At 42.0% G+C, this 59,912-nt stretch overlaps 1 protein-coding gene across 1 annotated transcript; it reads left to right on the top strand.

Moving 5' to 3' along the window:
• Window positions 1-11,390: 11,390 nt before the first annotated feature.
• On the top strand, window positions 11,391-36,064 carry LOC117504500 (nucleoporin GLE1-like). The gene is made up of 16 exons (XM_034163956.1): window positions 11,391-11,520; window positions 14,419-14,652; window positions 18,838-18,996; window positions 19,104-19,252; window positions 19,357-19,411; window positions 20,240-20,263; window positions 20,312-20,545; window positions 22,128-22,350; window positions 23,018-23,130; window positions 23,813-24,025; window positions 33,435-33,625; window positions 34,252-34,381; window positions 34,764-34,868; window positions 35,211-35,323; window positions 35,844-35,907; window positions 35,996-36,064. Exons 1-16 carry the CDS (start codon window positions 11,422-11,424, stop codon window positions 36,062-36,064), a joined length of 2,175 nt encoding a protein of 724 aa, XP_034019847.1. The 5' UTR covers window positions 11,391-11,421.
• The last annotated feature ends 23,848 nt before the right edge of the window (window positions 36,065-59,912 follow it).

Here is a 59,912-nt window from a genome sequence, read left to right as displayed (position 1 = left end):
ACAGGCTTTTAAGGTGGCAGTAATTAAACCATTACTTAAAAAGCCATCACTTGACCCAGCTATCTTAGCTAATTATAGGCCAATCTCCAACCTTCCTTTTCTCTCAAAAATTCTTGAAAGGGTAGTTGTAAAACAGCTAACTGATCATCTGCAGAGGAATGGTCTATTTGAAGAGTTTCAGTCAGGTTTTAGAATTCATCATAGTACAGAAACAGCATTAGTGAAGGTTACAAATGATCTTCTTATAGCCTCAGACAGTGGACTCATCTCTGTGCTTGTTCTGTTAGACCTCAGTGCTGCTTTTGATACTGTTGACTATAAAATTTTATTACAGAGATTAGAGCATGCCATAGGTATTAAAGGCACTGCGCTGCGGTGGTTTGAATCATATTTGTCTAATAGATTACAATTTGTTCATGTAAATGGGGAATCTTCTTCACAGACTAAAGTTAATTATGGAGTTCTACAAGGTTCTGTGCTAGGACCAATTTTATTCACTTTATACATGCTTTCCTTAGGCAGTATTATTAGACAGTATTGCTTAAATTTTCATTGTTACGCAGATGATACCCAGCTTTATCTATCCATGAAGCCAGAGGACACACACCAATTAGCTAAACTGCAGGATTGTCTTACAGACATAAAGACATGGATGACCTCTAATTTCCTGCTTTTAAACTCAGATAAAACTGAAGTTATTGTACTTGGCCCCACAAATCTTAGAAACATGGTGTCTAACCAGATCCTTACTCTGGATGGCATTACCCTGACCTCTAGTAATACGGTGAGAAGTCTTGGAGTCATTTTCGATCAGGATATGTCATTCAAAGCGCATATTAAACAAATATGTAGGACTGCTTTTTTGCATTTACGCAATATCTCTAAAATCAGAAAGGTCTTGTCTCAGAGCGATGCTGAAAAACTAATTCATGCATTTATTTCCTCTAGGCTGGACTATTGTAATTCATTATTATCAGGTTGTCCTAAAAGTTCCCTAAAAAGCCTTCAGTTAATTCAAAATGCTGCAGCTAGAGTACTAACGGGGACTAGAAGGAGAGAGCATATCTCACCCATATTGGCCTCTCTTCCTTGGCTTCCTGTTAATTCTAGAATAGAATTTTAAATTCTTCTTCTTACTTATAAGGTTTTGAATAATCAGGTCCCATCTTATCTTAGGGACCTCGTAGTACCATATCACCCCAATAGAGCGCTTCGCTCTCAGACTGCAGGCTTACTTGTAGTTCCTAGGGTTTGTAAGAGTAGAATGGGAGGCAGAGCCTTCAGCTTTCAGGCTCCTCTCCTGTGGAACCAGCTCCCAATTCAGATCAGGGAGACAGACACCCTCTCTACTTTTAAGATTAGGCTTAAAACTTTCCTTTTTGCTAAAGCTTATAGTTAGGGCTGGATCAGGTGACCCTGAACCATCCCTTAGTTATGCTGCTATAGACGTAGACTGCTGGGGGGTTCCCATGTTGCACTGTTTCTTTCTCTTTTTGCTCTGTATGCACCACTCTGCATTTAATCATTAGTGATCGATCTCTGCTCCCCTCCACAGTATGTCTTTTTCCTGGTTCTCTCCCTTAGCCCCAACCAGTCCCAGCAGAAGACTGCCCCTCCCTGAGCCTGGTTCTGCTGGAGGTTTCTTCCTGTTAAAAGGGAGTTTTTCCTTCCCACTGTAGCCAAGTGCTTGCTCACAGGGGGTCGTTTTGACCATTGGGGTTTTACATAATTATTGTATGGCCTTGCCTTACAATATAAAGCGCCTTGGGGCAACTGTTTGTTGTGATTTGGCGCTATATAAAAAATTGATTGATTGATTGATTGATTGAACCTCCCACACTCATCCCACATGGGAGGTGTGTGGGAACAGATGATTGGGGTGACACACAGAATATTGGACTCTCAACTCACACTTGAGGTTCTGTGCAGGCTGATGGTGGAGGTATTGACGATAATCAATGTGAGGCCGCTGTTACAGTTGAATTCTTGGTATTTCACCACTTAATGAGAAATTAAAGGAACAAGATGCTTATTTCCTGGTTCAAGGGAAATAACCTGAGTTTGTCTTGCTGTTTAACTGTGCTAACGTGTGTTAAGTTACATAACGCACGGGGAGCACAGTATAACTTTATTTCCTTGATTAAAAGCCCGGCTGTTTATTTTTTCACACTGTGCTCAGACCCTAAACGAGGCAGGTCTTTATTCAAGGCTGGCTGTTATTAACAGAATGCTGCTTGTTACCTGCACTGTAACATGGTGTTAAGTTCCACACATATCCCTGAGTGTGATGAACCAAACTGCTTTAGATCAGAGCCCTCTGCCTGGCTGTGAACCCTCTCCACAGCCTGACGTTCACCTCCCAAACGACAGAGACCGCAAGGGCTGTAATAGGTCACTTTTCCAGTTTCACTCCTTCCTCTCCCATCATTCAGTTGAACTTTGACCACAGTGAGTTTGACGTCAAGAGGCGGTGTGTGTTCCTCACAGAATTAAGAAAACTCATTTCCACACAGGTATTTACTCACCAGTTAGGTAACGGGTCTTTTTTCTCTCATTTGAGAAGGAAAGCTGTGAGGTACCCAGACCACGAGTGACTGTGATGCATGTGAATGAGTGACCCCCCCCCACCACCACCACTACAGCAACCCTGAACCCAGCTGTCATCAGTGTGTAGCAACAAAAGACCTGGCATTGTTGTTCTAATGCTTTCAGACTGTGAATGGAGTCAAAGCGAACTTGTGTGTGTTGAGCCATTTGATCATCTCGGCTGTCACAGACCTGCAGATGTTACACTGATGCTCTCCTTCTGCTCTTCTTCTCACCAGGCTGCGCCAGATGCCGGCTGAGCTGCTTCACTTTCCAGTTCAGACGCTCAGGGTCCACCTCATGGACTTCAAACCCCCCACTGTCAGACCACAGGAGGACGTGCTGCACTACAGTCAGAATTGAGATTCAGTGTAGTAGGAAATTATGAACTCCTAAGTATGCATGAACAAGAGTTGTCATACTCAACACAACTTTCTTTTTTTATTTTGTTATCAAACTGTGATTTTTTTTTCAATTATTTATTTATTTTTACTACCTAATGTTCTCAGCATTTTTCCCCACACAAAGTTAAACAATGTTCATTAAGGTGTGTGTGTCTGTGTGTGTGTGTGCATGTGTGTGTGACTGTGTGAGAGGGAGAGAGAGAGGTTGATCTATTGAATAGTCATATGCTGTTTTTCAGATCTTCATTTACTTTAATGAAGACCAGTTGTTCCACATGGCTAGGGTCTAGGTTTGCTCGTTGTGGACTGACCACATTTCCAGCTGTGCTAAAAACACGCTCAGACTGTACACTAGTAGGTGGACAACTGAGATGCTGCAGTGCAAAGCGTGTCAAATTGGGCCAGCACTGGAGCTTGCCTGACCAGTATTTCACTGGGTCATCTGTAAGGCTGATGTCCCCATCTGCCATGTCGGCCTCCACATCACCCGATGGCAAATGTGTCCTCATTGGATCATCTGATTTCTTTTTCTGCAGGAAGGACAGGATTGAAGTGCTGCTGGTGGCAGGTGTCTCTTCTGTGTTTCTTGCAGGTGCAGCCACAAGGTCACAGAGCTCCATCCTATGGAATAATGTCCTCTTCAGTGCATCCACATCAACACTGTTTTGGAAACAGCCGGCCTTATATCTGGGGTCAAGGAGAATGGTGAGCAGAAATATGGAGTTTGCAAAGATGGGTTTGAAATGCCATTCTAGTTCTTTGCTCAGACTGGCTGCGAGTTTCCTTCCTAACTTTTCCCTGGACTCAGCTGCACCATCCTGGTCCTGCCCCTCTGTGGCATCCTGATCATCACCAGCAGCCATGACATGATCACAGTCATCCTCAGATTTCTCACCAGCTGCACAAGCCCCCAAATGCAGTGACCTGATGATGGAGCACAAGCCATGCAGTAGGGGGATGACCTCAGAGATGGAGGCACTGTGTTTTGAGAGTGCCCGTGTGACCTCCTCAAAAGGACTCAGAACAGTGAGCATGTCTGATGCCAACCTCCACTCATTTGGGTAGATGACTGTCAGAGCTCTACCCATGTTAGTCTCCTGTGTTATAATCTGCACAGCCCTGCGCTGATCCACCAACCGCTGGAACATGAAGAACATATAGTTCCACCTTGTTTTAACATCTGTTATGACAGTGTGCTGGGGGAGGTTCAGCTGTGTTTGCAGCTCATGTAGTCTGCTGTTGGCTTTGCTTGAGCGATGAATATAGCCAGAGATGGTCCTGGCTTTGGACAGAAGGGATGTCACATTCCTATCCTGCTCCAGTGCCTTCATCATCACCAAGTGAAGTGTATGGGACACGCAACGCATGTGCCCAAATTCACGTAAAGCCTTCACCATGTTGGCTGCATTATCGGACACGACAACCTTCACTCTAACAGGCTGTCACACAGACTCTTCCCACTCTCTCATCTTTTATTTCAGGCAGCACAGAATGTTGTTTGCTGTGTGCTTGATGTCCAGCACACCAACATTTAGCAGCCCTGCTTTCCTCTGCACTGATGATTCACCCACATGTTCAGTTATACACTGGGCACTGCATGGGCATTGTGGTTGCTGGTTCAGAGATCGGTAGTGAGGTTGATGACACATCCATCAGCTGCCTTGAGTGACTGAACCAGCTCCCCTCTCATTGCCTCATGTGTGATTCTTAGACTACGGGCACTTATGTCCTCTGATCATATTGTATGAAAAACAGAAAAAAGGGGAAGTTTCACACTTTTATAGTTATCTTTACAATGAAAGTGTATTAAGAAATGTGTTCTAGTAGTCTATGATGACTTTTTCACCTTTTTTGAGCATCATTATATGCAAATATTGCCATTTTGTGCTTGTCCCACACCCAGACTTTTGATCTTCAATGATAAAAATGAATGGTAAAGAAACGTTTTTTTCTAATGTTTTAAAATATCTCTGAATAAAATATCAGTAAAATAATCAAAACATAATTGGGGTATTCAGTGTCATACAACTGTTGTGATTTTTTTTAAACAAAATGTAGTTGTCCCACACTATTGCCGTAATTTCCACCACAACACTGTAACGTCCCTTTAAACAGTTTGTATGAAAGATTGTTTGGGTAGTTTCTATGGAGATAAACAGTGACATCAGAGCACATGTGTATAGCGCCAAATCACAACAAACAGTTGCCCCAAGGCGCTTTATATTGTAAGGCAATGGTGTGGTGGAAATTACATTTACAAGGCCAATAGTGCCCGTAGTTAAAGAATCACCCTCATACAGCTCAGGCACTACAGTTCTATTGAAATAGTGCCTTGATGGGATCTTATACTTGGGCCCTAAAAAGGCAACAAGAGACTTGAATCCTCTCCACCGCAAAGATCAGTGCAGATCATTTTACCAATCATCTCCATAATTTTTTTGACCGGGGATGGTTTGCAGAGAATGGCTGCTTTGCTGTAAATGCAGTGATTTTTGGTGAAGAGGAGGAAGAAGGTGAGCACTTAGCAGCACTCAGCTGAACACCAGTGTCCTGAGAAGAAATGCTGCCAGGAGAGGTGGAGGAGATGGTTGATACATTGGGCTTTCTCATGTGATGAACATATAACAGATGGTTATGTAGAGATGTTGTATTGTAATGTTTTGGATCTCTAACTCTGCTTATTTTGGACTTGCAAAGCTTACACACGGCTTTGGAGGGATCATTTTCACAAACAGTGAAAGAGTCCCATACTGCAGAGGTCCTTTTGGTTTTTGGTGGAGGAGGACCTCCATCACCAGATGCAATATTGGTCTCAGTGGGGGCAAGGTGGGTGCTACCACTACTGCTACTGTGAGTGATCTTGCCTGGTTCAGTGTCAGCTGAAGTACCCTCTGTATCACTCAGTGTATCAGAGAGAGAGAGAGAGTATGTGAGCACTATGTGACAGTTAAAATATCAACTGTATTCAAAGCCTATAAAAATCCTATATAAAGTATATAAAGCTTAATTTGTAATATTTCTAATGTATTTATTTTTAGGAACTGCAGTGAAAGTGTCAGATACTGCATGCAGCCATATACAATAAAAATATTAATATAGACTACTTTGTGTGTTCAGCCACATGTGTCAGACTGTTTATTTTTTTAATGATCTGTGTGAACATCCAGTGATGGCATGGTTTTATACTGATGTCAATTATTGCACCATTTCCTTGTCTAATAATAATAATAATAATAATAACTAGAAGCACTCAGAGAGTGCAAACCTCCGCCAAGGCCATAGGGTCACTGACACCATAACACATGGGTTAAAGCAACATTATCTGACTGAAATTTTTTCCTGACAAAATTCAATGCCAGCAATTCCCCAAAATGTGGCGTACTGGGGGCACACACTGTTTTTTCCTCAATAAATACATTATACAGCATACACATCTATTCTAAATAGCTTCTAAGGTGAGACAGACAAAGCATAAAACAAATGCAAAACCTGAACATAAAGGTACATAAAAGGGTTGTGGGGTGTAGTCTTGATTCTGGGGGGTCTGGGGGTGCTCCCCAGAACATTTTTTTTAAAGACCAAGTCACATTTTGTGTATTCTGGTGAATTTTAATGGGTATGAAGCCCTCTGAATCACATAAAACTCACTTCATTCTGTGAAGTAAAAACAGTATTGATTATGGGGGGTCTGGGAGACGTCCCCCAGAATTTTTTTTTTTAAAACAAGTCAAATTTTGCATATTCTGGTGAATTTTAATGGGTATGAAGCCCTCTGAAGCAAAGAAAACGCACTTCAAACTGTCAAGTAAAAATTCTGTCTTCTGTAGTACTTTGATCTGTTCTAATCTGGTGAATGCACCAAATGGGTGCTGTGTCGCTGTACAGTCAGTAAAATACAAAATTAGGGCCTAAAGCAGCTGACAACGTTGTTCTGCTGTGCACAAAGTAACACTGTCACCAGTTTTGAAAATGCATGCACACTGAGAAACTCAAAACTGGCTTTTTCACATTTAATCTGTAAAATGCTCTCACTCCTAAAACAAACTGGGGCTGCAACTAATGATTATTTTAGTAACCGATTAATCTTTTTTTTTTTTACTTACATGTGAGTTTTGCCATTATTTCTTGAAGTGAGTTATTATTAAAAGGCCTTTATCACGCAACATCGTTTGACCTTGTAATAAAGTTATGATGATATATTCTCATCAAAAACATACCTCAAATGTTTTGTTTTATTTTGAGAGATTTCCATCAGGTTTCATCTTATTATGAGCATTTTTAGATGTCTACAGAAACGATCTCAACCACTGACAACATATTACAGCACGAGTCCACAAAAGTATTTTAAAGGCCTGATTAAAGTGTAATATGTGATCTTTAATAAGTTATTTTCATAAAAAAGACACAAATGTGCAATTTACTGCATTTTATTTTTTTTGTGTAAAAACACAGCTTAGATGTGGTTTGACTGAAACAAATTGTCATTAAACTTAACCAGTTGTATATAATTCTCATTTAACATTATTTGATTTTATTTTACCTTATGGTTATATTAAATATACTCTGAATAATTTACCGTTAAATTTCACTAGCTTTCATTTGGCTAAAAATTACTCGCACGGCACCACGGAAAGCACCTTTTTGTAGTTGCACTCAAATCTCATTGTAATGGAAATTACAATGATAATAAAGGCGATTCTGATTCAGATTCTTCTGATTATTATTATTAATATATAAATAAAAATAAATACATTATAATTCGTAATACATTTGACTCTCTTACAACAAACACTAAGCCATTATTTATTATACAGAAAACATGCACACAAACTGTGCTGAGATGCAAACAGCTTAATGCTAACTTTATCATTGAAAACGCCATAGACATGCTAAAGCGTTAGCATCGGTCCCGTTTTTAAGTTATAAAATACATCTATCAACTGTTTTAGAAGACCATAACAGGTCGGTTTAATATAAAAAAGGTAAATATTACTCACAGACATATGCTCTTTAGGGTTTTATCGGGGGAAAATTAAGATAAAGTGACAAACCATCGAAGCAGAGTCGGATCATTGCTTCATTGGTTCAAAGTAAAGCCACGCCCCGCTCTACTTGGGGAGTGTCTGCCAATGTTCCCACAAAGACAGAGAGGAGAAGGACCGTGGCTCATAGCAAGCAGTAAACAGAGCGGAGAGGAGTGAAAATTCACACAGTCCCTTCCTCCGCAGTCCACGCTGACATTGCTGCTGTTTTGATTAGCGCAGAATGGGATGTTGCTTTGACAGTGAGATCATCATATTTCAGCCCTAAAACAGGCATGACACCACGTGCGCACGCGTGTGTGTCGTTAAATTTTCCAAATGACGGAAATCCGTCGCGGTGACAGAGAACTTTAACCCATGCCCAAAAGAGATTTCCTCCTTGGCACAGTGATCTATTTAACAATTCAGTGTTACAACCCAAACTATGATACATACACTTTTCTTTCCTTTATATTTGACATCCTTGACCATGAAAACATACCACTATAACTTGGAATCACTTTTATGTCTTCATTAGTTCAAAAGTTATTGTATAAAAACGATTTTTCGGTAATGGCGGTTTTCTTCTGGATCTAGAGTCACAGATGTAATGGATAGGAACCACAGAAGTTCATGGACAGTCCTCACTGGCATTTATTGGGTCCTGCAGAAGACATAAAACATTTTTAATATCTCCTGGATTCTCCCATCTGTATCTCTGCCCCCTCAGCAATGCAAAAAGGCACTGTGTGATTTCCATCTTTTTTTCTTCCAAAAATACATTATGAACTATCTCAACATTACATTTTTATTTTTTCTAATATTTTACTCTGTCAGGAGCTATGAAACTTTATCAAAAATCATCCCATGACAGTATATTTCAAGAGCAAATATAACATTCAAGAAAAATATTTTTAAAAAAGACAGCAGCGCCACCGTGTGGCTGAAACACAACACAGCGTGGGGTGGAGACAAAATTTACAACAAAAATTGAAAGACATACCTGCAGAAGACATAAAATATTTTTAATATCTCCTGGATTCTCCCATCTGCATCTCTGCCCCTAAACATTCAAAATACGTGTGTTTACATGACGAATTACAAGCTACGCTGCTTTGGTCACAAGACAATGCAAATCGCGCCACAAAATGCAACTAAAAACGTCCATACCAGTTAAATTAGTGGTAAAAAGTACATAAAAATGACTGCCAATGCAACAACATTTATCAACAAACAATACTGATCAGAAGTTATGAACTAATTGGCTCATTTAGCAAAGAAAATAATGTAATATAGCGGCAGCATTCCCCAAACAACTTACGCTCAGCAATGCAAAAAGGTAATTATTGGGCGAAATGAAGCGAGGCTCCGAAGACTGTATCGAGCAAAAGGGGGCGTGTCAAATGAAGCCCCGCTTCGAGGCCTGTATCAAACCACGTGACTACAGCTAAATAAGGCCTCGTTTTCTGAAACCACGTGACTGCTTCGTTGAGCGATTCGATTCGCTGAAAAGCGCTCGAAAAATGCAGGAAACGTTTGGCGCTTTCCCGGTCCAGCGCGTGGAGGAGAGTGATTGACAGCAGCATCAGTATTAAAAACAAAACTTACAATGGAGCCATCCAAAAGACGCAAGACATCTCCAGTTTGGGAGCATTTTGATCACACGTGTACCATTGATAGAAGACTTCTAGTCAGATAATACATGTGGGGTATGGTTTAGTGGATACAGCACTCACCTGCTGTATGGAGATCATAGGTTCAATGCCAGCAGCTGGGATGCCTTTTTATGGATTGTTTTAAATTGTTGATTGTGGACGTAGCAGCCCCTCTCTCCCCAAAATAGTCTTTCATTGTTATAAATTATTTGAAACCACCCATTTAAAAAATAACATTAATATATCTCTCAAAACTAATATGTCTAGGGCCTTATTTGTTTAATTTACTCAGTCATTTGTTTAATTCACTAAGTTAACGAACAATATTATTCTTGGTTTATTAATTTATTGTTTCAAGTATTTATTTGCACAATTAAAGGTCAAACATCAAATCCAGGGGGTCGTCAGAGTAAATTCATCCTGTGCATATCTTTCACCACTTGATGGCAGTACAACAAACCAAGCGCTGCGTGAGGCCTCGAGACATGTATCGAAACGTTTGATGAAAAGCCTCGAGTCTTGAATGGGGCTTCATTTGCCCATCACTACAAAAAGGCACTGAGGGGTAGAAGTGAGGAGCTACGGAAGCCCAGGAGGTACGGAAGAGGCAGAGTGCAGGGAGGTAGTTTCCACAGGAAAAAATAAATAAAATAAATCAATAATAATTAAAATACTGATGAATAAAAATAACTCAGAGAGACAAAATTCACTCAAAATACGTAAATTAAATGACAAATTACAGTAACAAATTTGGAAATTCTATTTGATAAGCTGCATTTTTTTTCTTTTCTTTTTTCCTTTTCATTTTTTTTACTCAGTTACACTAGTTTTCTTTCCTCTTCACTTGTTCCTCGTGTCATTTCCAACTACTCCACAAAATTTCATCAAAATCCGTTCAAATCTTTTGAGTTATTCGGCTGACAAACAGACAGACAAACATACAAACGCGACCGAAAACATAACCTCCTTGACGGAGGTAATAAACGGGACCTTAAAGTGCGAACTTGACTTTCACCCCGAACGACATGGACAGCGAGCGATCGCAGCTCACAGCAACTCCCATTGAAAATAATGGAGAAACAACCTGAGCATCTGACATTTTTACATAAAACAAACGCAGTAACAATGTCTAAAAACCCAGTTAATATATCCAGGAGAGTTTTAGGCACAATACGCAAAGAGTTTTATGTTGTGATGTTAATGCTGTTGTCCCTGTGCAACAGTGTAAGTGCAGCATTGAAAACGAACTATTTTGTTGAACACAGAAAAAATGTTGACACCTCTATAAGGAACTTGAACTTTTTTATTTTTTCTCTTTTCCCTTATGTTTTGTTCGTTTGTTATTGCATTTGCTGATTTTTTTTGTCTGCGTCAATCCTGGAGTTTTATTTTGAAGGTCAGAATCGCGTGCCTGTGAAGGTTTTTTTTTTTTTTTTTTTTTTTTTACATCATACAGATTTAAATCATTCTCTCAACATCACTGGAAAACAGGAAACCGCTGAAATAAACTTTTGTTAAAAAAAAAATAGCGAGCCATTTTTGTTTGGAGCCGGAAGTTGGATATCACATGATGCGTGACGTCACAGTTAACGACCGTTAGTATATAGTTCAGCGCTCCGTAAACAATCTTCCCACAAACGCTGCAGTCCTGTTGGTTGCGGTAGTGCACAATTTAAGCTGGTTGCCAACCCACATTAAACACGAAATAAGAAGAAGAAGTAGAAGTATTTTGTTTGTGTTTACTGTTGTGTAATTATGCGGTCTGCAAGTCTACGATGGGAGACTTTGGAGGCCCTCAAAAACTCGCCGAAGGGACAAATTAAGTTCGACTCACACTGGCTGGAAAGAGGCGAGGTAAGTTAATGCTAAGCTAACGTGAGCGATGATCTTTTGTGGAAGCCTATTTAACACCACTTTTTTACACTACGAATTACATCTAGCTCAGAAAGTAACACTCAAAGCATTTATTTGGTGACTATTAGTGATGACGGTACAAAGAGGCCAAGGTTCGTTTTAGCAAGTAACCTTGACAGTTTTTCTGAGAAAAAAAAAGCAAGCCGGCCACTCCAAAAAACAATTTACTCATCAATTTCGTTTCAATGGAGGCAGTACAGACAGCTGCTCAGTTCCGGAAAACTTTTTTTTAAGTCCAGCCATAATGCAACTGAATATCCTTTATTGTGTATTGTTGTATTGGGTATTTGGATGTTATCTAGCTGAAAAAGTCTGGATGGTGTAGCCCTTCTACTTAAAGTGTGAAGCAACATTGTGTGGTGCAAATATTTGCCAGAAATGGATCACTTTGCCCGGTTCTGGATCATGACACTCTGTGTCACTTTGGGTTCATTCCTGGCATCTGGCTGGAGCCCTTCTAATGCAGAATGATACACACTGTGCCAGAGAATGTGTTTTGAACACAAAATGATATAAATTATACTTATTGCATGAGAATTTACTTAGTTTCAAAAGACACTGTTATACGTATTTACTAGCAAAAAATGAAGTGTGGAGGTGAGATTTCTCCCGAATTAAAAAGTAAAAGCCCCCACATTCATGCCCATTTCTGATGTTGAGATGACCCCCAAAGTACACATGACTCACAAGTACTGACATGAGACTGCTGCTTCAGTGATCTACAACCGGCAAATTTTTACGTCAGAGATAAATGCACGCAGCAATTAAACAGCAAGACATGACACACTAACATTTTCTACCTAAGTAAGTATTTTCCCACTCTAGAACCAAAAACACAGAATAGCTAACTCACCTTTGCCATGTCTTAGAGATCGTTACTTTCAAATTGCAGGAATGAGTGAGTCAGAAAACGCGTGCACACCGGAGACACCGGGATGTTTTGATTCCTCTGCTGATCAGAAGGATGGCTGGATCCGGTCGAGCTTGTGGTCATTTGTAGAAAAAACTTCAGTCTTTCCATTGGTACCAAGTATTGGCTTATTCGTGCTGATAACGAGAAATGGCAGCGCAAATACTACAACAGTGATCCGGAACTGGGCAAGTGACTGTGCTTGGAGCTTCAACCACTTGAGCAGGCAAGTTATCCTGGTGATTATCTTATCTGTGGATAAATGAATATTTCCTCAGATTGAGTCTTAGTATTGGACTTCTTCCTGGACATCTCGAATGCCTTCAGCACCATAAAGCCCCTTGTGCTCCAGGACAAACTGAACAGGATGTGAGAGAACCCCTGCCTGGTAACTTGGATCTCCAGCCACCTCACCGACAGGCCGCAGTATCTCAGTCTGAGGCACACCATGTCTGACACTGTGATCAGCAGGAGGAGTACAGGAACCTAGTGAAGAACTTTGCTGCCTGGTGCCACACAAACCATCTACAGTTCAAAATATCAAAGTCAAAGAAGCTGGTCATTGACTTTGGGAAGTCCAGCCCAAGTCCGCAACCAGTTCTGATCAAGGGAGCTGAGGTGAAGGCTGTGGATTCCTACAAGTTCCTTGGGCTGTGGCTTGACAGCAGACTGGGCTGGACAACCCACACCAACCACCTGTACAGGAAGGGACAGATCACACTGTACTTTCTGAAGAGGTTGTGGTCATTTAACATCTGCAGTAAACTCCTCTGGATGTTCTTCCAGTCTGTAGTAGCCAGTGTACACAGTGCACATCCAGGCTGAACAAACTGAACAGGCATGTTGGCTCTGTGGTTGACATGAAACTGGACTCTCTGACATTGGCAAAGAAGAGAATACTGGACATTATGGATGATGCCAATCACTTTCTGCGCACCGTCATCAGCAACCAGAGCAGCCTCTTCAACCACAGACTGCTCCTTCCCAAGTGCAGGACCAACAGGCTTGGAATTCGGTTGTCCCTCAGGCCATCAGACTGTTCAACTCCTCACTTTGGGGGGGGGGGGAGGAGGAGGAGGAGGAGGAATGAAAGGAACAGTAGTAGCCAGTAAACCAGTATTTATGTCTGGTATTGTCTGGTCTGCATTTATATAGTGCTTTTCTATCAGGCTATCAAAGCCCTTTACAAATAATGCCTCACATTCAGCCCGATGTGAGGGTGCTGCCATACAAGGCGCTCACTACACACCGTGAGCAACGAGGGGATTTTCCAGTCAGGCTGGGATTTGAACCAAGGATCCTCTGGTTTCAAGCTCAGTGCTTTAATCACTAGACCATCTCCTTAATTTATATTGTGTATTTCTATTAATATTTGCAAACTGTTCTTTTTTACTTTCACTTTAGATACGCTGTGTGCTGCTATACGATGCTGCTGGAACCTCAATTTCCCTGAGGGAGTCTTCCCAAGGGATCCATAAAGTTCTGTCTAATCTATCTAATCTAACAAAATGTGGGAAAAGCCAAGTGCTGTGAATATTACAGTGTATGGATTTACCTAATTAAACTCAAGCAGCCACTGTTTTATTTGTGCAGCTATCAGATTTTCAATTCCCCATAATTATTGCTCATTTCGGAATAACCTTTACAAGAAAAATTGTTCAATTGTAATTAAATCACTAACAAACCAAAGTTCAGATATGGAGTTATATCACAGAAGTCCAAAACAAGCAGTGTTTGGTATAAATTTGACCAAGAACAGGGGAGTTCCTACATGACTCGGAACATACAGAATTATATGTTGAATATGAAATGTTGAACATATTTAACTAAACATCGGTGTGTGTGTGAGAGAGAGAGATTTTCTTTGAGTTTGTAATTTACTGTTTAAAGCTTGCATGCATGATATTAACTTTTCTGTGCTTCTGCAGGATATCTTGGCAGGGTACAATGAGGTTCTCAGCTTGTCCCCATTTGCTGGTGCTGTTCTGGATCGGCTTACCAACCAGTCTTTGCAGACATCATTTGTGAGCTCTGGACACTCCAGCCCTGGCTTTTCTGTGGAGAGTCCAGCCTGTCCTTCTTCAGCTGCATCTACTCCTGAGGTCAACGGTAAACCCACTGTGCTTTCAGTGGCTCTGCCTTCAAAGTTTGACGCTGAGCAGGTGAGTCTCCCTTTGACTACACAATGATCTGACATTTTTGTTGTCTCATGGTGTGTGTTAGTGTGAGCAATTTGTGTGTGTCCATATAATTGAATATGTTTAATTAAATTATTTGCTTTTGTGGTTTAATTTATACACGTGCAATCTCACCATGTTTTGTGTGCCAGTTACAGCTTCTAATTTCTGTGCAATGAAATATGGGATATTCCTCCATTTTTCACCCTTTATGTCACACGACTTACTTGCACTGTAAGTAGTTGGTAATCAGATTTAGAAAATCCAGCTTTGCTGATGATATTCATCCGCATATACAGTAAAACCCACCTAAACCGTCAATGTATAAATGGATACTCGCACTCACCGGACTAAAGCAAAAGTCCCAATGTTTTTCTGTGGTTTTCCATGTAATGGCCCAGTCACACAGCACACGGCGATTCCTGAACAAAGGGAAAAAGTAAAAAAACGTTACAATTCGTTGAGAAAAGGTGGACGAAAGAGCTTTTATCACCGAACAGTCTGCGAAGCAAGAGCGCAAAAGGGACGAAAGAGGAACTTAACAAAACCGTAGCTCACGATCTCAATGAAAGGCGCCTGGATATTGGATATTATATTATAATGGATATTTGCTCACATGAGACAGAACGTCCCACCCCATCGCAATGCATTTTCAGTAAAACCCCCTCGGGTTTTTAATGAAAACAGTCTGGATGTGCCCAGTCACAACAGGCACGAAATGAATTTCAGCACCGACACTTGCTGATTTGAGGAAATTCGATGCCTCTATTTTTTTCAAACTGTGCTCAGACCTGGCACCTAAACAAGGCAGGCCTTTATTCAAGGCCGGTGATTAACAAAATGCTCCTTGCTGACTGCACTGTAATATGGTGTTAAGGTTCATATATCCCTGGGTGTGGCAAACCAAAGACAACTGCTTTAGATCAGAGCCCTCTGTGGGGCTGCGAACCCTCCCCACAGCATGACATGCACCTGCCAAACAATGGAGACCCAACAGGGCCGTGATTTGTCACTTTTACATTTTCACTCCTTCCTCTCCCGTCATATTTTATCTAATAGTTTTTGCAGTGCGCCCGCAGATTACATTTTGATCATGGATCAAATACATTTGATAATAAGACGCCCACCAACGCGACAAAGAACTTTAAAAGGGTCATGCGCATGTCAACGCCATTGCATGGCCACCGAGTTGTAGAAGCATAAATCAGGCTTTACGATTTTAAGGCACCGCAGCGGACTGAGGGGAAAAAGAGTGGCTCAGCTACATGTAATGCTTTTAATGCACATATTGCCCAGCACTTATTTAAGGCAGGCGTTTATTTTTTCAGACAAAAATTTGACTCAGCCATTAAATGAGGCAGCTCCTAATTCAAGGTCAAGGCTTTTAATCAAGGAAATACGTAACCCTGATTGGTGCTGGAGATTCCCCGTAGATTGTTCGGCCTGGTCTGTTTACTAATAAAATGGATTTTAAAGGGTAAAATGAATAGTAACAGGTCTCTTTACAGAGTACATCAGCATGCCACACGTCACCAGCAGTTAATCAGAGAAATTGAGTAGTGCCATCTGTGGTTGTAAACAGTGCCATCTTGTGGTCATAGTTGACAGTACTGTATTATCTATTTATTTATTTAATATAGTGCATCCTGAACGTATTCACAGTGCTGCACTTTGTCCACATTTTGTTATGTTACACCCTTGTTCAGAAATGGAGTAAACTCATGGGGATAGTCGTGTGAATACTTTGTAAATACTTTCCAGGTGCACTGTACAAGTTGCTTTGGAATATGTTGTAAGACCTCCCAAACTCATTAAAAAAAGACAAAACAAACAAACAACCAAAAAAACAACAACCCAGTAATTTGTAGTCAAGATGTCACCATGAAAGAGAGTCATGTCTGTACTTTTGACACCATATTATCTTTTAATTTAGATATTAAAGGTTACTAAAAAGCCTTTTTCCAGTTTGGAAAAATTCCAGAGATTGTTCCCATATTGGTTCAGTAGCTTTTGCTTAAGCATGATTTCATTTTATCCAAGTTTCATATGGTTATTAAATTTTTTCATTTTTTGTTTTTTCCATTTATTTTTGGCTGTTTATTCGGATTGTACTGGCAGCTGACTAAACAGCTCATCCTCCACTTCCCTATCCATGGCCAAGTCCTGTAACTCTTCCCGAGGGATCCTGAGGCATTCCCAAGCCAGATGGGAAATATAATCTCTCCAGCGTACCTTGGGTTTCCCCTGTTGGATGTGCTTGGCAGGTGTCTCTAGGGAGATCACTTGGAAGCATCCTCACTAGATGCCTGAACCACCTCACCTGGCTAGTTTCAATGCGAAGCAGCAACGGCTTTACTTGGAGTCCCTCCCAGATATTCAAGCTTCTCACTCTGTCGAGGAGTGTAAACCCAGATACCTGACAGAGGACTCTTACTTCCACCCCTCTTATTTCCTTACTCTTACTTCCGCCGCTTGTTTCCGTGACCGTTATTATTTCAGTCATTACCCAAAATTCATGACTGTAGGTCACGACAGGAATGTAATTTTACTGATAAAACGAGAGTGTCACCTTCTGGGCTCAGCTGCTTCTTCACCACAATGGTCTGGTACAGCTTCCCTAAAACATCAGACGCCGCCCCAATCTGTCTGTCGATCTCATGCTCAAACCTATCCCCATTCGTGATCAAAACCCCGAGATACTTAAACTCCTCCAATTGGGGCAGTAACTCTCTCCTCACCCGCATGGGGCAATCCACCCTTTTCTTCCAGAGGACCATGGTCTCAGTTGTTTCACACTTGGCATCAAATCTGAACATTTCAATAATGCTCTATTTATTTAGTTTACTTTGACATGCTTGTGTGTTGACAGTCATGTTAATTTACAGTTGTATGCAAAAGTTTGGGCACCCTTGATAATTTTCACGATTTTTCTTTATAAATCATTGGTTGTCTGGATCAGAAATTTCAGTTAAATATGTCATATAGTAGACGAACAGACTGACATTTGAGAAGTGAAATGAAGTTTGTAGTATTTACAGAAAGTGTGCAATAATTATTTAAACAAAATTAGGCAGGTGCATAAATTGGGGCACCCTTATCATTTAATTGATTTGAATACATTTAGCACTAATTATTGAAAGACAAAATTGGCTTGGTAAGCACTATTAAGTGCGCCATGAGCGGCACCGTCCCGACGCGCGAATTCCTCTGCACGTCTTTCATTACAAAATCTCCTGTAACAGTGGAATGTGCCGCAAAAGTGCTGATGTCCACATTTTCTGCGATTTCTCTGGTAGTCACACGACGTGCCAGATCAACACAGCCTTCACTTTGGAAATGATCTGGTCGTTTCAGCCTGTCGATGGCCGCTCGGAGCGCGGCGCGCCCTCTGCCGGTGTGGGCCGTCTTTAATCCGGTTGTAATGGTCCTTAATCTGTGTGACGCTGATAGAATCTTCACCGAAAGGCATCTGAATTTTATGAATGGTTTCCACCTGGCTGTCTCACACAGTTTACTGAAAAAATTTTCATGGAGCAAAGCGGCAGTCGCTCAGCCATTTCCCTGACAATGGAAATCCGACGAAGGGGCTGGACCAGTGCTCACTCAAAGCCTGCCCACAGGCGAATGACGCAACCGACAGGGGTGGAAAAAACTCACGCATGCGCACGAAGGTTCAAGCTTGGCTGATGCAAGCGCACATGATTCAAATCCATATCGTTTTTGAAAAAAATAAAAAGGTCCATTACTTTTTGGACAGACCTTGTATATTTAACTGAAATTGCTGATCCAAACAACCAATGATTTATAAAGAAAAATCATGGAAATCGTCAGGGGGCCCAAACTTTGACCTACCACTGTATCTTGTCTGTTTGGTTTGATTGTGCAGCCTGACTGAATGGCTCCACAACTAAAAGCTGATTTGCAAATTTTTAAAGTCACAAACAGTGACTTAGAATTAGAATTTAAATTAATTTAAAATACAATTAAAGTCACTTAATCTAAAATACATTTGAGAATGGAGACCTAAATGGGAAGCGCTGACCTACATTTCCTATTTTAACAGGTGAAATTTAACACTCTTCCTCAGCTATGATCCCCCCCCCCCCCCCCCAAAAAAAAGTGGAATGTTTGTGTTGAACTTGAGTTTTGTTGCACTTTAATGTGATACAGGCTACCAGCAGTCAGACGATGAACGGCCATTCAGAACCAGATGTTTGTAACGTTTCCAGCCCTACACTGCCGCCTGCCCTGTCTGTGCTTTCGCCCAGAGCCATGGAGATCGCGGGCCAGATACGGCTTTGTGAGGAGGAATACCGGGAAAGGGCCAAGGTGAGAGTGTCAGCTTTAAGTCTCTCCCCTAAAGCATCAGAAGCAAAGTTTCAAGTAATGTCTTGCACATATAAAATATAAACGCTTCCTTCCATCTCTTGGCCCAGATGGCACTCCGGCTGCGGCAGGAGAGACAGGAGCAGGTTTTTGCAGCCATAGTGAGCCATGCATCAGAGCAACTGAAACACTTTGAAGAGTTGATGGAGATGAAGCAGCGGCAGGAGCATCAGAGCATGAGAGACATGATCGACAGAGAGTAAGAGCTGGCATTTGCTGGTGGTGAACATTTCTGAGAAGGTTGATATGATGTGTGTGTTGAAACTCTATCTCCCACCCCCACCGCCTCTTTCTGCATGGCAGGACTAAAGAGAGCATAAGGCGCCAGGAGAAGCTGAAGGAAGAGCACAGAATAAAGGTATTGTGGTCTGCTGTATTTGAGAGGTTTGGTAGTTCTGTCTCCACGAGCACACATTAAATTAATAACACAATTTACCAGGCAGCAGCTTTGCTCTTGATGGTAACCAAACCGGGGTTTTTGAAAATTACAGCGCAATTCAAGCTGCATATCACTTCAACCACACCTGCTCCTAATTTTCATCATGCATGTGATGATGATATTTTCTGCAACAAACCTAGAAATGTCCAGCGGGTGGCACTGTCTATGGAATATTACATAAGCAAAACAGATGTGGTTTTTGGATTGACCTGTGGCACCAGAGTTGAGGAACATCTAATCAGTTTGTCCTCATTATTTGCCCTTTTAATTTAGAGAACTATAAGATGCGAGAACTTACTGTTCGTGACTTGTCTATTCCCACACTGGATTTTACAATATATATATGTTGAAAGTGAGCTTGAAGTCAGAGGTTCATCTGGGAAACTCAGGCCAAATCACCTACATTGACTTCACCATGAGCAGTCGGTGTAAATAATCAATGAACAGCTATTGAACTAATTATGATAATACAATGCAGGTTATGTCTTAAGACTGAGGTCACAATGTTACTGGTGTTGACTGTTGCTCTTGTTTACAATTTGTATCTTGGAATTTTCAATCGGGAAATAGTGACATTTCTGTTTGTCTGGATTCCTGTTCCTGTTAGCTAAAAACACTCTGTATGTTCTGTCAGTTTGGTGTAGTATCGTTGCCCTCATCCAGTCACCACTGGTTACTTAGCGGTTTGATGACTGCTCATGAATGCTGCCAGTTAATCAGTTTGGTCTTCATCCTTGTTGCTGTCAGATCCTGAACCTGCGCCAGCGGGAGGCGGAGCTTGAGCGCCAGCGGGAGGCGGAGCTTGAGCGCCAGCGGGAGGCGGAGCTTGAGCGCCAGCGGGAGGCGGAGCTTGAGCGCCAGCGGGAGGCGGAGGGCAGTGAGAGATTACGGAACCTCAACAGTATCCAGAAGGAGATCTTGCAGCTCAACCAGCAGCTGCAGCTGTCCACCCAGACTATGACCTTCATCCCGCCAACCTGTCTCAGTACATACAGCACCCGTGGGAACCAGCTCTGCTCTCAGGTGTCAGAGGTTGTGAGAAAAACATCAGAGGTCAGTTATGGAGTTTGTTTATATTTGATATTTCTTGCTCTGAAGGGGGAGGGGGGTCACTCAAAGGGATACCCTTGTGACTGTGAGGTCTGCATTTTTTAGTTTATTTATTTTTACTTTATTTTTGTTACTTTAACCGTCTGGCATCCACAGCATCAGCTTCTTTTTGGCTCCTCCCCTGGTGGGGACACCACAGCAGATCATCAGTCTCCATCTCACCTGGTCCTCTGCATCTTCCTCTGTCACACCAACCGCCCCATGCCCTCCACCCGGCAAGTCCATAAACCTTCTATTTAGCCTCAATCTTGTCATCTTGCCTGGTGGCTCCATCCTCAGCATCCTTCTCCCTGTGTACCCTGCTTGCAAATGTCCTTCTATCACAAATCAGTCCTGCCTTTTGTCCACCCACTCCACCCTGCCTGCACTTCATGCCTTTATCACACTCTCCACTTCTTTGCATAGTTCACCCTCCAAGTATTCCAACTCATCTACTTTCACCACTGCCACTCACTGCAGCAGCAGTGCTCCACTGTGCTCCTCTTACCATTTATTGCTTGAATGGTTTGCTTAAATTCAGCTCAGGTGTAGAACTTTGTTCAGTTTGAGTCTGTCTTTCTGGGACATATTCAATGAAACTATTATATGCAGATTGTAGCTTGAACAAAAAATTATATATATATATATATATATATATATATATATACACACACTGAGGAAAATAAGTATTTAAACACCCTGCAATTTTGCAAGTTCTCCCACTTAGAAATCAGGGAGGGGTCTGAAAGTTTCATCTTAAGTGCATGTCCACTGTGAGAGACATAATCTAAAAAAAAAAAAAAAATCCAGAAATCAGAATGTATATATTTTTTAAATAATTTATTTGTATGTTACTGCTGCAAATAAGTATTTCAACACCTGTGAAAATCAATGTTAATATTTGGTACAGTACCCTTTGTTTGCAATTACAGAGGTCAAATGTTTCCTGTAGTTTTTCACACACTGCAGCAGGGATTTTGGCCCACTCCTCCATACAGATCTTCTCTAGATCTTTCAGGTTTTCAAAGATTTTCTATTGAGTTCAGGTCTGGAGACTGGGCAGGCCACTCCAGGTCCTTGAAATGCTTCTTACGGAGCCCCTCCTTAGTTGCCCTGGCTGTGTGTTTGGGGTCATTTCATGCTGGAAGACCCAGCCGTGACCCATCTTCAATGCTCTTACTGAGGGAAGGAGGTTGTTTGCCAAAATCTCGCAATACATGACCCCATCCATCCTCCCTTCAATACTGTGCAGTCGTCCTGTTCCCTTTGCAGAAGAGCACCCCCAGAGTATGATGTTTCCACCCCCATGCTTCATGGTTGGGATGGTTTTCTTGGGGTTGTTCTCATCCTCTAATCAGAGGTGGGACAAAGTCGTCATGAATAGTCAAGTCTCAAGTCAGCATATTTGTAATAGTGCATCCCAAAAATCCTAGATTTCCCCCTTTTGCATTGTTTTTGTTTTCAAAAATGTGCGTCATGTTCTTTGTGTCAAAACACAAACAAGAACTAGGATTTGGATGTGAGTAAGACTTCTCTCTTCTTCCAGGGAGATTTTCCTTGCATGGAGGACATGAATGTGGCGGATCGAACCCTTCACGAAATGAGGGATCTCCTCCAGCTGTTGCACAAAGAGGCCTCTGAGGTGCAGGAGAAAAAGAAAAAGGAGCAGGAGGAGGAAGAGGAGCTACAAAAGCAGGCAGCGATTCAGGCCCAGCAGCTGGCCGAGAAGACGGCCGCACAGTTGGCCAGGGAGAAAGCTGAGAGAAAAGGTGAGATTCAGACAGTGGAAGCAATCAGGAAAATTAAATACTTGTGTTAGCTCACTGTGTGGGACCATGGCATAAGTGCATTAAACAACGAGAAGCCGTGCATTATACGGTTTGAATGCATGACACGGAGTCTAAAACACCACTACGCGGAGTAACACCACTCCGCTTTGCTTCAGGTTATTTCCAGATTCCGTCTTTGTTTTAATCTGTCGAACCCCAAGCAATTTCTTCGTGCTTTATTGTTTGCTCTCTATGGGCTTATTTTTCACTGCACCTGCACATCCTGTACCTCTGTGGTAACAATACAAACATAGCTAGTCATAGGTCAAACTCAGAAATGGCTTTTCAGCACTGCAAAGTAGTTATAATGCCATAAATCACAAAAGAAGAAATTCTATTGTAGTTTATTTTACAAAAACGTTTAAAAAAGGTGGAATCTCTCTATATAGCATTTTCCCAAGTGCCCACAGTCACAATTCAGTTTCAGTTTATTTCATTTATATAGCGCTAAATCACAACAAAGTTGCCTCAAGGCGCTTCACACAAGTAAGTCACAGCTGCCTTTCAGGTATTGTGAACACCGATACTTGACACTGTATTTTTCAGATTTATTCCTGCATGTTACTTTTGTATTGGTAAACATTTGACGCATGGTTTCTGCCACCAGGGCTGAAGTCCAACGCAGATGATGCTACACTGACGTGGTACAACCAGCTTCAGGAATCGGGAAGTCAGTGCGCTCAGTCCTTCAGTCTGCTCTCATCTTCTAAAGATACCCAGGTTGGTTTGTGCTTTTGCTTGTGAACTTCTATAATGCAGTATTTGGTTAATAATAATAAATTAACTATGTATGTGAAAATCAGTCCCCCTGTGTTTTGAATGCTACTGGGATTTAAGTGTTTTGGTGGGGTCAAACAAAAATCATGAACTTCTCAGATTTCTTATGCAATCCACAAGAGGGTGAAGTTCTTGGAAACTATTTCATACTAGAATTTTTGAATGTGCTTTAAAGAGTTCTAGTCTCTTTCTGCTGAGCTTGTAATTATGAGATGATCATGCATTTTACTGCAAACAAGCTAAAAGAGTTCAGATGGTTGCTCTTTGTCTACTGTTATATTAGTTATTACTGGCCTTCAGCCTAAAACTGCGCAATTTAAAAATATAGAAAATTTGCCAGATTTCTCACTTGTCTGCTACTTTTGAATGTGAACTTTATGTAATTTTTAGAGAATTAAATTCATATGTAAAAGTGATCCCATGGTGGGTGATAATGGCAACAAAGGATTTATTTATTTATTGTGCTACAGAACATTTATTTTGTGCCACAATGGTGACATGATAGACAAGTAAGAAAAAAACCTGCTGTTGAAGTGATTCTTATGTGAAACAGCAGCTGACGGCTTGATTTATTTCTGAGTTGGTTTTTGTGCAGACTGTCTTGATTTCTCTTCCCTGCATTCAGATCAAGAAGCTGAGGATGGACCTTAAGAAAGCAGCCACCACCCCTATTAATCAGATCTCCAGCGTCTCCGGGAACCAGCTTCGAGAAATCTTCGACAAGTTGGACAAGCTGCTCTCCGGACGACCGGTGGTGACTGGGGGGAGGTCTGTCTCCACCTCTGATCATCCACAGGGCCTGGACTTTGTTTATTATAGAACAGCAGAGATGCTCGTGGTGAGTCATCTTATTTGTGTCTAATATATAAAGTAACAAAAGAGTTGGTTTCAAAAAGCAGATAGCACAATAATAAGAAATGGTGGTCAGGTAAAATTCCCAAAATACCTTTTACATTTTTAAATTGAGTCTTTAATATTAAAGGTAAATTCTTTTCCCCTCTTTGTTACAACCACTATTTTCATGTCCCTTTAATTTACAAAATTATCCTGATACTAGAGCTCTTGCCATAATTCTATTGTACCTGCATTAGTGGTACCTGTCCACCAGGTGGAGTTATTGCTCCATTTCAAAAACCTGGAGCAGGCTGCTGTGCAACAGGACAATGAACCTGCACTGTATATCCTTTTCCTGCTTTGTGAGCATCAAGTGTAAACTGATGCACTGTCTGATTCAGGCACAGACAGCACATGCGTGAGCGGGGCGTTTGGAGCTACGCAGGAGTCTAACACTTTTGGACTTTTGCACTATATATTTTGGGATTTTTAATCCTTGTTGCGCTCTGCTTTTTTGAATGCAAGTCACTGACAAACAACTGGGACCAAAGAAAGTGGCTGAGGATATCGATGACATCAAACAATCTCTGGAGTTTTTGTCGGAAGAGGTTTCTGCTGTCAGGCAGCAGCAGAAAATCATTCTGGACTTGGTCGAGGAGGTGAAGGTGCTGAAACTCCAGAATGATGAAATGGATAAGCACATATGGATTTGAATCACGTGCGATTACATCAGACATGCTTGAACCCTCGTGCACATGCGTGAGTTTTGTCACGCCTGTCGGTGACGTCATTCGCCTGTGGACATGCTTTGAATGAGGAGTGGTACAGCCCTCCCGGCTATTTTTTCATTGTTCAGAAATGGCGCTTTCCTTTATCAAAATTTTTTCAGGACCTATGACGCACATCCGAGTGGACACCATTCGAGAAATTCAGCTGGTTTTCGGTGAAAAATTTAATGGCTGATAAGAGATTATGGAGTGTTACTTTCGCTTTAAGGACTGCCCACAGCGCCGGTCGACGCGGCGCGTTCCAAGGTCCCGTCGTCTGGGTGTTTCGAGCTGAGAACATCCACATTTCAGGCTCTGTTGATCCAGGACATCGTGAGATAACAGAGGATTTTCAGAAGAGGTCGGGATCAGCATTTTATCCGGACATTCCACTGTTAAAGGAGATTTTGTAATGAAAGACGTGCGGACAGATTGGCTTGTCGGCGCACAACCGCTCATGGTGACGTGCCACAGGAAAAACACCTCCGTGTTGATAAACCTTCTGTAAAATTCAGGCGGCTTTTGATGGCTTTCAGCGAGTGAGTATCTGAGAAATTGTTTAACAGCTGGGCATGTTCCAACTTGTCCTGTAAGACTCGAAACACCCAGACGACGGGGCCTCGGAGCGCGCCGCGCCGACCGGCTCCGTGGGCAGTCCTTAAAGCGAGAGTAACACTCCAAAATCTCTCATCAGCCGTTAAAATTTTCACCGTAAACCAGCTGAATTTCTCGAATGGTGTCCACTCAGTTGTGCCTTACAGTTTTTGAAAAAATTTTGATCAAGCAAAGCAGCAGTCTCTGAGCCATTCCTAAAAAATGAAAAAAATCGACGAGAGAGGGGACCACTACTCACTCAAAGCCTGCCCACAGGCGAATGACGTAACCGACAGGCGTGAAAACTCTTGCATGCCCACGAGGATTCAAGGATGTCTGATGTAATCACACGTGATTCAAATCCATATAGTGTTTGGGGGAAAAAAAAAAAAAAACAATTTTATTTATATAGCGCCAAATCACAACAAACAGTTGCCCCAAGGCACTTCACAATGTAATTCAAAGCCATACAATAATTACTGAGAAACCCCAACGGTCAAAACGACCCCCTGTGAGCAAGCACTTGGCGACAATGGGAAGGAAAAAAACTCCCTTTTAACAGGAAGAAACCTCCAGCAGAACCAGGCTCAGGGAGGGGCAGTCTTCTGCTGGGACTGGTTGGGGCTGAGGGAGAGAATCAGGAAAAAGACGTGCTGTGGAAGAGAGCAGAGATCAATCACTAATGATTAAATGCAGAGTGGTGCATACAGAGCAAAAAGAGAAAGAAACACTCAGTGTATCATGGGAACCCCCCAGCAGTCTAAGTCTATAGCAGCATAACTAAGGGATGGTTCAGGGTCACCTGATCCAGCCCTAACTATAAGCTTTAGCAAAAAGAAAAGTTTTAAGCCTAATCTTAAAAGTAGAGAGGGTGTCTGTCTCCCTGATCCGAATTGGGAGCTGGTTCCAGAAGAGAGGAGCCTGAAAGCTGAAGGCTCTGCCTCTCATTCTACTCTTACAAACCCTAGGAACTACAAGTAAGCCTGCAGTCTGAAAGCGAAGCGCTCTATTGGGGTGATATGGTACTATGAGGTCCTTAAGATAAGATGGGACCTGATTATTCAAAACGTTATAAGTAAGAAGAATAATTTTAAATTCTATTCTAGAATTAACAGGAAGCCAATAAAGAGAGGCCAATATGGGTGAAATATTCTCTCTCCTTCTAGTCCCTGTCAGTACTCTAGCTGCAGCATTTTGAATTAACTGAAGGCTTTTCAGGGAACTTTTAGGACAACCTGATAATAATGAATTACAATAGTCCAGCCTAGAGGAAATAAATGCATGAATTAGTTTTTCAGCATCACTCAGAGACAAGACCTTTCTAATTTTAGAGATGTTGCGCAAATGCAAAAAGCAGTCCTACATATTTGTTTGTTATGCGCATTGAAGGACATATCCTGATCAAAAATGACTCCAAGATTTCTCACAGTATTACTAGAGGTCAGGGTAATGCCATCCAGTAAGGATTTGGTTAGACACCATGTTTCTAAAATTTGTGGGGCCAAGTACAATAACTTCAGTTTTATCTGAGTTTAAAAGCAGGAAATTAGAGGTCATCCATGTCTTTGTCTGTAAGACATTCCTACAGTTTAACTAATTGGTGTGTGTCCTCTGGCTTCATGGATAGATAAAGCTGGGTATCATCTGCGTAACAATGAAAATTTAAGCAATGCTGTCTAATAATACTGCCTAAGGGAAGCATGTATAAAGTGAATAAAATTGGTCCTAGCACAGAACCTTGTGGAACTCCATAATTAACCTTAGTCTGTGAAGAAGACTCCCCATTTACATGAACAAATTGTAATCTATTAGATAAATATGATTCAAACCACCGCAGTGCAGTGCCTTTAATACCTATGACATGCTCTAATCTCTGTAATAGAATTTTATGGTCAACAGTATCAAAAGCAGCACTGAGGTCTAACAGAACAAGCACAGAGATGAGTCCACTGTCTGAGGCCTAAGAAGATCATTTGTAACCTTCACTAATGCTGTTTCTGTACTATGATGAATTCTAAAACCTGACTGAAACTCTTCAAATAGACCATTCCTCTGCAGATGATCAGTTAGCTGTTTTACGACTACCCTTTCAAGGATTTTTGAGAGAAAAGGAAGGTTGGAGATTGGCCTATAATTAGCTAAGATAGGTGGGTAGGGCTTCCTTGAGCAGCCTGGTAGGAATGGGGTCTAATAGACATGTTGATGGTTTGGAGGAAGTACCTAATGAAAATAACTCAGACAGAACAATCGAGGAGAAGGAGTCTAACCAAATACTGGCATCACTGAAAGCAGCCAAAGATAACGATATGTCTTTGGGATGGTTATGAGTAACTTTTTCTCCAATAGTTAAAATTTTATTAGCAAAGAAAGTCATGAAGTCATTACTAGTTACAGTTAAAGGAATACTTGGCTCAATAGACCTCTGACTCTTTGTCAGCCTGGCTACATTGCTGAAACGAAACCTGAGGTTGTTCTTATTTTCAATTAGTGATGAGTAGTAAGATGTCCTAGCTTTACGGAGGGCTTTTTTATAGAGCAACAGACTCTTTTTCCAGGCTAAGTAAAGATCTTCTAAGTTAGTGAGATGCCATTTCCTCTCCAACTTACGGGTTATCTGCTTTAAGCTGCGAGTTTGTGAGTTATACCACGGAGTCAGGCACTCCTGATTTAAGGCTCTCTTTTTCAGAGGAGCTACAGCATCCAAAGTTGTCCTCAATGAGGATGTAAAACTATTGATGAGATAATCTAGCTCACTCGCAGAGTTTAGGTAGCTACTCTGCACTGGTTTGGTATATGGCATTGGGGAACATAAAGAAGGAATCATATCCTTAAACCTAGTTACAGCGCTTTCTGAAAGACTTCTACTGTAATGAAACTTATTCCCCATTGCTGGGTAGTCCATCAAAGTAAATTTAAATGTTGTTAAAAAATGATCAGACAGAAGGGGGTTTTCAGGGAATACTGTTAAGTCTTCAATTTCCATACCATAAGTCAGAACAAGCTCTAAGGTATGATTAAAGTGGTGGGTGGACTCATTTACATTTTGAGCAAAGCCAATCGAGTCTAACAATAGTTTAAATGCAGTGTTGAGACTGTCATTCTCAGCATCTGTGTGGATGTTAAAATCGCCCAATATAATTATCTTATCTGAGCTAAGCACTAAGTCAGACAAAAGGTCCGAAAATTCATAGAAAAACTCACAGTAACGACCAGGTGGATGATAGATAACAACAAATAAAACTGCATCAGAAGGAGTGCTTTAGCTAAGGCACATGAAGATTACACTGTGAAACAAAACGTTATCTAGTTAACTAAATCAATCTAACTGCACAGATTAAACAGTGAACAGATACAGCAAAACATTGCTGTGCTCCGGAACAGGAAGTGATACAATACCGCGGTGAGAGCCAACCACCAGTGGAGGTCCTCTACTGGTGGTTGGCCGGATAGTCGGATAGTTTTCTCACAGACCTCGTATATCAAAATCAGCCAAAAATATCATGGATTTGAGGGACTGGGTGAAACCTCGGCCATCTTGAAAAACTGTCTCTCAACGTGACCATCGCCTGCTACTCATTGTCTTGAAGCACAGCAGTTGCTGCCATTTTGGCCTAAGTTTTATATAGGTTAAGAGCATGTTGAGTCACGCTGATTAATACAGCAAGTATGAGAGAGCATATCTCACCCATATTGGCCTCTCTTCATTGGCTTCCTGTTAATTCTAGAATAGAATTTAAAATTCTTCTTCTTACTTATAAGGTTGTGAATAATCAGGTCCCATCTTATCTTAGGGACCTCGTAGTACCATATCACCCCAATAGAGTGCTTCGCTCTCAGACTGCAGGCTTACTTGTAGTTCCTAGGGTTTGTAAGAGTAGAATGGGAGGCAGAGCCTTCAGCTTTCAGGCTCCTCTCCTGTGGAGCCTGCTCCCAATTCAGATCAGGGAGACAGACACCCTCTCTACTTTTAAGATTAGGCTTAAAACTTTCCTTTTTGCTAAAGCTTATAGTTAGGGCTGGATCAGGTGACCCTGAACCATCCCTTAGTTATGCTGCTATAGATGTAGACTGCTGGGGGGTTCCCATGATGCACTGTTTCTTTCTCTTTTTGCTCTGTATGCACCACTCTGCATTTAATCATTAGTGATTGATCTCTGCTCCCCTCCACAGCATGTTTTTTCCTGGTTCTCTCCCTCAGCCCCAACCAGTCCCAGCAGAAGACTGCCCCTCCCTGAGCCTGGTTCTGCTGGAGGTTTCTTCCTGTTAAAAGGGAGTTTTTCCTTCCCACTGTAGCCAAGTGCTTGCTCACAGGGGGTCGTTTTGACCGTTGGGGTTTTACATAATTATTGTATGGTCTTGCCTTACAATATAAAGCGCCTTGGGGCAACTGTTTGTTGTGATTTGGCGCTATATAAAAAAAAATTGATTGATTGATTGACACACTGAGTAAATATAAAGTCTTAATCTTACCTGCTCATTTCAGTTGGGGTCAACAACAGTTTGACGAAAACTTATCCACATCAAGTGTCCTGATTGTGGAAAATGACGTCTGAAAATACTTTACTTTCTTACTCGTGGCTGAAGAAACATAGCGTTTAAAAGAAGTCCCACGGTGGTTTGTCTCACAGTCTGAACTAGAGAACGCCGGTGTGTTTCACAACCAGACAATGAACATATTTTAAAAGTTGAAAGACTCACAGCGCCTCATTCATTCACGTCAGTGTTTACACAGCGCCTCATTCATTCACGTCAGTGTTTACCACAGACATCAGTTGATTCTTCTGCATAAAATAAAAAAAAAAAATGTTAAAGTTTTCTAATTGGCCGCCGTGTCTAACAGAGAGGTCAAGAGACAGCGTCAGTGTGCTCGATGGCATGGTTGTCAATATTTATGTGTTCTGCCTGCCACACGAAAGGGTTCTGCTGGTGGTGGAAACACAAATCAAGCAGTACTGATCCGAACCGCTCGGTGGAAACGGGCTGTCAGCATATGCTGGCTAAATTGTCAAGTGTGACAGGTCGCTAAGTTATAACAAAATAATATTTAGCCTATGCATGAAGGTGATCAGTACTGTATAACAAAAAAAAAGATAATGATGTGCTTCTAAACTTAGCTCATTGCTTTATCTGCATTGGTAAATTCTTTTTTTTTTCTGTTATATATGGAGACAGGCTGGAAACAGTATGCCAAACTGGACTTTCTGATGGTTGTGGAGTAGCTTTCTGACCTCGGTGAACGTGGCTGTTGCTCTGGTGACTCTTGCAGTGTAATCCAGAATGATGGCAACTGTCTCCCTGTTGTACCGAAGTGGAGCATGGGTGCACGCCCGGCTCATTACGTTGACAGAGTCTTGAAATCGTGGAGCTTGTCCACTATCTTACATGGTTTCCCAGTGGGTTTTTTTTAGTTCCAGGCTTGTGTGTGAGCAGTCGATGAGCACCTCCTTATCCAGCTGTAGCACATCTGCTTTGAGACTGATGCTGTGGAACTCCATCCAGTTGTCTTAGGCAGCCCCGATATTCTGATGTTCCACCACCGTGCTCTTCCTTCCATCTCCTCTCTTTTGTCTCGTAGCTCTGTCACCTCTATCCTCAGCGTATTTACTGTAGTCTGCAAAGTCACCACCTCGCCTGACTACGAGGTCTGTCCATAAAGTATAGGTCCTTTTTATTTTTTTTAATATATATGGATTTCATTCATATGTTTTTACGTGAGACAAGCTTGAACCCTCGTGTGCGTGCGTGAGTTTTTCCACACCTGTCGGTGACGTCATTCGCCCGTGAGCACGCCTTGGGAAGGAGTGGTCCCGCCCCCTCGTCAGATTTTCATTGTCTGGAAATGGCGGAATGAAAAGGACTTTTTTCCATCAGATTTTTTTCAGATGCTGTTAGAAACTGGCACCTGGAAACCATTCGAAAAATTTATCTGGCTTTCAGTGAAAATTTTGCAGGCTTCACAGAGAATAAGGACTGTTAACTGTCGCTTTAAGGACCCCTTTAGGGACGGTCGCCGCGCTCCGAGCAGCGCGAAGACGCACAAACCACTGGATAATTTCTAAGCTGATGGCTCTGTGGATATGAGACGTCATGTGCTCTTTCTCTGGTAATCACAAGAGCTGGACATCAGCCATTTTCCCGCAGATTTCACTTTTAACCAGAGATTTTGTCATGGAATGCCGCGCGGAGGCTTCGCGCCTCACAACCGATTCGCTTGATGAGCGAGACAAAGGACACCTCCGTTTCGGCGTGTCAGAGGACAAGTTAGGACATGCCTGTCTCGGCTTTCAATGCTTACCAGTCCAGTAAGTATCAGAGAAATTGTGGAGAGCTAGACATGTCCAAACTTGTCCACTGACACGCCAAAACGGAGGTGTTCCTTTCACTCGCTCATCAAGCAAATCGGTCGTGATGCGCGAAGCCTCCGCGCGGCGTTCCATGACAAAATCTCTGGTTAAAAGTGAAATCTGCTGGAAAATGGCTGATGTCCAGCTCTTGTGATTACCAGAGAAAGAGCACACGACGTCTCGTATCCACAGAGCCATCAGCTTAGAAATTATCCAGTGGTTTGTGCGTCATCGCGCAGCTCGGAGCGCGGCGCGACAACCGTCCTTAAAGGGGTCCTTAAAGCGACAGTTAACAGTCCTTATTCTCTGTGAAGCCCGCAAAATTTTCACCGAAAGCCAGATAAATTTTTTGAATGTTTCCAGGTGCCAGTTTCTAACAGCATCTGAAAAAAATCTGATGGAAAAAAGCCCTTTTCATTCCGCCATTTCCAGACAATGAAAATCCGACGAGGGGGCTGGACCACTCCTTCCCAAGGCGTGCTCACGGGCGAATGACGTCACCGACAGGTGTGGAAAAACTCACGCATGCACACGAGGGTTCAAGCTTGTCTGATGTAAAAACATATGAATGAAATCCATATAGTTTAAAAAATAAAAAGGACCTATATTTTATGGACAGACGTCGTATGTTGACAGTCCGGTCTCCATTTCTTGGATTGTCTTTTTCATTTGGTGGATTACATAATGAATCGCCACCGTGTTGTTTTTTACTTCTGCTTTTACTGCCTGGAACTCACTTTTAAGGAAATCAAAGTCTTCAGCAAATGCGATTTTATTTCTGATTTTATAATCATCGGAATTTCAGTTTTCAGCGAGAGAAGAATTTCCAAATTCACAGAGTCGATGTCCATCTCTGGTTTAGCTGGCTGTGCCGGAGACATTCCTGCCAGGGTGGCAGCAGGAGTGTGTCTCGAGGTGGTGTTGGGCCTAGTGGTCACTGCTCCAGTGACTGTAAATTTGCCCAGATTCATCGCCATTTACTCAAATGTATACCTTCACCCCCCTTCTGAAATATTTGCAGAGCAAATTGGTTGATGTATTAATGTGCAGCGCAAGTATTAACTTAAAATATAAAAAGTTTGACAGGAGCTCAAACAAAACACATCTTACTCCATCACCAGCTCAACAGCGCCCCCGGGTAAAAGGTAACAGGTTACTTTATTTATACCCGTAGGTAGATTTGCTTGCAGTCAGCGAGGTAAACGTCTAATGCACATACAGGAAACAGTGTTACAACACATATTTGACATAAAATTATGTTAAAACTAAAATACCATTTAAAAAAAAAAAAAAAAAAAAAAAAACTCAAAAGTAAAGGTAAAAGTGTTCAAGGTTCCAACAAGTTAAAGTCCCTTCGGCTGCTCCCTTGTTTGCGCTCGGGGTCGCCACAGCAAATCCAGGGTGGATCTGCATGTTGATTTGGCATAGATTTTTACGCCGGATGCCCTTCCTGACGCAACTCCACATTACATGGAGAAATGTGGCAGGGGTGGGATTTGAACCCGGAGCCTTCTGAACTGAAACCAAGTGCATTAACCACTTGGCCACCACATTTAAAAAGAACAGATCAATAAAAGGCAGTGAAAATCCATGTGTGATAGCAGCTGCTGCTTATTCAGTTCAATGATAGCTGCAGGGGCGAAGCTATTTCTGTTCCACTTTGATCTCCACCTTGTCATTTTTATTTATTTATTTTTTCCATCTGTAGAAACAAGGAGAAGAGGAAGTGGCTTCCCATCACAAAGCAGCCTTCCCCATCGCTGTGGTGGTCTCGGGCATATGGGAGCGCCACCCGCGACTGGGAGACCTCATCCTCGCTCACTTGCACAAGAAGTGTCCGTATGCAGTCCCACATTACCCCCCAAAGAAGGCCGGCACATCTATGGAAGAATATCAGAGGTCAGTGGAACAAACACGTCACTGCGTGTTTCATGGAGACACAGTATGGGCTCTTGTGAAAGTATCTCTGTAATGACATGCAGTTGCTATTTCATATTTACAGACATGGTTGCCCCTTGGGTGGTAGAATATCTGATGCAGTTTCCAGGATGCTCTGTGCTAACATTAAACATATTAATGAGAATAAAGTCAGCTAATTTGGGAACGCAACTCCTTACCAATCTATGGTACACATAGATTATTTTTACCCGAGGCCATCAAATACGGCCATCGGATATTGTGAAGACTTGCCGTCCGTCCGTCTGTCTGTCTGTCTGTGCTCAGCATAAGTCCAGTGCTGTTGCTGCCAGAGTCTTCAAATTCACAGGGAGCATTCTTGGGACACAGACCTTGGATAATTGGCAATAAAATATATCAGTGACCACTAATTATTACTGTGTGCAGATAAACTTACACTCATGGATACTTTTATGTTGTGCTGCTAACCGGGACATTAAATAATGTGCAATGTGTCCTTTAGTTATCATAATTGTTTCACATGTTGTGTGCTTCCTCTTGGAAAAATAGATTTTAAAAATAAGAGAAATGTGTGTAAGGTTTTGTGTATTATGTCATCACATCTGCAGGGTTCTCGGTTATCGTGTTGATGACTCTGGAGTTGAAGCCCATGGGATTTTCCTGAATCGGATGACTGGCATGATTCGTCTCTATGCTGGCATCATCCAGCTGAAGTGGCCCGACAGCTCCAAGCAGGTGGTAACAAACAGCAACATCAAATACACACGCACACACACACACACACCATAAATATTTTTGCCCTTTGACAAATTTGCAACTTGCAGTTTCAGAACCAACCTCCATATATGTGCCAAGTGTGGTGTAAACTTTAGTGGAAAAACTTACATTTTGACCTATGACCTGGTCCTAATGGTTGACCTTTGGTAAATTTGGTCTTAGTTGGTGATTCCAGAACCCACCTCCTTAAGTGTCAGGTTTGGTGTAATTTGGACACAATACCTGGGAGGAATGGAAGGAAAAAAGAGACAAATGTTTCTCAAGTTAATGTGTGGTTGTCATTTTGTTTGTGTGTTGTTGTGAGACATGTGAATAACTGATGTTGGACCTCATGTTGTTTCAGTTGGGCCCTCACGGTTTGAACCACGGCTGGCGCTGGATCGCCCAGATGCTGAACATGGAGCCAGTGACTGATGTCACAGCGACGCTGCTGTTTGATTTCCTGGAAGTGAGTTTTGTGTGTGTGTGTGTGTGTGTGTGTGTGTGTGTGTGTGTGTGTGTGTGTGTGTGTGTGTGTGTGTGTGTGTGTGTGTGTGTGTGTGTGTGTGTGTGTGTAAGGCTGAAGCAACCGAACATGAAGCAGGGGAACCTCATGACCATGTTTTCTGTAACTGCTGAGAGTTTGTTCTACTGAAAATGCTGCAGAAACGGTCTCCCAGTGGTCTTCAAGAGTAACTATATCAGCACACTTGGAGCTTTGTGTGTTTAGAGAGAATGCTCTGGTTCATTTTAAAACTTTTTCTGTGCTTCTGCATTTTGTGGAGGTGTCTAAACTGTCGCCTTCATGCAGGTTTGTGGTCACGCGTTGATGAAAGCCTATCAGGACCAGTTCTGGAAACTCATCCTGCTGCTGAAAGAGGAATACCTCCCAAGGTACATGCTCACCTTCGACCTTAAATATGTGCATCACCTTAATATGAACAGTTCCAGAATACTTCAAATTATGAATGTAGTTTTTTTTTTTTTTAGGAAACACAATTTCACTGAAGAGTTTTGAATTATTAAATGAATCACTTGAGTCAAACATTTTGAAGCTTTTGAGTCCCGACGTCCAATTTAATTTAGATCCACTTCAAAATGACAAAAAAGTATAAATGTCAGAAAAAATATTCAATAAAATGTCAATGAATATCTTAGAGCGCAAAGTCAAATATCTCCCTTTGTTCAACATCCAGGATTTAAGTTGTTTTTTTCAAATCAATTTCTTATTAAATTGTATTCAGTTTATGTCACTTTTCTACCTGATTAAAGCTTTTGAAAAGTAAACCTACCAAACTTTGGGTTAGATCTTATTTAAAACCAGATTATCTGAAATGTAGCCTGATTAAATCCCCCCCTGCCCCTCCAAAAAAAAAAAAGGTTTGTATGAACTGTCTGTGGCCTTGGTGTTCTTCCTTCTGATGAGTATTTTATTTGTCTGCAGGATTGAGTCTGTGACGATCAGCGGGGACATGGCCTCCTTTGCCCGACTCAAGTTGTTTGTCGAGGTGCGTCACTCGGTGCTCGACAAATTTAAAAAGTCACATTTAAGTATGCAGTGTCTTAAAAAATGATGACTTTGTCTTTCACCTGCAGACGTCGCTGCAGAGTCGTTACATCAGCCCACCTGAAGGTCAGCTGACCGCATCCTTCTGGAGCTCATGACGTTGGAGGGGAAGTCAGCAATAATTGGACAACAAAATTATGATTTTTGTAGAGACTTCTTGTAGATATGCTGCTATATGATTCTCTCCCTCAGCCCCAACCAGTCCCAGCAGAAGACTGCCCCTCCCTGAGCCTGGTTCTGCTGGAGGTTTCTTCCTGTTAAAAGGGAGTTTTTCCTTCCCACTGTCGCCAAGTGCTTGCTCACAGGGGGTCGTTTTGACCGTTGGGGTTTTTCTGTAAATGTTGTACGGCTATTGCCTTACAATATAAAGCACCTTTGGGCAACGGTTTGTTGAGATTTGGTGCTATATAAATAAAATTGATTTTATTTTGATTTGTAAAAAAAGAAATGTAAATAAAGTTTGAAAAAAGAAAAAAGCTTCTGTTTACATTTTGCTTCTGGAAACGAGTCCAAGGTATGGTTTTTGAACGTACAATGTGAGCAGTCAGATCGCATCAGAGCATCGGGCTGTACAGTGTGAGAACATTAATTATATGCTCCGAACTTTTACACCCTGCGGTTTTGTCGCACAGTTTGAGCTGGAGCCAAGTACAATGATTGAAAATATCGTACAGTGTCTGCCCAGCTTTACGAAACAAGAAAAGATTTTTAAAGTGTTGAAAAATTTGAATGAAGGGCAACGAAAACATCAATCCGTCCGTGTTTCATTTTGCTGTCGTTCTTGATGTTTTTAATCGTTTGTTTATTTTGACTTCGTTCAACCAGCTGAATGTTTTCACACAGTACAGAAGCCTGTTTCTCCGCACTGAAGCTGCTGCTGCGTTCATGTACTGTCGGAAATTATAGGGCAAACTCGGCCTGCTTGCTTGGATTGTTTATTTTGTTTTTTATTTGGGTGAGGAGTCAGCTTCAATGGACTCAGGCACCTTATATAGGGAAGAATTAATCTTTTGTGTGGATACAATTAATTATTTTGGCACAAGCATCTGCTCAATTTGAAACAACAAAAAAAGTTGTGTAATTTCCAGCAATACTGGAATGCAGCAGCAGCTGTTGCGTGCGCTTATTATTTTTTTTACTAAATATAACAATATGAGTGTAGGAATGACAATCCAGCCCTTATGTACATGTAGCAACAAGTAGATAATTAAAAAGATTATGTAAAGAGCTGTTCTGGAAGACAGAATTCACATTGTGGATCAGCTGCGACTGGTGAAGATAACTGCACGTGAGTCAATGCACGTTCACACGCCCTGATCAATATACTGCTCTGATATATTCAATCATCTCTACACTTATATTTACTCCCCATTTTGCCAGTTTTCTGTTATAAATCAATGTATATAGTTTAGAACATAATGCAGTGACCACGGCACACCAGATTTTATTTATTTATTTATTTTTTCTTCTTCATTGGAGCAAGACGGAGTGCGCAGTGTCGTTAGACAGTGAGGTTTCTGATGATGGAGGTGATCCCTCTTTTGTTCTGGATGAGGAACAGTTTCTCCAGGACTCAGGCGCTATGAGCTCCGTCCCAGCAGAGTCCTGGAACTTGGAGATGCAGACACACACTGCTCCAGCAGTGGCTCCAGGCACATTTCGTTTAAACCGTTGAGATCGTTAGCTTCTGTTTTGTTAAGTTCCTCTTTCGTCCCTTTTGCACTCTTGCTTCGCAGGCTATTCGGTGATAAAGCTCTTTCGTCCACCTTTTCTCAAAGAATTGTGACTTTTTTTTACTTTTTTCCGTTTGTTCACGAATTGCCGTGTGAGTGGGCCATAATGATGATAATTGTATCTTCAGTCATTTGGCATAAACACGTTGTAGTCACTGTTCTCACTGTAAAATAAAAACAAAAAAAAAATTCACAAAACATAAATCAGATATCAGATGGTTTTTTTGGGGGGTTTTTTTTGTATATATACTAAAGTCAAAGCAGCTCCAGCATCTGTGTTGTCACAGTGGATAGTGCAGTCTGCTGCCATATCACAGTGCAAGGTTTTAAATTATGAAACTTATGAAAATTATTTTGAGTTGATGCTTTGTAAAATATTGGACACTGTAAGAGGGGAAAATGTAATTTAAATTTTATGATTCAGACATGCAACCAGATGGACAGTGTAGGAAAGGTGGTTTAGAGACAGACAAAGGCAAGATGGTTTGCACATATGTAGGGGACAGATACAAGACATCAGGAGAAGGATGCTGAGGATGCAGTTGCCACAGAGGAGGAGTGGAAAAAGATTTACGCATGTGGTCAGAGCATATGCAGGTGGTCTGTGGGATAGAATGATGTCTTTCTTTTAATATTAAATTTAAGCTTTGGCTACAATATTCCTAATAACAAAAAGCTGAGGTCATGTGCTCACTGGGTAGAGGTGCTTGGCAGTGCCGATACCTTTGCAAGACGAAGATCCGCATCTGTAGGGGCCCTCTTCCTGCCCTTCTGCACAATTTTGAGACTTGGATATTAACCTATGACCTAAGGTGATGACTGGTTGTCTCTCTGGAGGACCCTTGGGTACGATCACCTGATATTGTGGCTATGTGGTGATTTTCTCCAAGCATGATCCAGCAGTGTTGGCACCAGCGGATGGAGAAGTCCATGGTGACACCCACATCTCACCTGGCTGTGGTAGATAACATGGCTTCTCTTAAGCGGTGGATTAGAGCCTGATCAGTATATCGGTTGGTGGGTGATATGAGCCTGTTAGTGTTATTTTTGCTGATATAAAAACTTATTTTCCAAAATAAACAATGCAGAAATACTGTTTGGCTGTTGGAAATGATGTCATTACATAGTTTGTCCAACAGAGGTAGGTCCAATGGCATCACTCCTTGGTCACATTAACTACAAGAGACAGAGGAAAAGCGACCAGCCGTCACTCATTTTCAGCCAGAGTGGGCATTTTACAGCAACGTTATACTGGCAGGTAGGCGAGGTCAAAATAGGCAAGACGTCTATTTTGTGCAAATGCTGAGCGGCTAAAGTCGTGGACTATCAATCTCAGTGACGGCAGCGTGATGTGGTTTAGTTGTATGCTCTATTCATCAATAATAAAATTAATGTTTGAACTGTAACAAATCGAGCCTCGACTACATTTCTTTATTATAACGTCTTAACATTGAAATGTGGCGAGCCATTGCCATTTTTTAAAATGTAAATTTATATCAGCAGATATTTTGGTGTAATATTTTTGCTTTTACTCTTTAAAAATCTGCATTGTATATGCCACCCCAACAAATCCATATTGTATGGGCTCTAGTGGGGCTGGACCTGTTGTCTGTCTGGGTGGTTGCCATCCAGAGCTCAAGGCGATTCTGTGATGTAATGTGATGTGGTGGATGGAGCAATGCTCAGAGATCTGACCTGATTCCAAATAAGATCTCTGAATTAATTTGTTCAGCTTATTAACCTCTTTGAGTTTGAAGAGGTTCATGTGATAAAGTTCCTACCTTGACTTCTGCTTCAGCTGAGCGAGTTCCTGTGTGTGATTTAAAACCGTGCACGCTGGTCTCACTTAACATGAGTCATCCTGCTGACAAACAGACAAACAAACTGACCAAAAACATAACCTCCTTGGTGGAGGTAATAACAGATGGTAGAGTGTAATACCGGCTATAAAGACAGGGGACACATTTTCTGGCAGGCTGACAGATGATAGCTGGCTCATGTAAGCGCTGCACTGAGTGATTCGCTCTCTGTTTTCATTATATACTGACCCACAAATGTGCACTCGTAAATGGGAGCACTGAGCTCCTCACACTGGGTCCTGAACTTTGGACCTTGTCACTTGTTTGTGCAGTTTGTCTTGTTGCTCCAACAAAATAGAAAGATCTGTGGAGACATATGTCGTTTCTTGCTTATTTGAATTATACCCAACATTTTGTTTCCTTTATAGGTCGTCCTTGCATTTTCTTTCTTCATTTTGTTTTGTAATTCTTACTTTATATTTCTCTGTATTTTGACACTTTGATTGTATGAAAGTGTGTAGTTCCTAGATGTATCTTTTTCTATATTCTGTTTGTTCATTTGGAAAAAAATCTTGCTGATGGTCACAACTTTCAGTAAAGAAGAACCAGAACTGTCAACCCACAAGAATGACATGAACTGACCCATAAACGTAAGTTAATTCATATTACAAGGGCAATTTCCCAATGGAGGTATTTTTTTATAGTTATTCTTATTATAATTATTATTTTTGGCCACAGCAGACTCACCACCTCCCGCTGACACCCCCATCCTCTGAATGGTTTGTACAGATACTGAACACTCAAAGTTCTTTTATGCTTTGGTTCTTTCTCAGTGTGTATTTTCTGATGTTTGGGATACAAACTAAAACACACAACTGCACCACAACCTCCTTGTGACCTTTGACCTGAGGCCTGCCAGACAAGCAGAACATCACTATGACAATGTGACGACTTTGTGTCTGTTGTCCTGTTTGTCTTGTGTCTGTCAGATGACGTGTGAACATTAGAGGTGTAATAATAGTCAGCTTTGTGTTTTGTGGATCTGGAGAAGGCGTTTGACTGTGTCCCTTGAGGCTCCCTGTGGGGGGTGCTCCGGGAGTACGGGGTCCGGGGTCCTTTGCTAAGGGCTATCCGGTCCCTGTACGACCGCAGCAGGAGCTTGGTTCACATTGCCGTTAGTAAGTCAAACCTGTTTCCAGTGCACACTGGCCTCCGCCAGGGCTGCCCTTTGTCACTGGTTCTGTTCATTACCTTCATGGACAGAATTTCTTGGCGCAGCCAGGGTGTAGAGGGGGTCCGGTTTGGGAACCACAGAATCTCATCTCTGCTGTTTGCGGACAATGTGGTCCTGTTGGCTTCATCAAACCAGGACCTTCAGCGTGCACTGGGGTGGTTTGCAGCCGAGTGTGAAGCGTCCGGGATGAAGATCAGCATCTCCAAATCCAAGGCCATGGTTCTGGACCGGAAAAAGGTGCCTTGCCTTCCTCAGGTCAGTGGAGTGTCCTTGCCTGAAGTGGAGGAGTTTAAGTATCTCGGGGTCTTGTTCATGAGTGAGGGACGGATGGAGCGTGAGATCGATAGATGGATCGGTGCAGCATCTGCAGTGATGCGGTGTTGGACTGTCGCGGTGAAGAGAGAGCTGAGTAGGGGGGCAAACCTCTCGATTTACCGATCGATCTACATTCCGATCCTCACCTATGGTCATGAGATTTGGTTCATGACCGAAAGAACAAGATCACAAGTACAAGTAGCTAAGATGAGTTCCCTCCGCAGGGTGGCTGGGCGATCCCTTAGAGATAGGGTGAGGAGCTCTGTCACTCGGGAGGAGCTCGGAGTCGAGCCGCTGCTCCTCCATGTCAAAAGGAGCCAGCTGAGGTGGCTTGGGCATCTTTTCTGGATGCCCCCTGGACGCCTCGCTGGAGAGATGTTCCAGGCACGTCCCATCGAGAGGAGGCCCCGGGGAAAACCCAGATCATGCTGGAGGGACTACGTCTCTCCGTCGGCTTGGGAACGCCTCGGGTTCCCCCGGAGGAGCTGGGGGAGGTGTGTGTGGATCAGGAGATCTGGGCGGCTTTGCTTGAGCTGCTGCCCCCGCAACCGGACTCCGGATAAAGCGGAAGAAAATGGATAGATGGATGGATAATAGTCACCTCCTGGTTCAAACTTTGACACACTCACCAGATTTAGAACCAAACACAAACTCAGACTGTGAAAAATAACTTTATTCCTCCTCAAGGCTCAAATGGACAAAAACAGATGAGTTTGAGTATTTTTACTTTTTACAATTTTTAATACATGAAAAATGGTAAACAGACTGCATTTATATCATGTTTTTCCATCTGCATCAGACGCTCAAAGCGCTTTACAATTATGCCTCACATTCACACACCGATGTCAAGGTGCTCACGACACACCAGGAGCCACCTGGGGATTAATTAATGATTAATCAAATAATTTATGACAGATTTCAGAGGAAAAAAAAAAAGAAGAACAAGCTGTTTTACTTGGACATAGATCCACCTGTCTGATGGCTGCAAGTGGGTGGAGCCACAATGAAGACATCCAAATGATTTGTGATCAGACAGACAGACAGACAGACAGACAATCAATCAACACATCAAACTGCTTTGATCAGATAAAGACAATCAGGAGAGACAGATTTCAAGCTGTCAGTCATGAACAGACTGACCCAGAGACAACAATAAGTGGACTCTGTTTATTGTTTGTTTCTTTGAACAAACAAACAAACTGTCAATCATGTGAAAATCATGTTAGTTTACAGGCTGAATTTACAACAACTGAGACGTCAAAATCAATCCAGCTGTTCACCGATCACTATGACTCAGCCAGAGTTATTGATCAATCAGTTCATCTATCAGCACGACACAACCGGAGTAATCAAGCAATCAGTTCACCGAACAACTCGATGCAGAAAGAGTTATCAATTGATCAGTTCACTGATCAACATGACTAAGCTGGAGTTATTGATCCAACAGTTCCCTGATCAGTTATGAACTGATCAATTTATTCATCAGCACAATTTTGATTCAGATTGTGCACGGAGAGAAGAGGAGGGGCTAGTCACAGTCAGGTCAGACAGACAGGAAGTGGGCGGGGCCTCTCAGTGTGCTGTGCACAGCTTTGTGGTTGAATATGAACTCGTTAAAAAAAGAAAAAACAACATGTGGCATCAGTGTTGATTTTGTTTCTGCCACAAATAAATCAAAGTGTAAAAACACTGAATTTATTTTCAACGTGTCCATTTGGAGAAGTCATGCACGTGACACACGTGGATCAGACGCGCCTTCATGTTGAACTCTGCTTCACTGTCAGTAGGGCTTGAATGAGTGATGTCACAGAGGGTGGTTTCTATGGAAACAGATGGATCAAAGTACAAACAGACTTACACTTCCTCAGATCTGGGGCCTGTACTACGAAGTTGGGTTAACTTACTCAGATGTAACCCAGGGTCAACCTCTTAAACCGGGGTTGACAAAACCTGGTTTCCTCAAGTGGTGTTAATCGGTACTACGAAGCTGAATAAGATGTTGATTTGTTGAACCTGTGTTAACCTAATTGGAGTTTGTGTACGTTCACATAAAAGGGGCATTTTGCAGCACACGTCACCATTTTTCAATGATGGCGCGGTCACCTTACTTTACCAAAGAAGAATGCACGATTATTATGCGGTGCTACGAGGAATTTAAATTAATGTTAAGGGGGAAATCGAACACATCGTCTGCCAATAAAGCAAGACAGGCTTGTTGGCAACGTATTGCTGATCGGGTAAATGCATACGTACAATTCAATTGTTCCCCAAATCTGTTACAGATGATTAACCTGTGGAATGTCTAATATGTGTAAAAAAATGACCTTCTTTCATTAATTATGCCCAGATGCAACACGATTCAGAAGTGGGCGTAGGCCTACTAATAAATGTTAGGTTAATTTAATGTTTCCTAAATAGGCTACCTTGACTGTATGATTGCTATTCCTAATCCTGTCAATATTTCAGATGTAATAGCAGTGCCAAACGCACCTGGCAGCAGGTGAAGATGAAATATAAAAACATCCTTCACAACGGTAGGTTTATATTCATAGCTTGATAAGCCCCACTTCGCCTAATTAATGGACATGCATTAGATCTATTTTGATATTAGTAATTACCCGCAATTGCATAAAACCCTTCTTTGATTTGCACTGCGGATAAATATCCAGGGAAAACGACAAATGCATCCAACAGTTTAGATAGAGCAAGTACTACCTTGCGAATCATACGACATACAGTATTCTTGCTCAGATGTTCAGCATCACAGATGGAATACATAAAGTGTCCACTGGCAAAATAGGCACAAGGCACATTATCTGCTCAATCGTCGGGGCATTGCTACACTGTAAAAAATGACTTTTGTACAGGAAAATGCTGGCAGCTGTGGTTACCAGGGAATTCCTGTAAAACATACAGCAGCACAGTAGATCAATCAATCAATCAACTTTTTTCTTGTATAGCGCCAAATCACAACAAACAGTTGCCCCAAGGCGCTCCACATTGCAAGGCAAGGCCATACAATAATTATGAAACACAGTCTACGTCTAAAGCAACATAACCAAGGGCTGGTCCAGGGTCACCCGATCCAGCCCTAACTATAAGCCTTAGCGAAAAGGAAAGTTTTAAGCCTAATCTTAAAAGTAGAGAGGGTATCTGTCTCCCTGATCTGAATTGGGAGCTGGTTCCACAGGAGAGGAGCCTGAAAGCTGAAGGCTCTGCCTCCCATTCTACTCTTACAAACCCTAGGAACTACAAGTAAGCCCGCAGTCTGAGAGCGAAGCGCTCTAATGGGGTAATATGGTACTATGAGGTCCCTAAGATAAGATGGGACCTGATTATTCAATGTAGATAACATTACAGACATAATATGTATATGGATTTACAGTGAATGAACCACGGCTGACTCACATTAAAAGAACTGTTAAATCTACAAACAAGAGCTCTCTTTTTTGTACATTTAACTGATGTATTTTTTACAAGAATTCCCTGGTAACCACAGCTGCCAGTGTTTTCCTGTAAAAACAACAGTCTTTTATTACAGTGTACGATGGGTGATATTACAGATGTCTGGCCCAATCAGCTGACAAAGATAACGAATTCTCTCAGTTGAGAATCTATATCTTTCATAGAGAATATCGTCCGAGTATGTCAGCAGATTCTGGCGGTCTTTAAGAACCCTCGCCCTGCGAAGAGAGCCCCTCACAGTTTTTGCCCCAATATCAAACAGATCATCCAGGTAGGCCGGCATTGTCTTCGGAGTGATTGACGGTGGATGGACAGTACTTATAAAGGGAGTGGTTAAGCCAAAACCTCAAGCTAACCTAGAACATAACCTGCTCGGAGCAGGTTTGGCACACAGCATAAATTGCCATGGCAGCATACCTCGATCAAAACCTATCCACCTTTCGTAGTACGGGTTAACCGGGAAGTTACTCCACACGTCATCAACTTACTCCCGAAGTTACCCTGATAAGCCAGTAAACCCGCTTCGTAGTACAGGCCCCTGGTCTCAGCCATCGGACTCCACCAGGATCCACCCTGAAAGGAGGAGGGGGCGGAGCAACACATGGGCTTTAATCATGGAAACATCAACATGACATTGATCTCATCCACACACTTTAGTTCTTCTCTTCTAACACACTCATCGCTCCAAATGGATCATTGATTACTGATCACCTCTAACTGTGCTGATCAGCAGGAAACAACGACTTTTGGCTTTTTCAAGTTTGAAGATTCTGGTGAAAATCTGTTCAAGTGGATTTACAGTTTTTTTTTTTTCAGTTGCTAACAAGCATGCGTCCAGCCATTTGACACATTTTCAAAACTCTTCACACAATTAGCAAAACATCAGACTTTTGTGGCCATACCATTCACACATTTCATGACATTTTCACACAATTTGCAGTCAGTAAACACATTTTCACAATGCTTACATTTTCATAACAGACAAGATATGCCCCTTAACAAAATTATAGATTATTTTTGTATTTCTTACAATTGTTAACACACAACATCCCACAATAGCAAAAACAATGTGCCAAACCATTGATACAACATAAAAGCACCTCCTTCAGCAATGGTATCAGTTCAAAAACAATATATCTCAGCTGACTGACAAATAATTGCATAATTGACAGCTCACTTCTATTGGGTAAATGGGACCAACCACAGCTGATCATAGTATGGCTTAAATTTAGACACTTACAAAAGGAGGCCTTTGTGGACTGATGTTTTTGGAAGTAGAAAGAGAATGTCTGGACGAGGAAGGCTGAGAGTGAGAGGCCCAGGAAGAGGGGTAGGTGCAGGAAGAGGGGCAGAAGCAATGAGAGGGGCTGTTGCAAGAAGAGGTGCAGGCCCATTACAGGAAGAAGAGCAGGCCAGAGGAGAGGGCATGGTAGAGGGGTATGGAGGCATTCAAAGACCTGCAAGAACAGTGGTGACTGATGAAATCCGTGCCACTGTAATTGATCGCGTGATAAACCATGGTCTGTCACTGAGAGAGGCAGGTAAAAGGGTGCAGCCCAATTTGCCATGATCAGCAGTCGCCAGCATTGTTCGCATATTTCAACAAACCAACAGGTAAGTATTTAATTTTACATGGATTGTTTCTATTCTCACTGGTAAATAATGTCATATAGTAATTTGGTGTTTTGTATTATCCCCCTAAAGGGTGCAACGCCTTCCTCGCTCTGGGGGAAGAGGAAAGCTCCTAAACAATGAGCGAGAGCTGGCCATTGTGGCAATGGTTGTTGCCAACAATGAAATAAAGCTGCGTGAAATTCAGGCCAGAATTGTTGATGACCAGGAACTCTTTCAAAATATCAACAGCATCAGCCTGACCACCATTACACGCACACTGGCAAAACATAGAATGCACATGAAGCAGCTCTACACTGTACCATTTGACAGGAACAGTGATAGAGTGAAGGAGCTGCGAAGGCAGTATGTGCAGGTACACAGTATATTCAATTCTATGTCCAGTTCTATTTGCTGAGCACTTTGTGAACAATACAGTACCACAGTAGATTACAATACAGTATGTTATACAGTGATGATTTGATTTGCATGAACTTTGTTTCAGAGAGTAATGGAATTGGAGGCCAACCAGGTTCCTCATGATTTCATCTATGTTGACGAGGCCGGCTTCAATTTGGCAAAAAGGCGTCGCCGTGGAAGAAATGTCATTGGACAAAGGGCTACAGTTGATGTACCAGGGCAGAGGGGGGCCAACATCACTATGTGCGCAGCCATTGCACATGCAGGTTTACTCCTGCACACGTCTCAGGTGATGCCTTACAACACAGAGCGCCTCCTTGCATTCCTGAATGACCTCCACCAGCGTCTGGTTCCACAAGAGGATGATGAGGGTGACAACATCAGGACCTTCGTGATCACTTGGGATAACGTGGCTTTCCATCACTCACAGGCGGTGACAGCCTGGTTCAGGGACCACCCAAGACTGTTATGCCTCTTCCTTCCACCATATTCACCCTTCCTCAATCCAATCGAAGAATTCTTCTCGGCATGGAGGTGGAAGGTGTATGACCATCGGTCACACGATCAAATGACCCTCCTAGATGCCATGGAAGCTGGCTGTAGGGACATTACAGTGGATGACTGCCAAGGCTGGATCCGCGACTCAAAGCGGTTTTACCCCAGGTGCATTGCCTTGGAGGACATAAGATGTGATGTGGATGAAAACATGTGGCCAAACCCAGACGACCGTAGAGATTAGATGCAGATTTTTGTTTTTTTGGTTGGTTTCCCCTCTTTATCTGGGTATTTTGCTGTATTTTGTTTATTGGGAAGCATTGCTCTTTTGTGTTTTTTTCATACTGTAAAACCTTTGTGTTCTGTCACAGTGTATACAGTATTTCAAATATACCTACAACAGTAAAATAAACCGTTTGTAAAACTCTTTGCTTTTTACTGAAATGCTTTTGAATGTGACTATTCCATGTCAACATACAACCAAAATATTTGGGGTAAACCAGTCGATTGCATGTTTTGCATGCAAATACATGTAAAACTGAAACATAAATGTCTATGTAGTTATTAAATGTGAAAAGTACTCAGTATTTTGAACCCTGGTGTACTTTGACTTCATATACCTTGTGAAGTGAAAACAAGTGTTATTCACTGACAGAAGTATTTCATTTTGAGTCATATATCCAGTTTTTGGTAACATTAGTATGTGCAGAGAAAGGTGTGTTCTATTTTGACATGAAGGTTTAGTATTTGTTTAACAGTATGTGCTTTTGAGAAGAAAATTAACCATTTGGCCAATTGTGTTTCCTAGGTGTCACTCTGTGTTAAGAGTTTAGAAAAGTATCCAATTTATGTGTAAGCGCTTGTCAGCAATTGAAAAAAAACGAAGACTGTTTTCCCGATGCCGGCCACGCCCTTTGTCAGCACTGTTCTGATTGGTGGCTGTGTGTCAGCTGAGACTTTAAAGATGTCTTCACATGTGATTGTTCTTTGTTGTGTCTGTTTTCCTGGATGCTGCTTCAATCTGTCTGACCTCATGTTCCTTGTTGACCTCTGAAGCCCCGCCCTCTGTGATGTAGAGCTCTGTGTAGATCTCCTTCAGAAGAGTCGTCTTTCCTGCTTTAGAGATCCCCTCAAACACACGCTCAAACTTCTGCTTCATGTTAGATTTGTATTTACGACGACAAACTTCAGCACGAGTTCCTGAAAGAACAAACAGCAGAGATCAGTTACTGAATGATGACATCACTTCCTGTTTTCCTGATAGAATTCACACATGAATATATTTCAAATGGACAAACATCACGTTATTTAGCATCTGTGTTAAATGTGGACAGAAGTCCTCTTACTGCTCAGCAGACAGTCAGCCAGCTCATCATAATTCATTGTCCTCATCAAGGTCACTGTGAGGTTCAGGAAAACCAGTCTGCTGCTCCTCATCCTCACTCTGACTCTCCAAGTATTCTGCATCATCTGTCAGGAGAACCTTCTGGATGCTCTTCAGCTCATTTTTAACAAATATCAACATATTCTGCTCGACATTCTGCAACAGAATATAAACATGGATGTAGAAACTCTTCACTTTTTTACAAGTGAGGATTTTGTCTCCACATTATACTATTTTTTTAGTGTTTAAGATTCTCTGGATTTTGTTCATAAAATCCAATTCAGTTAAAAACACTGAAAAGTTAAATCCTTTAAATACTTTTTTTCTGAAAGGTCGAGATCAGAATTTGAATAAAGCACAAATAATTCAAATCATCACTTTCAAGACATTATGAACAAACTGTCCAATGATTTAAGTCAACAGACCAGAAACATGTGGTTCAGGTGTGTTTGATGCTGCTGATCAGATGGAACCCTGAGAACCTCTGAGCTCTGCTGCTTCACTCTGTGGACCAATCAGAAACAGTTTACTCACATTATGTCTGAACTCAAAAAGCTTCAAGTTCACATCAACCTGCATTGTTGGTCTGAACACTCAGTGGAACACTCAGTTGCACTGATTGTCCGTCCACACAGGACCAAAACACTGACTTTTTGTATTTATTGTTGGAAAAGATGAATGAATTTTCCAGGCAACAATTTCCTTCTACAGGCTTGGCAGGACGGCCCACCGTGCCAAAAACAATGAGCGCTCCTCCATCAACACAATAAAATTAAAAGCTTTTGCTTTGTGCTTTTAGCTTGAAAATACAGATTAACCAACCGTGTTTCTCATGTTTGTAGTCGGGATGGTATAATTAAGATTTTAATGAAACTAATACTCACTAATACTTTCATTTTACATGGACATTATTATATTCTGTTGATTGCAGAGGTCTCATAAGAAATCATAAACATTGATCGTATTATGTTTTTTCTGATTGTTTATGTAATATTTCACCTGTTCTCTTTTTGTACCACTTTAAGAATCAGCAGAAAGGTTCTTAGTGCAGTGGTGTCCAAAGACATTCCAGAACGGTGCAGGTTTTCTTTTCCACCACTGACTCCAGCAGGTGATTTCACTGACAAACTCATTCCAGCTGCACAAACTGATGTTAATCAGTGAAATCACCTATAGGAGTCAGTTGTTGCAAAAACAAACACAAACCCTGAACCCTCTTGGCCCTTTCTGGAATGTCTTTGGACAGCGCTGTTTAGTGTAACCTTTAGTAGTGTATTAGTAACATATTTTAAATACTGGAGTCAAATCTATGATTTCAAATATCATTTTCATTCAAAGTGGGCCAAAATGAATCAAGTTTAACAATATTTATTTTGGAAGCATTTTGGCTTTAGACTAGTATGTGTGATCCATGTGTACTTTAACTGTATTATTAATGGTACTTTTTGCAGGAAAACAAAAGTGAAATTAATCAATCAATCAATAAATCAATTTTTTTTATATAGAGCCAAATCAAAACAAACAGTTGCCCCAAGGCGCTTTATATTGTAAGGCAAGGCCATACAATAATTATGTAAAACCCCAACGGTCAAAACGACCCCCTGTGAGCAAGCACTTGGCTACAGTGGGAAGGAAAAACTCCCTTTTAACAGGAAGAAACCTCCAGCAGAACCAGGCTCAGGAGGGGCAGTCTTCTGCTGGGACTGGTTGGGGCTGAGGGAGAGAACCAGGAAAAAGACATGCTGTGGAGGGGAGCAGAGATCGATCACTAATGATTAAGTGCAGAGTGGTGCATACAGAGCAAAAAGAGAAAGAAACAGTGCATCATGGGAACCCCCCAGCAGTCTACGTCTTTAGCAGCATAACTAAGGGATGGTTCAGGGTCACCTGATCCAGCCCTAACTATAAGCTTTAGCAAAAAGGAAAGTTTTAAGCCTAATCTTAAAAGTAGAGAGGGTGTCTGTCTCCCTGATCTGAATTGGGAGCTGGTTCCACAGGAGAGGAGCCTGAAAGCTGAAGGCTCTGCCTCCCATTCTACTCTTACAAACCCTAGGAACTACAAGTAAGCCTGCAGTCTGAGAGCGAAGCGCTCTATTGGGGTGATATGGTACTATGATCAAAACCTTAGAAGTAAGAAGAAGAATTTTAAATTCTATTCTAGAATTAACAGGAAGCCAATGAAGAGAGGCCAATATGGGTGAGATATGCTCTCTCCTTCTAGTCCCCGTCAGTACTCTAGCTGCAGCATTTTGAATTAACTGAAGGCTTTTTAGGGAACTTTTAGGACAACCTGATAATAATGAATTACAATAGTCCAGCCTAGAGGAAATAAATGCATGAATTAGTTTTTCAGCATCACTCTGAGACAAGACCTTTCTGATTTTAGAGATATTGCGTAAATGCAAAAAAGCAGTCCTACATATTTGTTTAATATGCGCTTTGAATGACATATCCTGATCAAAAATGACTCCAAGATTTCTCACAGTATTACTAGAGGTCAGGGTAATGCCATCCAGAGTAAGGATCTGGTTAGACACCATGTTTCTAAGATTTGTGGGGCCAAGTACAATAACTTCAGTTTTATCTGAGTTTAAAAGCAGGAAATTAGAGGTCATCCATGTCTTTATGTCTGTAAGACAATCCTGCAGTTTAGCTAATTGGTGTGTGTCCTCTGGCTTCATGGATAGATAAAGCTGGGTATCATCTGCGTAACAATGAAAATTTAAGCAATACCGTCTAATAATACTGCCTAAGGGAAGCATGTATAAAGTGAATAAAATTGGTCCTAGCACAGAACCTTGTGGAACTCCATAATTAACTTTAGTCTGTGAAGAAGATTCCCCATTTACATGAACAAATTGTAATCTATTAGACAAATATGATTCAAACCACCGCAGCGCAGTGCCTTTAATACCTATGGCATGCTCTAATCTCTGTAATAAAATTTTATGGTCAACAGTATCAAAAGCAGCACTGAGGTCTAACAGAACAAGCACAGAGATGAGTCCGCTGTCCGAGGCCATAAGAAGATCATTTATAACCTTCACTAATGCTGTTTCTGTACTATGATGAATTCTAAAACCTGACTGAAACTCTTCAAATAGACCATTCCTCTGCAGATGATCAGTTAGCTGTTTTACAACTACCCTTTCAAGAATTTTTGAGAGAAAGGAAGGTTGGAGATTGGCCTATAATTAGCTAAGATAGCTGGGTCAAGTGATGGCTTTTTAAGTAATGGTTTAATTACTGCCACCTTAAAAGCCTGTGGTACATAGCCAACTAACAAAGATAGATTGATCATATTTAAGATCGAAGCATTAAATAATGGTAGGGCTTCCTTGAGCAGCCTGGTAGGAATGGGGTCTAATAAACATGTTGATGGTTTGGATGAAGTAACTAATGAAAATAACTCAGACAGAACAATCGGAGAGAAAGAGTCTAACCAAATACCAGCATCACTGAAAGCAGCCAAAGATAGCGATACGTCTTTGGGATGGTTATGAGTAATTTTTTCTCTAATAGTTAAAATTTTGTATGCAAAGAAAGTCATGAAGTCATTACTAGTTAAAGTTAATGGAATACTCAGCTCAATAGAGCTCTGACTCTTTGTCAGCCTGGCTACAGTGTTGAAAAGAAACCTGGGCTTTTTTATAGAGCAACAGACTCTTTTTCCAGGCTAAGTGAAGATCTTCTAAATTAGTGAGACGCCATTTCCTCTCCAACTTACGGGTTATCTGCTTTAAGCTACGAGTTTGTGAGTTATACCATGGAGTCAGGCACTTCTGATTTAAAGCTCTCTTTTTTTAGAGGAGCTACAGCATCCAAAGTTGTCTTCAATGAGGATGTAAAACTATTGACGAGATACTCTATCTCACTTACAGAGTTTAGGTAGCTACTCTGCACTGTGTTGGTATATGGCATTAGAGAACATAAAGAAGGAATCATATCCTTAAACCTAGTTACAGCGCTTTCTGAAAGACTTCTAGTGTAATGAAACTTATTCCCCACTGCTGGGTAGTCCATCAGAGTAAATGTAAATGTAATTAAGAAATGATCAGACAGAAGGGAGTTTTCAGGGAATACTGTTAAGTCTTCTATTTCCATACCATAAGTCAGAACAAGATCTAAGATATGATTAAAGTGGTGGGTGGACTCATTTACTTTTTGAGCAAAGCCAATAGAGTCTAATAATAGATTAAATGCAGTGTTGAGGCTGTCATTCTCAGCATCGGTGTGTCTGCATTTAATCATTAGTGATCGATCTCTGCTCCCCTCCACAGCATGTCTTTTTCCTGGTTCTCTCCCTCAGCCCCAACCAGTCCCAGCAGAAGACTGCCCCTCCCTGAGCCTGGTTCTGCTGGAGGTTTCTTCCTGTTAAAAGGGAGTTTTTCCTTCCCACTGTAGCCAAGTGCTTGCTCACAGGGGGTCGTTTTGACCGTTGGGGTTTTACATAATTATTGTATGGCCTTGCCTTACAATATAAAGCGCCTTGGGGCAACTGTTTGTTGTGATTTGGCGCTATATAAAAAAAATTGATTGAATTGATTGAATGTTAAAATCGCCCACTATAATTATCTTATCTGAGCTAAGCACTAAGTCAGACAAAAGGTCTGAAAATTCACAGAGAAACTCACAGTAACGACCAGGTGGACGATAGATAATAACAAATAAAACTGGTTTTTGGGACTTCCAATTTGGATGGACAAGACTAAGAGTCAAGCTTTCAAATGAATTAAAGCTCTGTCTGGGTTTTTGATTAATTAATAAGCTGGAATGGAAGATTGCTGCTAATCCTCCGCCCCGGCCCATGCTACGAGCATTCTGACAGTTAGTGTGACTCAGGGGTGTTGACTCATTTAACTAACATATTCATCCTGCTGTAACCAGGTTTCTGTAAGGCAGAATAAATCAATATGTTGATCAATTATTATATCATTTACCAACAGGGACTTAGAAGAGAGAGACCTAATATTTAATAGACCACATTTAACTGTTTTAGTCTGTGGTGCAGTTGAAGGTGCTATATATTTTTCTTTTTGAATTTTTATGCTTAATAGATTTTTGCTGGTTATTGGTGGTCTGGGAGCAGGCACCGTCTCTACGGGGATGGGGTATATGAGGGGATGGCATGGGGAGAGAAGCTGCAGAGAGGTGTGTAAGACTACAACTCTGCTTCCTGGTCCCAACCCTGGATAGTCACGGTTTGGAGGATTTAAGAAAATTGGCCAGATTTCTAGAAATGAGAGCTGCTCCGCCTCCATCCAAAGTGGGATGGATGCCGTCTCTCCTAACAAGACCAGGTTTTCCCCAGAAGCTTTGCCAATTATCTATGAAGCCCACCTCATTTTTTGGACACCACTCAGACAGCCAGCAATTCAAGGAGAACATGCGGCTAAACATGTACACTCCCGGTCTGATTGGGGAGGGGCCCAGAGAAAACTACAGAGTCCGACATTGTTTTTGCAAAGTTACACACCGATTTAATGTTAATTTAGTGACCTACGATTGGCGTAACCGGGTGTCATTACTGCCGACGTGAATTACAATCTTACCAAATGTACGCTTAGCCTTAGCCAGCAGTTTCAAATTTCCTTCAATGTCGCCTGCTCTGGCCCCCGGAAGACCATTGACTATGGTTGCTGGTGTCGCTAACTTCACATTTCGCAAAACAGAGTCGCCAATAACCAGAGTTTGATCCTCGGCGGGTGGTGTCGTCGAGTGGGGAAAAACGGTTAGAGATGTGAACGGGTTGGCGGTGTACACGGGGCTTCTGTTTAGGGCTACGCTTCCTCCTCACAGTCACCCAGTCAGCCTGCTTTCCCGGCTGCTCGGGATCTGCCAGGGGGTAACTAACGGCGGCTAAGGCTACCTTGGTCCGCACCGACTACAGGGGCCTGGCTAGCTGTAGAATTTTCCACGGTGCGGAGCCGAGTCTCCAATTCGCCCCAGCCTGGCCTCCAAAGCTACGAATAAGCTACACTTATTACAAGTACCGTTACTGCTAAAGGAGGCCGAGGAATAACTAAACATTTCACACCCAGAGCAGAAAAGTGCGGGAGAGACAGGAGAAGCCGCCATGCTAAATCGGCTAAGAGCTAGTAGCTACGCTAAGCTAGCGGATTCCTAAAAACACGCAAAGTGAATAATGTGTAAATAATTTAGAGGTGATTCAGCAGAAGGAGTGCTTTAGTGAAGGCACGTAAAGATTACACTGGGAAACAAATCGTAATCTAGATAACTAGATCAATCTAACTGCGCAGATTAAACAGCTAACAGATACAGAAAAACACCGCTGTGCTCCGGAACAGGAAGTGATACAATACCACAGTGAGAGCCAACCACCAGTAGAGGCAAGCAACAGTCAAAGGAGGTTGTTACATTTTCTATATACCATTTAACAATCAAATACAGCCAGACTTTTGAGTGTTTAATTCTCTCTGCTGTGTGTGCATGTGTAAGAGAGAGAGGAGAGTTCGGTGCTCAGAATAGAGATTAATATGAGGACGAGAGTCCACACTCCTAATGCTGCCTATTAAACACAAATGTCCCTTCATGGACAGCGATATGACACCTCGTAACTGGGCAAAATATTAATGAAGTGCCCGGATGTTAATACTTTTTCAATGCAGATACACAAATGAACACACACGGAAAAAAGCTTGTAAAATACATGTTAAAATACAGTTCTGACCTGATATCCAGCCAGTAAAATAAGTTTACATTAAATTATTTAAGGAAAACATTGAACTTATGACACCCACACATTCCCAAATATTAGTGTTGAAAGCTACATGGATCCGATCTGTTCCAGATGCAATAAATCAGTTCTCCACCACATGACGTCAACCTTCCACACAATCCAGACGGGCACACAGAGTGCATTAATTAATTCCACATGGTCCACATTAATTAAATCCATTTGTATCGTACTCAATAATTTCAGCTTGGAAAAAAATTCCATTCAAGGTGGTTTAAATCCTCAGATTTCATACACAGGCATGACAGTTTACACCAGATTATTGGCCAAAAGTCATGGAAAAAAGTAACAAGAATATTGAAAACTGTTTAATTATAGAAGGAAATGGTGTGTCTCTTCCTCTGTTGTGGCTTTACCAACATGCACAGCTTCCAGCATTTTGCACCTGTTTCTTGATGAGACTCATTGAGCGTCTGTGTGTGCTGCCTACTGAGTTGCCCTGATATAAAATGGTGACGACGCCTCCTCGCCGGGACACTTCTCAGTGCGACTGCAGACTCTAGTGCAGTGGTCCCTCGTTTTATTGCGGGAGTTATGTTCTAAAAATAGCCCGCAATAGGCCAAATCCGCGAAGTAGACAGCGTTATTTTTTATGATTATTATAGACGTTTTAAGGCTGTAAAACCCCACTACATACTTTATACACTTTTCTCAACAGGCATTAACATTTTCTCACTTTTCTCTCGTGTGTAAACACTCTCAAAGTTCAAACCTTAGTAGAAAAATGTCTAACCTGTTTTCAGGCCCAAACATTTGTTTGAGAAATAAAAACAGAACGTTTTCCTATAAATAATTATGATATCTTTAGAACTAACAAATTTAACTTTCAACCTACGAGGTTGGACACATAAGAAATATTAATAGTGACTTGACCAGTATTTCACAGTTCCTCTGACCGTCGCCTCTTCATCCTGGCGCTGCGCCGCTGTCGTGCCTTTTTCCACTGAGTCACACCTCGGTGCAGGTGTCTTTTTCTGAGTGAAGAACACAGTTATGGGTAGTTGTTGGCGTTCTTTTTTTCTTCTGGGTGAGAAGATTCTTATAAACAGACACACAGAACACAAAGCACGTACTCTCCCTTCGTGGTGCCGCGACCGGCCTGCTTGATGAGGACGCAGAACACAATGCGCTGTAAAAAAAAAAAAAAAAAAAAAGCATGTAAAATTGGACTAAAAAATCCGCGAAACTGTGAGGCCGCGAAAGGTGAACCGCGTTATAGCGAGGGACCACTGTACTCATATTAACCTCTGTGGTGCTCAGTTACAGAGTGAACCCAGGCATGCAGGTGTTCGGTCCGAGAATGTGTGGGTTGTTGATTTATATGTCCCCGCGCATAAGTTTGAACTTTTAAAATTGAAAAGACACTTATCGCTGTTGTATTTTCATCTATAGACAAAAAATTATGTGTGGTACCTGCAGTGGGGTAGCTTAATTCCGCGTGTGAATGTTCTGTCGAGTTGAGCAGTCGGGTTGTGCGTTTCTGAGAATACTGCACTGTAAATAAGGTTTGCACATGCAAATTTTAGTTTTTAAAGCTGAAAAGACACCATTGCTGTTGTATTTTCATTCCTCGGTTGCTCGGTCGGGGGGGGGGGGGGGGGGGGGGTTAACGCAGTAAAGAGAGGAACCGTCACCCGATGGGGGGAAGTGTGGATGGGGGAGATGTGAAAGTCTGGGTAGAGAGAACTGTGCACCGGCATGAAGTGAGACAGTAGACAGTAGTTCATTATTCAGACAGTAATTCGCGATGAAGCAGTTCTGGTTGTATTATGGGCAAAAACTGTTTTTAAAATGGAAATAAACGTGCCCTGTTGAATTCTACCTTTTTAAAAAAAAAATCCCAAATAAAACAATGATTTGGTTTTGGTGCTTAGTTATTCATTTATCCAGACAGTAGTTCGCCATATTATAAATACAGTGAAATTGAGGGGTGGGAGGGGGTGAAATGGAGGTTGGTGGGCATGGGCAAGGACACTTGCAGATCTGGCAGCTGGTGCCAAATGCACTTGCCCATGTAAAGCTATTACTGCTTCACTGTGGACAGTTATTCAGCGCAGAAAATCAGAAATTTCTAAATATTATTTGTACAGTAGTCACATGGCCATCTTGACTATTTTTTAAATTTTTAAATTGTTTTTGTCATTCTTTTATTTCTCATTGTTTTTTGATGTGTAACTGTAAGCTCTTTTCATAATTGTTTTTGCAGCACTTTTTTTCACTAAACTTGTGACTTGAGTGAGGTGTAAGGAGTTGACAGATTTCATTTTGGTTTAAGCTTTACAACCAAATTACTGTTTTAAACATCAAAACCAAATCATTGTTTATTTTGGATTTTTTTTTTAAAAAGTAGAATTCAACAGGGCACGTTTATTTCCATTTAAAACATTTTTTTGCCCATAATACAACCAGAACTGCTTCATCACGAATTACTGTCTGAATAATGAACTACTGTCGCTGTCTAACTTCAGATGCCGGGGAACTGGGCATGGGTGCACATGCACAGTTGCACTGAGGGCTGGATTCTCAATAGGAATGACACCTGCGTGTGGACACAGACAGTAACTGCCACAGGATGTACATGGAGAACAAAGGCGATTTATTTGACCAAAACACAGGAAGTCCAGAACAAACAAACAGAGGGAGTTCAAAGGCAACAACAGGAGTTAACATATAACACAAACCAAAACGCAGGTAACAAACAACGGGGTAAAACCGTTGATTTCTATTTAATCCACTAGATGGCAGATGCAGCCTGTGAGCTGTTGCCAGCAGCTGCCATCTTGCTTAGAGTTATTCCACATCGTCAGTCATTAGACTAAATAGAAATATGATGATGCGCGGACATAATCCTGCGTCGTCATGACACCACAGGAAGCAACTGGGAGCAGCTGATCTCCCTCCAGTCCTTCCTGCTTCTCATATCCCTGCAGTCCGCCCTTCAACTCCTCTCCCTCCTGTGCTTGGCCACACAAAAAAAAGGCAAACTACAAAAGATAACCATTTGCCTGTTCTCATCACTATAAGATTATTTGTGCATGCACCCACCCACTCTCACACACACACACACACACACACACACACACACACACACACACACACACACACACACACAACACACACACACACACAACACACAGAAAAAGAGTGGGTGAGAAATAGATGAGAAACCATGTTGCTGTTCTTTTTTATGAAAAATGCTGGATGCAACGATACTACAAAAAAATTAGACCAGGAAAAGAAACCATTTGCCTGTTCTCATCATAAAATATTTATTTATACACACTTGCATGCACGCACACACACACACACACACACACATATAGCATGAGGAAACCATTTCATTATCACCCTTAACACACAAAGAGTGAGAGGAGAAACCCCGTGCTCCATCACCTCCTCTCACCTCCTGCACGTCATCTCCCTTCAGTCTCTCCTTCACCTCCTCTCCCAGCAAGCCATCCATCCCCTCCTCTGCCTCCAGTCCCTCCTTCACCTGTACAACCCTCCATCCCTCCCACAACCTCATCTCCCTCCAGTTTCTCGTTCACGGCCTCTACCTCCAGTCCCTCCTTCACCTCCACTCCCTCCAGTGTCTCCTTCAACTCCTTTTCCTCCTTCACCTCCATTTGCCTGTTCTCATCACTATAAATTATGTTGTGCATGCACACACACACACCCCCCCCCCCACACACACACACACAACAAACACACAGAAAGAGAGAGGGAGAAAAAGAGATGAGAAACCATGTTGTTGTTTTAATGAAAAATGCTGGATGCAATGATACCACAAAAATATTAGACAAGAAAAGAAACCATTTGCCTGTTCTCATCACCATACAAGATTGTACACATATGCACGCATGCACACAAGTATAGTATGAGGAGAAACCATTTCATTGTCTTAACACACCAAAGAGAGAGAAGAGAAACCCCGTCCTCCTTCACCTCCTCTTCCTCCTTCACCTCCTATCCCTCCTTCACCTCCTCTCCCTCCTGCTCCTCATCTCCTTCCAGTCCCGCCGTCACCTCCTCTCCCTCCAGTGCCTCCTGCGCTTGTGTCACTCCTTCACTCCTCTCCCTCATTCTCACCTTCACCTCCTCTCCTCTCCCTGCAGTCCTCTTTCACCTCCTCTCCCCCAGTCCCCCTTCACTCTCTTCTCCTTCTTCGCCTCCTCTCCCTCCAGTTCCCTCCTACCTCCTGTTCCTCCAGTCCCTCCTTCACCTCCTCTCCCTCTGCACTTCATCTCGTCCAGTCTCATTTACCTCCTCTCCCTACAGTCCTTCCTTCACCTGCACACCTCCAACCCTTTAGCACCTCCTCTCCTTCCAGTCCCTCCTTCACCTCCTCTCATCTTCTCCCTCCTTCACATCTTGTCCTTCCGTCACCCGTCTTTTCCAATCCCTCCTTCACCTCCTCTCCTTCCTGCTCCTCACTCCTTCCAGTCTCCTCTACACTCATCTCCATCCAGTCCCTCCTTTACAGCCTGTACCTCCCTCCTGCACTTGATCTCTGTCCAATCTCTCCTTCACCTCCTCTCCCTGCAGTCTCCTTCCACTCCTCTCTCTCCAGTCCCTCCTCCTTCACCTGCTCACCCTCCATACCTCCTGCACTCATCTCCCTCAGTGCTCCTGCCCCTTGTCTCCCCCTCCTTTAATCTCATCTCCCTTCAGTCCCTCCTTCAACTAATCTCCTCCAGTCTCTCCATCACCTCCTCTGTCTCCAGTCCTTCATT

This window comes from Thalassophryne amazonica, chromosome 22, assembly GCF_902500255.1.
Source record: "Thalassophryne amazonica chromosome 22, fThaAma1.1, whole genome shotgun sequence".
Taxonomy (NCBI): domain Eukaryota; kingdom Metazoa; phylum Chordata; class Actinopteri; order Batrachoidiformes; family Batrachoididae; genus Thalassophryne; species Thalassophryne amazonica.
Note: the sequence above shows the minus strand (reverse complement) of the source record. Positions and strands in the feature narration are given on the sequence as shown.

Bases quoted from the DNA above. Each gene is read 5' to 3' on its own strand.
- LOC117504500 (XM_034163956.1), top strand. From the start codon at position 11,422: ATGCGGTCTGCAAGTCTACGATGGGAGACTTTGGAGGCCCTCAAAAAC. The intron at 11,521-14,418 runs GTAAGTTAATGC...GTGCTTCTGCAG, and splicing joins ACTGGCTGGAAAGAGGCGAG to GATATCTTGGCAGGGTACAA. The intron at 20,264-20,311 runs GCGGAGCTTGAG...CGCCAGCGGGAG, and splicing joins TGAACCTGCGCCAGCGGGAG to GCGGAGCTTGAGCGCCAGCG.